This window comes from Misgurnus anguillicaudatus, unplaced genomic scaffold (assembly GCF_027580225.2).
Source record: "Misgurnus anguillicaudatus unplaced genomic scaffold, ASM2758022v2 HiC_scaffold_33, whole genome shotgun sequence".
Lineage (NCBI taxonomy): Eukaryota > Metazoa > Chordata > Actinopteri > Cypriniformes > Cobitidae > Misgurnus > Misgurnus anguillicaudatus.
Window position 1 is genome coordinate 6,059,360 of NW_027395283.1, and position 72,089 is coordinate 6,131,448.

General features: G+C 39.6%; 1 protein-coding gene, 1 long non-coding RNA gene and 2 pseudogenes across 4 annotated transcripts; 2 read left to right on the top strand and 2 right to left on the bottom strand.

The window, feature by feature from the left end:
* Window positions 1-15,422: 15,422 nt before the first annotated feature.
* On the bottom strand, window positions 15,423-15,539 carry LOC141363301 (5S ribosomal RNA; annotated as a pseudogene).
* A 3,105-nt stretch (window positions 15,540-18,644) lies between these two features.
* Window positions 18,645-22,550, top strand: LOC129433514 (general transcription factor II-I repeat domain-containing protein 1-like; annotated as a pseudogene).
* A 2,469-nt stretch (window positions 22,551-25,019) lies between these two features.
* LOC129433828 (uncharacterized) lies at window positions 25,020-38,467 on the bottom strand. Of its 3 annotated transcripts, XR_012368714.1 has the most exons (11): window positions 37,902-38,467; window positions 37,395-37,519; window positions 29,930-30,041; window positions 29,762-29,842; window positions 29,126-29,306; window positions 28,902-28,987; window positions 28,707-28,766; window positions 28,468-28,528; window positions 27,013-27,194; window positions 26,789-26,901; window positions 25,020-26,653 (listed from the first exon to the last, which is right to left on the bottom strand). It is a non-coding gene; the product is annotated as an uncharacterized lncRNA (long non-coding RNA). The 3 variants fall into 3 exon arrangements; XR_012368713.1 differs by lacking the exon at window positions 37,902-38,467 and having other exon boundaries at window positions 25,022-26,653; window positions 37,395-37,742; XR_012368715.1 differs by lacking the exons at window positions 29,762-29,842; window positions 37,902-38,467 and having other exon boundaries at window positions 25,022-26,653; window positions 37,395-37,731.
* A 7,328-nt stretch (window positions 38,468-45,795) lies between these two features.
* LOC129437411 (protein NLRC3-like) lies at window positions 45,796-48,134 on the top strand. The gene is made up of 3 exons (XM_073865702.1): window positions 45,796-45,809; window positions 46,036-46,131; window positions 46,325-48,134. Exons 1-3 carry the CDS (start codon window positions 45,796-45,798, stop codon window positions 48,132-48,134), a joined length of 1,920 nt encoding a protein of 639 aa, XP_073721803.1.
* The last annotated feature ends 23,955 nt before the right edge of the window (window positions 48,135-72,089 follow it).

The following is a 72,089-nucleotide window of genomic DNA, read 5'->3' on the forward strand; positions in this document are numbered from 1 at the left end:
ATTGAAAAGTAAACCTTATCACTACTACAGAGAAAGTTACATTCCTGTTGAACATCCCCACAAGGCTCATGTGGCTCATTATTCAACTCTTTTGTCTCTCAGCTGTCAATCACTGATTATTCAGGAGCTTTCCCGCCTCCATGCATACAGCCTTTCCCAAGCAAAAGTGTCTTAGAAATTGTAAATCAAAATCTTGCTTTATGTGAATAAGTAGGCCATATGATTTTCACATCATTTTGAAGAAAAAACTCTAGACTACTAGATCCTGTTTTGAAAAGTCTTGGGAAAACATGTTTAGAATGAGTTTTGTGGAGTTATATCAGTGACTTAAAAATTTAGCTTTTTCAAAAACCACGCATAAACATTTTTCTCTCAAAAATACAAACATGTACATACATGTTGATTATATGATATTGTAGCCCAGTTTGTGATGAACACAGTGTTATGAGACTTTTGCCATTAATATGTTTTTAAGCAACTGAAAAAAGCACAAATGTCAGTGCATGTCAAAACTTCCCCAGGGCCCTAAAAACCCCTAAGACCCCAGAGGGTTATAGGACAACTGACAAACGAGCAGACAATGATTAGCTACTTGCTCTACATTTATTTAAAATTAACAGCAAGACAACTAGCAGTGGATGTGCTTTCACCGCAATTACCCAACAACCACCCCCTTCTTTAGACTAGGAAGCATCTCCCTCTAACCTGTCATTTAACCAATTGACCCTTCACAGGAAGCTTGATTGACAGGTGATCTGACCAATCATACCTCTTCGACATCAAAAGCAGTTAGGAGAGTTAGTAGATTAACATTGGAGCATTTGAACTTGAAAAGCGGAGTGTACTGATGCCTTTAATTAATAACACGGACTGTTAACAATTGTTTTAATCAGAATTTAAACATTTAAACATAACACAGTTTTGACTGTTATAGAGTTCTAATCACGGTGTTCAACTATAATAAGCGTCACACCCCTAGCTTAAGGCTTTTGCATCATCAGGTTTGATCTGAAGCCACTTTAAAGCTTTGTCAACATACTGTAAGCACTTGCAATGATAAGCTCATCTCCATAATGCCTTTGAAGCAATTGTTTTGCCTCCTTGATGCTGCTCTTGCTAACAAAGCTGCACGTTTTGATTCTTCTCTAGCACATGCAGATGATAAAGAAGAAGAAACTGATCCACTTCCAATATCAGGACCACACTCCTGTTTAGGCTTTCATTTGATTATAGATACTTCTTCTATATCATTATCATCATTTTGGCCTACTTTATTCTTTACAGCACCTATCCAGGTTTCCACTTTATTTTCAAAGAGTCTTAAAGAATCCACATTAGGCTGATACCAATTTTTCTGATCTGCTATCCTTTCTTCTTCATCCAAAAGATCTTGAACTTGATGATTTAGGGCCTTTTTACACCTGGTCACTTCATGTGTTTTCTCTGATCGGATAGCTATTTGATTTGTTAAAACTGTTCCATTTACATTTGGCCACATAAATGCTTCTTGGCAAAACGAATATGAATCCGATCTTACCCCCACCCAAAATGCAAAAACACTATTTATTAATCCGCCTTAAAAAACTTAAGATGACGTTTACGCAACAATATGCAGCACTAACTGTATGTTGTACTGTATGTTGGGCAGGGGACGCGCGTCTCCTTGCTCGGCATGAGCTGAAGCTCGCAGTACAGCGCAGCAGAAGAGTGACAGCGCGATGATTTAATGCAGGTCCATGACGGGAAAAGCATTCACAAAACTCTCTCTTAATGTTACATTTCTTTGTTTAATATCATTTGAGTTTGTCATTAGACTCTTTTATTGATTCTAAGAAGCTTTTTGACCCGCTGTCATCACTCCATAAAGCAATAGGCGTGTCATCTTTGTTTGTTTGGCGCTCTTCCAGCTTACTTGCGAGTGATGTGTTTATGTTTGGGAGGAGTAAAGATTTACACTTCTCTGAAATGCATCCCAGACCACCTCCTGAAGTGGTCTGAGCGATCGGATTTAAATCCGTCTTGAAATCTTTTCAGAGGGCATTTACACCTGGTCTTTTTACGATCAGATAGCTATACGATCAGAGAAAACGCATGAAGTGACCAGGTGTAAAAAGGCCCTAAGATCACTGAACTCAATACACATCTTTGCATATTCAACCTGCATCAACTGTTGCACATTTTGTAGATTTTTCTCATCAGTCATCAATTTTTCAATTGTTTTTATTTTATTGGTTAGAGCAGATAATTTCCCTCTTCTCATTCCAATGCGTTTACTAAGCTGTTCATTTAAAGCCTTCTCAGTGGTTTTTGGCGATTTCTTGTGTTCATCTACGGCAATCGCATCTTTACCTCCTTCAGCCTTTTTAAGTCAATGAGTGCACAAACCACATGCGATGATTAAAAGTAGTCTACATACTTTTCTGCATGAATCATACACAGATGAATTTCTTCAAACATGCCTCAGTGAAACTTTAGAAGTTTAGTTGGCTTTACCTTCATTAAGTTGGTGGATTGTCATAACAAGACTTCTGGTTGTGAGGCTGTATAAATCCATCAAAGTTTTTCAACGCAGTTTAACGTTCAATGTGCATCCGTCATCAAACGGATTTGATATATATATGAATTAACAATAAACTTTAAATATGGCTCTTACAAATAGAATAATATTGAAATAAACAGAGTTTGAGGCTGACCCTATTTAGAGTAATCAGAAATGTTACTCTAAACGGAAACACATATTGTAGCCTCCACGCTTCTAAGTACACTTAAACTAACGCCAAGGGCTAGTTGTATCTCTGAAATCCTCTGCTGATGTATTTTTCACTATCTAACTGGGATTGGGCCGATCCTAGCCTGATTTCAGTCCTTACAGTAACTACGGTTGCAACGATATTACTTCCTGTCAGGAACCACGTAACACAGAAATCCCAGTGCAGAGGGTTTTTATTGATGTACACAATCAGTGGGTATGTATTAGAGAACAACACTCAATGTCTTCATGTATTAAATGTAAATGTATATGTATGTGCATGGGAAAAACACTCAATGTCTTCATGTAATAAAGTCAGATGTATGTAAGGCAAAACTCAAAGTGGGAAACACAGCTGAACTGTAGACATCCACTAAATCCAATGAAACACGATGTAATCCTCGCAGGGCACAGAGAGAGTTTCCTGGCGGGGCACAGAGAGAGAGTGGCGGTCAGAGACTTCAGCAGAATCCGTGCTGGACAGCGCACAGTAGCAGTCCGAAATATACGCAGGATTACGCGCCCGAGAGCGCACTGCGACTGGACAGCACAAGGTGTAGACAGGCGCTCGGAGAATCCACAGACAGTGTGTTCACTGAGGTTAGACGGTTGACACACCAAAAGGGAGAGACTGACAGCGGGACGGGGAATCTGAAGAAGCAAGGCAGCAGAGAGCACGGTGAATAATCCAAATGATTAGAAACAGATCTTTGACACGACAGGACTAGAACTAGACAAGCTAGCGGGCAGGAACATACAAAGACGAACTTGCAAAGAACAAAGGAAACGAGGGGAATTTAAATCAAACCGGATTGGACAATAATAAGAATCAGGTGCGGAACGCAGGTGAGAGAAGTCAGAGGTAATGAGATCACCAGGTGGAAGACGCGCACGTGTGGAGCTGTCAAAACAAAACACAACACATAGTGAAACAAAGACAAAGCAGCCAATAAAACCGAAATCATAACAGGACTCCCCCCCCACGACCGCCACCGGGCGGTCCATGAGGAGGCTCACCCCGTCGCCGGCGGAGATCCTCTATCAGCCCAGGGTCCAGAATGTCCCGGGCCGTTACCCAACACCTCTCCTCCGGACCATATCCTTCCCAGTCTACGAGATATTGAAATCCCCTACCCCGGCGACGCACATCCAGTAAAGACTTAACTGAATATACAGGGGCACCATCTATAAGCTGAGGGGTGGGAGGGGTGGGGGCAGAGGGAACAGGATTAAGGTGGGAAAAATACACAGGCTTCAGTTTAGACACATGAAAAACTGGGTGAACCCGACCGAGTGCTGGGGGCAATCTGAGCCTGACCGTCACGGGATTAATAACCTTAACAATGCTGTATGGCCCAAGGAATCGTGGAGCCAGCTTGCGGGAAGGCTCACGGAGAGGTAAATCCTTGGACGAAAGCCATACTTTCTGCCCACAGATAAAGCGGGGCGCGGTTCTACGGTGACGATCGGCCGCGGCTTTGGTTCGTCTGGAAACCTGACGTAATGTAAATCTAGCCTTTCTCCAGGTGCGTTTGCAACGACGGACAAAAGCTAGTGCAGACGGAACCACCGCATCAGGTTCCTGTGACGGGAATAAAGGGGGCTGAAACCCCATGGACGCCTCAAAAGGGGACATGTTAAGGGAAGAAACAGGGAGAGAATTATGGGCGTATTCAACCCAGGGTAACTGTTGGCACCAGGAGCTCGGATATTGCGATGTCAGACAGCGGAGCGCTCTACCTAAATCTTGGTTAGCCCGTTCACATTGCCCGTTGGTCTGAGGATGATACCCTGAAGACAAGCTAGCTGTGGAGCCTATTTGTCTACAAAATTCCTGCCAGAAACGAGAAATAAACTGAGGACCCCTATCTGAAACAACGTCTGTGGGCAGACCATGTAAGCGAAAGACGTGTTCGATCATTACCTGGGCAGTTTCCTTGGCAGTGGGTAATTTGGGCAAAGGGACAAAATGAACCGCCTTAGAGAAGCGGTCCACAATGGTCAAAACAACAGTGTTTCCCTTAGAACTAGGCAAATTGGTTACAAAATCAATGGCGATATGTGACCAAGGACGAGAGGGGATGGGTAACGGTTTAAGCAGACCAATAGGGGCTTGATGAGAGGCCTTATTGCGGGCACAAACCTGACAGGCTAACACAAACTGTCTGACATCGGGACCCATAGAGGGCCACCAGAAACGCTGACGTACGGTAGCCAGCGTTCTCCGAACCCCCGGATGGCAAACAAACTTGGACTCGTGACCCCACCGGATGACCTCGGAGCGAAGCGCATTTGGCACCCACAATCGACCCGCTGGGCACCCCTCTGGCACTTCCCCCTCCCGGCCGGCCCGTCTCACCCGTTGTTCTATTCCCCAGCGCAGGGCACCCACCACCCGCCCCTCAGGGAGGATGGTTTCGTCCCCAGCAAAACCGGGGCTTTCGAACAAACGAGAGAGAGCATCGGGCTTGGTATTCTTTGAACCGGGCCGGTACGAGAGGGTGAAGTTAAATCTGTCAAAGAAGAGTGCCCAACGAGCCTGCCGAGAAGATAACCTCCTGGCTGAACGGATGTATTCGAGATTTTTATGATCCGTCCAGACCAGGAAGGGCTCCGAGGTCCCCTCCAACCAGTGACGCCACTCACCCAAAGCCAGTCTGACCGCCAGCAGCTCCCGATTACCTATGTCATAATTTCGCTCTGCTGGGTTTAACCGATGGGAGAAAAAGGCACAGGGATGCACCTTGCCATCTTTAACAGACCGCTGAGACAAAACGGCGCCTACCCCGACATCCGAAGCATCCACCTCCACAATAAATTGAGCAGCCGGATCTGGAATAGAGAGAACAGGAGCAGAGATAAACCGGGACTTTAAATTATCAAAGGCCTCCTGAGCACTTGAATTGCAGACAAACCTCTCCTTAGTGGAAGTGAGAGCAGAAAGAGGCTGAGCAACCTGACCATAATTTCTGATAAATCGCCGGTAAAAATTGGCGAAACCCAGAAACCTTAATAAATCCTTACGGGACTCGGGGACTGGCCATTCGGCAACCGCTTTGATCTTGGCTGGATCAGGACGGATCTCACCTGGGGCGACAACAAAACCCAAGAACGAAACTGACTTACGATGGAATTCGCACTTCTCCGCCTTAACATACAACTTATTCTCTAACAACCGGCGTAAGACTCGGCGGACATGCTGAGTGTGTTCCTGCATAGAGGGGGAAAAGATGAGAATATCATCTATGTACACAAAGACAAACTTGTTAATCATGTCTCTCAGCACATCATTGACCAGAGTTTGGAAGACTGAGGGAGCGTTGCAAAGCCCGAAAGGCAGAACGCAGTACTCAAAGTGTCCAGTAGGGGTATTAAATGCTGTCTTCCACTCATCTCCCTCTCTTATACGCACCAGGTGATAGGCATTGCGTAAATCTAGCTTAGTAAAGACCTGCGCTCCCTGCAAAAGCTCAAACGCAGAAGACATTAAAGGAAGGGGGTACCTATTCTTAACAGTAATGTCATTCAAACCTCTATAATCAATACAAGGACGCAGGGAGCCGTCCTTCTTTTCAACAAAGAAAAACCCCGCCCCTGCGGGCGAGGTGGAGGGACGGATGAGACCGGCACGCAAGGCATCATTAATATACTGGTCCATAGCCTCTCTCTCAGGACCCGACAAAGAATAAAGTCTACCTTTAGGCGGAGAAGTGCCGGGGAGGAGATCAATAGCGCAATCATATGGCCGGTGAGGAGGAAGGGAGGTGGCCCGGGCTTTACTAAACACCTGAGCGATATCCGCATACTCCGCCGGGACCCCGGTCAAATCGACCGCCGGAACCTGAGGAAGAGAAAGAACAGAACCAGAAACAGCAGAACCAAGACATGACACATGACAAGACTGGGACCAAGACAAGATAATACAATTCTGCCAATCAACGTGAGGATTGTGTTGCGCTAACCATCCATGCCCCAAAATAATAGGAGATAGAGAAGCATGAAGGATATGCAACACAATCTCCTCACGATGATTACCAGACACAGAGAGACTCACAGGAGAAGTGCAGTGTGTAATCCGCGCCATCTGCTGCCCCTTAAGGGACCAGACATCCAAAGGGGATTGGAGAGGGACAACCGGAACACCCCAGGCGCGAACCAGCGCTTCATCAATGAAGTTGCCCTCCGCGCCAGAGTCTAGAAGGGCAGTGGAAGGATAGTCACGCCCAGCGAAGGACAACATGACGGGGAGTTGGGTACTGGAAACAGGGGAGAGTTTAGAAGAAGTGGCGCCCACCAGGACTCCCGTATTCACTGATGGGCAGCGGCTTTTAACGGGCAAACTTTGGCAAAATGCCACAGATCTTTGACACGACAGGACTAGAACTAGACAAGCTAGCGGGCAGGAACATACAAAGACGAACTTGCAAAGAACAAAGGAAACGAGGGGAATTTAAATCAAACCGGATTGGACAATAATAAGAATCAGGTGCGGAACGCAGGTGAGAGAAGTCAGAGGTAATGAGATCACCAGGTGGAAGACGCGCACGTGTGGAGCTGTCAAAACAAAACACAACACATAGTGAAACAAAGACAAAGCAGCCAATAAAACCGAAATCATAACACTTGCAGTGTCAACATTTACCGAGCAACACAGAATAAAATCAAACATAATTTATTAAGGAAAAACATAATTCAGAGGGCAATTTACATTCCAATTCAAATACAAAACAATCAAATGAAAAACTATTGCATACCCGATAAGGACAAAGATCTGGTTACAGATTCCTCAAAATAAAATAAAAATACATGATACTGTATCAAAGAGACAACATCATGGGGTGAATTTCCAAGTACAGAAAAGCTTTATAAACTATTTTTTAATCTAAATGCTCTCTGTATTGTCCAGTGTTGGGTGTAACTAGTTACTAAGTAATTTGTTACTGTAATTTAATTACTTGAAAAAGTAATGTAAGGGATTACTCTTATTTTTCTTGTAATCGAATTACAGTTACTTCTGATGTAACTAAATACTGTCTATGGACTGTAGAACAATTATGTATACTATAATAAATAGTGGATTTAACATGGTTTTAGTTTACAATTCTCACTATTAACTGGTTGATTATTAGCATTAATATTACTGAGATGTTGACTGTTTTTTAGTAGGCCTACTTAAATAACACATATTAATGCCTGATTCTGCAAAACCTTATTCTACATCCTTAACCCTCCCCATTTCTACAAATACTTAAAATAAACAACTTTAGTATTAATAAGCAGTAGTTGGAGTATATTGAGGCAAAAGTAGTTAATAGTTAATTAATAGAGAGAAATGAACCCTAAAGTGGGACCAGACTAATTGATGTACTTTTATATATTGTTTCTTCGAGCCATTTCAAGCCTATCCTTGTATCATGTACTAAATAGGATTTAGAAAGTAATTAGTAATAATTAAATACTTTTTGGAGAGAGTAATTTGTAAAGTAATTTAATTACATGATTGAAGATGTAATTAGTAACTAGTAATTAATTACTTTTTTGAGTAACTTACCCAACACTGGTATTTTCATTTTGAAACTGCAACATAACAAATTTTGACAATGATACTTTAACTTCTCTTATCCAAAAATAGGCAAACATGTTTGCTGAAGGCTAATCCAGTAACTATAAAGCTACATAAGAATAACAATTTTTGACTTCATTGACAGAACAATTTCTCACCTGCTTATGGAAGCGTTTCTCTCTCTTTCTCTCTTTCTGTCTATCTGTGATCTCTCTCCACCCTCCTCTCTTCCTATTTGCACTGACAGTTATCACACATAAGGATATTTTAATGTAAGAGATTGGGGATTCACATTTTATAACTGTCTATCAATGTATTTCTGAGGTAAAATCATTGCGAATTTCAAATGCATATGGACAAAACATAAGCTACCTAACTAACTATATACTTTCTCACCTTCTTACTTCTGACACTGCTCCGCAATGTGATTCGAAACACCCATGTCACGTGATGAAGTGATTCGAAACACCAAGCGGTGCATTTCACAAGTATTTCGAAAGGTGGCGTACCTGTCGAATCTGCGTCGAATCTTAAACTGACAGGGTAGGAAACAAATCTGACAATACCTCATAGATGCGTTTTTGGCAAGATCAAATACTATAAATTACTGAAAAGAAATAATTTTTCCTCATAGGTATGTAACACTTAGGCTACTTACAAAAAATGCATGCCAGCAACTGGCAGCAAGAAGTGTCCCTTGTGTGAGAATGTTTTCAAAGGCTGGAGAAATTATATGTAAAAAAAGAAGCTGGTTGAGTTTATCAACACGGAACAATTTATATATTTGAATAAAGATCTTTATATGTAAACAATGTGGCATATTATGGCTTGATATATTTTATGAATCTCTTATCATTTATTTGGTATATCTCTATTCCATTTTTTTATTAAATAGACCCGAATATATAGTTATCGACAATTGTGAGCCTAAAAGCTCATGTAGTTGTCAAACAGATGTTAAAACAACAACAAAAAGCATTTTATTATGACGACGTAGCACATGCATTTCCCGGGTTCGATCCTAAGATCTACACATGAGAGTCGAGAGCACTATCCACTCTCCCATCCTAACACTTGTGTGTCAATCAAACAACATGTGGGATACAATTTGTCAGCGCTCGTCTAAAATCTTGTTAAGGCTGCTTCATGTAAAGACATGCAAACGACCGCTAGGTGTCACTGTGGAGGCGGTTTCGGATTGATGTTTCGAAGCCTCGAAACATACGGCACAATTGATTCAACTGTTTCAGTGTTTCACGAAGCCTCGCTCTGCCCACCACTAGTAATAACGAAGGCACTGTAATATTAAAGACACTTTGAAAAGGCGTTTACTGTGGGGAGATTCAGCATATTGTTTTGCCTTCAACTCGCATCTCTTATTCATTTTCAGTTGAGTGGGGGACCGGAGAGTTAAAGCTGAGTGCCGCCACCTAGCGTCCTGGATGAATTCATTTTACAGATCTGAAAAGATTCGGGGCTTTTGACAAAACATTCGGGGCTTGAGTCCCATAAGCCACCCCCCCCCCGCTCCGCCCCTGCATATCGGAATTTGGTACTGATTGGTTGTTGTAAAACTCAGGGCTGTCCCTAGTTTGCATACAGTGGTTGATTGGTTTATGTAGTGGATTTCAACCAGCACCACAAATGATACACCGACTCTAATCTCTTTGGTGAACCACGTCTGCAATTTAATAAACAAAAGACACAGGATCACACACACACATCCTCTCATCAACAGTCTATCTGACTCTCTCCAGTCACATGTAGAGGGCTATTTCATAAAACTCGCTTGGAAAAGCGAGGATTAAAGTTACAAACTCGACTTGAATTAACCTAACAAATGAGGCGAGGCTAAAGCGGTTTCAAAAAAGGCAAATGAAGCTTACGCAATCCAACTAATGTGATCCAGATTTCCCTAGTCAAGATAATTGCGCGTGCACGCTATTCTTGAGCAGCCCTAGAGGTCGAGCGTGGATCAAATCGATCAAAGTTAAAGAGAAAGCGGTAATTTTTGATAAAAATGTATGAAAATGTACTTCTGACTGAAAATTATAATACTGCTGCAATAAACAAACCCATAAAATAGTTGGAAAGTCCTTATGGATTAAATTCTTGCATGCAGAAACCAAATTTAAATATATTGTCTTATTTTAAAGTGATCACATGACAGCGTGCAACACTGTTAGAAATGATGGCCTAGTGGTTAGTGCTCTCAGCAGCGCATGCGGGGGTCCGGGTTCGATCCCCGTCAATGCTTATGTGGCCATGCTTTGCTAATTTTTATATACTGTACTTTTTAAAAATAACACAAATCTTAACTTTTAAAAGACAATTTGTAGTTTACTAAGTAACCTATATAATACATATTTAGCAGATGAATGATTTTAATACATTTACAGTAACTTTAAATGTAACTTAAATTTATTTTTTATTTTTTTGGGGGTACATTTCAAAAGGAGCAACTTGAGCGGACAATAAAGTAACAGGTGAAAATAAAATATAAATATATTGTTCATAAGAAGTGTAGTTGATTTAAGCATAATCATATGCTAGAAGAAGTGTCTAATCTTATTATGTTAGCTGCCAAAGATGTTGACTGGCAATGAGGAGAGCACTGTCATCTATCAGCAGCACAGCTTTACTCCTGCAGATGAACTTTGCTTGAAAGAAAAAAATGGGGTCACTGAGAGCATGGTGTGTGAACAGCATATGCATTTCTGAATTTACAGTAGTACAAGAAATGATTGTGTAAAATCATATATGTTACACATATTCTTGACCAATCATTATTACTTGACATGTTACTCAAAACATTTTTGATGGCAAATTATGTGTGCGTTATAGAGTCACAAGTCATCATGTTAAACCCTGGGAGTATGAGAGATTTTAAACCACTGGTTTAATATCACACTGTTAAAAAAATTAGCTGTAGTTATGCAGCTGTTTGTCAGTAACTTATGTAGATGTAAAGGTTTATTATTTACTGGCAACAGTTTGTTCAAAGTTAAATCAACATTAAACATTAACAAGTCTATGATTTTACAGCATAAAACTATAAAATAACAGCCTCATGCAAAGCATTTTGTGAACCAGAAATCCTCATGAACCTTTTTCTGTTGTTTCCTTCATATTTTGGTTCCCAGAATGCTTTGCATGAGGCTGTTATTTGATGGTTTTATTCTGTAAATAAAAAGACTAATGTTTAATGTTCATTTAACTTTGAACAAACTGTTGCCAGTAAATAACATACATATAAATCTACAGTAAGTTACTGGCAAACAGCTGACAGTAATACTGTAAGTTCTACATAATTTTTTAACAATGTAGTGTTAGGTGTTGATAGATAAACAGAGTTTTATGAATGGTTACAGTGAGGATCAGTTGAAGAAAAGCCTGAGGTATAAGCACATTATACTGTAAGTCTACAGTACAAGCCTTGTGAGCTGAAAAATTATTGTATGCAGGACACTAACAATCTTCTCTGTGATAAAAAAAGAATTTTAACTCATTACAACAAAATGCCAAGAGCATACCATCACATAATTATATTGTATTCCTTCAGCCATGCAGACACCATAATTTTTTTTTTAATTTCAAGAAAAATGTAACAACTAGAGAAAGATACAAATACTGTAGATCTTTAAAATAATGTGCATTTTTATGCACAGCAAGCATAAAAAAATTAAATGACTGTACTTGACTTTTGTGTGTTGTTTATTTAAATAAAATTTCCTCTTTGTGTGACAGACAATCTGAATTATATATATATATATATATATATATATATATATATATATATATATATATATATATATATATATATATATATATATATCATCAATACGTTGCAATTATATGAATTTAGATACATCTTAAATTTGTTAATAAACTTTTATCCTTATATTGAGGTAGTTAAGATTATCATTTATATTCAACATTTGATAGGCCTATATACTATATTATGAAACACATGTCTATATTTTATTAATTATTATTGTAACAAAATTTATCAAATTTAATATATAAGTTGATTTTCTTTAATTGTTAGATTAATAGTGGTTAATAAAGTCAAATAAAATGTCAAAGAGTCAGCTGTAATATCATTGCATTTACATTTCAGTGTTAGTGGAAGTCTAGTTAAGCAACAACTGAGGCTTAGCCTGACAGTTAGCCTGCTCCGGACCAGGCTAGTTTGCAAGCATAAGTTTCCATAGTAACCGGGGTTGAGCTAGTTCAAGTTTGTTTTATGAAACGAAATCCACCGGCAATAAGCCAGACTTAACAAAATAAGCCTGGCTTATTCTGTAATCTAGTTTTATGAAACAGCCCTCCGAACTGAGAGTCTCCATAATAAAGTTCAATTGACAAACAGTCTCTTTTGTCACTCATTAAAATTCTTACACTAATATACATAAACAAAAATTATATAACAAAATAAAATGAATTCAACATGTACACTTTACATTAACATTACAACAGGAAACACATTCATCATAATACAATATTTAGCCAATTTCACTTATGTGATCGTATAGTGGTTTGTGGTTTACATACCTGCAGTTTAATAAACAAAAGACACAGGATCACACACACATCCTCTCACCAACAGTCTATCTAAAGGATGTGAGACAAAACCGACAAAACCGATTAATTTGTGTCCTCCATTAACACAGTCTACAAACTCAATTTGGGTCTCAGTTGACTAAATATAAACAAAATACGATTTAAATAAAAATTACACACATTCAACTTAAATTAAATAGACAACATATCACTTCTACAGACTCATTCCACCAAAATTTTGTTTAACTCGTATTAAAAGGAAAAACTCGCACTCTAAATTAGCGTTCGGGCGGCAACATTAAACAAACAGATTAAGGCCATTCGTTTCTAAAACTTGATAAATGCGTTTGACTTTTCACAGAAAATCAAATATATGCACTCAATCCATCTTCTTAACACATTTAACCTTGATATTGACTCATATTTTTAACTATTTTTACATTTTTATCCATCGTTATACAGCGATGCAAAAAATACCAACCTGACTCTCTCCAGTCACATGTAGAACTGAGAGAGTCGGACGCGACAGCCCCACTAAAGGGGTTTTCACACCTGAAATTGTTAACCCTGGGTTATTCTAAAACCAGGGTTAATGGAATCCTGGGATATTTTTTCATCTTTCACACTGTTCAAACTTAACCAGGGGTTAAGAGATAACCCTGGGTATTCATAATTTGACATTTCACACTGTGCATTCCTAAACCCTGGGTCAGGAGTCTCCAAGCCAGCTCCAGCACACCTGTCTGTAATTATCAAGCCTTGATTAGCTACTTCAGCTGTGTTTAATTAGGGTCATAACATTCTAACCCTGCTTCGTTTCACACTGCATGCATTAAGCACCACAATGCGGGTTAACCCTACAATTGCAGTGCTAACCCTGCTTCCAATTACCAGAGGTGGAAAGTAACGAATTACATTTACTCACGTTACTGTAAATGAGTAGGTTTTTTTTGTGTATTTTTACTTTTTTGAGTAGTTTTTAAAATCTGTACTTTTACTTTTACTTAAGTATGTTTTGTTTAAAGTATTGTACTTCGCTACATTTTAAATCATATCCGTTACTGAGTAAAAAAATATTTTAAAAAGCAAGGTGATAAAGACGCGCAACGGATGATTGATGGGCGGGGCCCGGGGGGAACGCGCAAAAAGAACCATGGAGACGGACGAGACAGGCGCGCGCTAATGCAGACCCGCCTCAGTTCAAATCTTATGAAAGAAACCCCTGGTCATATAAGCGACCACTTTCCACTGACGCGAAGCGAGTGTTTCATTTCTATGAAAGGTAGGATTCATGCTCTTAAGTACGAAATTACACGACGCGTTTTTAATACCATGCGCATTATCTTCCGAGGTCTAGCAGCTTCGCGTCAAGTCAAACACAACTTCAAAAACGTCCTCGAGAATGCGCAGGTCATTAGACATTGCAGAGAGAGAGAGCGAGAGAGAGAGAGCGAGAGAGAGAGAGAGAGAGAGAGAGAGTGAGAGAGTGAAAGAAGAATAAAGGTCTGACATCAGGTACCCAGGTCAGGGAAGTAAGAAGATAATAAACGTGTCAAATGTATATAGACATGGCACTCATCTCATTATATGCTCATTTAAACTATATAGTTTAATAAAATAATGTATGTTACCAGCAATACATCAATTACAACTTTACTATAGTGATTGTATTTACAAGCTGTTGACCACCTTCAAAAGTGCATAACTCACATGTAAAAATCATTAAACAATTCCATAAATGTTTCTTATTTTAAAAAAGCTTTTTATTTTATTAACTTTTTGTTATTGCACTTTAATTGTAAAGATGTTCCTACAATTAAAAACAACTAGTTTGAGATGTATATTCTCTTGTCGTTTTTTAACTATTCTAGAATCCTTCACCTCTCCCCGCTGTAAAAAAAGTAACTTTTACTCTGAGTAAAGTTAAAATGACTTACTTTTTACTTTTACTTGAGTAGATTTTTAGACAAGTAACTTTACTTTTACTTAAGTAAAATATTATTAAAGTAACTTTACTTTTACTTGAGTACAATATTTTAGTACTTTTTCCACCTCTGCCAATTACAAGTGTGAAACGATCCTTAACCCAGGGTTAATAATAATAATAATAATAATAATAATACCTTACATTTATATAGCGCTTTTCTCAGTACTCAAAGCGCTTTACATATGAACGGGGGAATCTCCTCAACCACCACCAATGTGCAGCATCCACCTGGATGATGCGACGGCAGCCATATTGCGCCAGACCGCTCACCACACACCAGCTTATTAGTGGAGAGGAGACCGAGTGATATCGCCAATTAGTATGAGGGATGATTAGTAGGCCAATGGGCAAGTTTGGCCAGGATGCCAGGGCACACCCCTACTCTTTTCGAAGGACATCCTGGGATTTTTAATGACCACAGAGAGTCAGGACCTCGGTTTAACGTCTCATCCGAAGGAGGGTGCTTTTTTGACAGTATAGTGTCCCCGTCACTATACTGGGGTGTTAGGACCCACACAGACCACAGGGTAAGCACCCCCTGCTGGTCTCACTAACACCACTACCAGCAGCAACCTGGTTTTCCCAGGTGGTCTCCCATCCAAGTACTGACCAGGCTCAGCCCTGCTTAGCTTCAGTGGGCAAGCTGTCTTGGGCTACAGGGTGATATGGCTGCTGGCCATATCACCCTGTTAAAAGCAGGGTTTACAACGAAGATAACCTAGGGTTAAGCGCAGTGTGAAAAGCCCTTAAGTGACATCACTCAAACTTTAACTATTTATTTTTCACAAAGTATATTTTTTTCTTGTACCATATAAAAAATAACAATGAAAATAGGATGGATTGATAGTAAAAATGCATGAAATTACAAAAATAATTACATTTCTTCAAATTAAATCTCTTTTAAAGTAAAAGACACTAAAGTTTGCTGGAACACAACACTCAGAACATTACATATGTTTAGGATGGGAGGTGTCTATCAACATTGAATGAAGTTTGCTTACACTTTGATTTGAATTCTGTTGTCATATGAGTGAGACCATTAACCACTTGCACTGAGTGAAAACAAGTAAGAACAGTTTCAGATTCTTTGTGCATGTTGAATGTAGCATGTCATATACAGTCTGCTTTGAGAGAATGAGAATACAGATGTATGACACCTTAAAGGTGTAATCTTTGAAAACCAAATGTGTCTTGTGAAGTCCACTGTGAATCGTGGGGGAGGGGCTATCTTTATCTAGGAAATTCGCCTTACACCAGATACAGGACAAAGTCACATCATTTATCTCTAACATGATTTTGTTACCATGCAGACAAAAGAAAATGTAACTTTCTTGATAACCTCAGATTTAAAGGAATACTTCACCAATTTAGCATTCAGCTTTGTATCAGTAGAAACCTGGCAGTATTTCTGAATGACCGTGTTTCCCTACCTCATGTCCCCGTGAGAGGAGAGATATCTGTATTCTGGTTGTGCAAAAAAGTCCTCCGATGATGCAAAATGACGATTTTTGCGTCATCGGAGGAGATTTTGGCCAGAGGCAAAGACTACAGCCAGTATTAGGAGCTACTTCCGCATGTTTTCTCCCCGCCCATAGGGGTTGGACTGCGAGTTCATTCGGAAAAGCCCGAATCAAAACGAGAGTCAGCCATCTTTAATCTTCGCTAAGCTAAGCTAGCCTGGATCTTGCTTTGTGGAGAAACAACCTGATCTCACAGAAATGCGTGAAATGAACACGACCTCTTAACCACGAATTACGTGGTGGTGGCACGGATTGTGTTGAAATTGCGTGTCGGCACCACGGAAACAAGACCCATACAAAGTCAATGAGGCTATTTTGTCGTGTGGGTGACACGGATTCCCTGGTTTAATAACGTCACACAGTGGGCGGTGGTAAAAGCTATTACGTTGGTCCTTAACTTAATATAAGCAGTGCTATTACGTTGGTCCTGAACATAAAATAAATATAGCCAATTTATTGCAGTGCTATTACGTTTGTCCTGAACATAATACATTCAAAGCATAGATTAAATCGTACTATACCATACGATTTTGCAGAAACGCTCGGGAATTCAGGTGCTGTAAATCCGGTGGACAGGACTCATCTCGTTATAGATCAAGATAATTTATAAAGATCTTTACGGGTCGGAATATCAGATAGTTGACATAGTTCATATTTTTAATTAAAAAAGTAAAAACGAAATAAGAGGAATAGCATACATTATTGTTGTTGCGGTGTGTCACGTGACAATCATGACCCGTCGCCTTGGACACAAGGGGTCGGATATTTAAAGTTAAATATTTTTAACTTACGCGTGAAATGGTTAATTTTAAAAATATATATATTCTAAGTAAACAACAACTGCCCAAGTTTAGTAAACATTTTTTTATTGAAACTATAAATAAATATTCTGCATCCATTAGGTGTGCCACTGTGGGTTGCTCCCGCACACCCGTGGCTACGCCCCTGCCGTGACCCAAATCTCGTTCGCACATCATCGCGATGTTTATCATCAATTTACAAACCTCGCCAGTCGCCACATCTTTGTGAGTATACCATTAAATTTCTGTTTGTTCGATATTAAATTCATTATGTGTTTTTTATTAATCCAGATCGGCTTCTAAATGTTATCTGAATTGTATTGGTCATCTATATTACATTCTTTTTGTTCACAATAAGTTCAACACAACACATAATCAAGTAGTGGGTGATTAGAGCGTGATTAAAAGTCACGTTATGTTAGTCACCATTAACATAACGTGACAGACCCTCGATCATTGTATTATATTCATATTTTTGGAATTAACTACCAATGTACTTCTACTGTGGTATTTTGTGTTTATAGTACACAAATCGTACCATGTTTCTACCCCAGTTAGTTTACTTCTACTGCAGTTAGTTTACTTCTACTGTGGTGTTTTGTAGTACAGTAACAGTACCCTGCTGAAAAAAACAGCATCAAACCAGTATGGGAATTATGCTGGTCTATGCTGGTGGTCACTAGCAAATCAGCACCAAAACACAACATATTCTGGTCTTGTTGGTATTCTGTTTTTTTCAGCAGGGTAAACCTTATGCTTTTACCACAGTAGTTCAGCCTTTTTATACATAGTAAATAACAGTAACAACAACATCAAATGTATTAAAAGAATGGTGTACAATTCAGAAATCTTTAGACATTCAGATCCTTCTTTTTTGGTCAGTTTTATTCTGTTGCCGTTTTATTTATCTTATTATATAGTCTTATGATAGTGGGCGGATCTTGGGGTTTGTTGTAAATAGTTATACACATACAATGTTTAGTAAATAAAGAATTTTAAAAAATCCAAAATTTGTAATTCACAATTTTTTTTGTCTTGCAGTTTCTTCACATACATCTCATACTCCTCCATCTACACGCTCCACAACATTTAAACCAACGGCTCTTTTAACAGCCATCACTTGCAAAAGCTCTCCTAAAGCAGCTGATGGCGATTTACTTCTAATTACAGAACCGGCTTTACTGATGAAACACGCATGAGAATCGCAGACGATTTTTTTGCACAGTGAGTGAGTGAGTTGGAGAGTTAGTGAGGCACACACACACACACACACACACACACACACACACACACACACACACACACACACACACACACACACACACACACACACACACACACACACACACACACACACACACACACACACACACACACACACTCTCACTCTCCCTCCTCTCTCTGTTTGTCCCTCTTTCAATTTGTTTTGCCTATTTCTATTTGCATTCTTCATTCTTTCAATATGGCATCTTCAGGTTTCGACCAGTTATGTCAGGAAGCTGCAACTATTTCAAAGCATCTTGAAATGAAAGCTGACAATGCTGAACTTGAAGCAGCTACCAGAGAGGCTGAAGAAATTCTACAAATGTTCAATCCTCCACTGGTAAAGTTAATTACATTTCAGTTTTCTTCTTCATTTGGTTAATTTTTTATTTACACTTAAGTTGCTTTAATAAATGTATATTTTTATCTGTTCATAGATTTCCAAGTCCTTACTTTCAGTCACTGTTAGCATTTTATTTTAACATGTTTATTTTTTTCAGCTGAAAAAGAAGACCAAACAAGCGATTTCCTGGACTCGACAGACACAGTGAACTTTGCACTGCATTTCAAAGGTAATATTGGTTATATAAGATATCCGTATATCCACAGAAATGGACTCAGGTCCGTAATAGTGCCAATATACATAATATAGTTTCATAAAATTGATTGTTGTCTGTTGTTACATCTGTAGCCGGCTTCTCAGCCGCAACACCAAGAACCAGAGTTGAGGTCAATGTACTGCTGAGAAAAGTGCAAGATCTGTTTAACCAAAAATATAGTAAGCATATGTTCAAACACTTTTTAAGTTTTGATAACCTAATATACCTTCATGTTTTCATGGCATTATTATCAAATAAATAACTTATTTGTGTCCATCAACCATGAGATTATGACACATTACCGACTGTTTACAGCCTGTACACTGGATATTAACAGGATGGGAGAGTCACAATTGTTCAACTGTGTTACAATGTGTAACATGTACATGCATGTGTTTGCCCGTGTCTTTCAGAGGATGCCGGAGGAACTGGAAGGCTCCCCTACCAATCCCTGGTAAATCAAGGCATGACAGTTAAAGTTGCAGGACTGCCCAACTTCTCAAAAAGCCATCCTATTATGGAAGGAACCAGTTGGAGGCCATTTTGAAAGCTGCTGAGGAGATTTCATTTGAAATCAGTAAGTGAGATTAACAGTGGTTTTGTTTCTCCAGCTGAGTTTCGGCAGATCATTTGGCTCTTTGCAAAGTGGGAAATATAAGTTAACTAAACAATAATACGGGCCTACATGTGAGTCTTTGTATAGTGCAGCACTGGTTGGGTTAATTTTTTACCCATAACGAGTAAATATTGGATAGGTCAAATGCTGGATTGTTGTTTTGCAACCATGGGATAATAATAACCCAGGAGTTGGGTTAAAACAACCCAGCATTGGGTCAATGTTAACCCAGTGGTGTGTTCTGTCCAATATTTACACAACATGCATAAAAAAAGAACCCAGACATTTTTATAGTGTGGGCCACTATATTTCTCCATGTCCCCTCACCCCAACCAGTCGAGGCAAATGGCTACCCATTACAAACCATGCTCGAGGTTGCTGCATATTAAAAGGAAGTTGCCACTCCACTTTCAGAAAAAAAAGGTATAAAAGTTGTACCTTTTTGTCACTGGTACACTACCTTTTAAAAAGGTCCTAAAATTTACCATTTAGGTACAGATATGTACCTATGAGGTACCAGCATGTAGCTTGGCGGTACCAATGTATACCTTTTAGGTACAAAAGTGTACTTTTTGAAAAGGTACTGCCCCAATGTCAACTTTTTTATCTTCATGTACCTTTTTCCTGAGAGTTTGTAGCCTAATAATATAAAGAGTACAGTATGTGATAGACCTACTCTGTTTGAATAGTGCTGTAAGGTAACTTTGTTATGAATTGGCACTTTAAAAATTAAATGTAATTCAATTGAAACAGATTACATTTATAGATTCTGTATGTGTCTATGACAGTTTGTAAGGGATGTAACACTATTTCTCAGTTGCAGTTTCCTCATTAAAGTGGACACATTTTCTAAAAAGGCACCTCTCCAGAATATCCTATAGCTGTTTAGTTGAATTTGACTAGTGATTGTGATGGCCCTTGGCAACAGTTGAATTTTATCTATAAAATAATATTTCTTCATTAATACTGCTGTGTGATGCAGAAAGACCAGTTATTAGTTATGCTTCTAAGTGTTTCTTTTTTCCCTATACATTAATTAGATGCAGCACAATGCAACTCCACCGACAAAGCAGAAGGAATGTCAGAGGCGATGGACGCAGAAGGTACGCTGAGTTGTTTTTATTTTATCTTTAAATACATATATAACATTAAACTTAAGAAGCATAGTTTACTAGATATGTAATTGTGGTCATTACACTGTACATTTTACCACTGTACACATTATTAAAACAATAATCAAATCAAAAGATGAAATCTGTGTGGGATAGTTTAACTTCAAAGTACCTTCAAATCAACAGACACAGCAGATGTTGCCAAGAAAGTTTAGAGGCCATGTGTGAAAATTGTATTTCTTTTCATTGTAATACATTTTGAATGGTATTGCTTAAGTTCAAGCTTAATTAAAACTACTCTTCTGAAAAGTCTGCCATTGATATTGGACACAAAGAGAAAACCTCACTTGTATGAAAATTACAATTTATAAATACAATATTTATTCAGGTGACATTTAACATCTTCTATAGACCCTTTTGCAAGATGTAAACAACACTGGTCCAGAAGCACTTTCTGTATCAGTTTCTTAACACATCATAAACGTTGGGATAAAATACAACCAACAGGACATAGAAAATTTAATCAAAAAGTTAAAGAAACATTTTTAAGATGTTTTCTTTATGTGGGAAATACAACTGTTACAAACTGAAACAGATAGTGTTTCTGGACCAGTGTTGTTTACATCTTGCAAAATGGTCTATATGGTTTGTATTCTGATATTTTACACTTTGAATTGGCTGTTGATATTTAGATGCAAACAATGAATGGTACTGTATCTGTATTTAACCTACAATTTACTAATTAACTATTGACAGTATAAATGTTGACACATTGCATTATGAATTTGTAATTTAGATTCAAACGTTGTATTAAGAAAGTTGTTATTATGTTTTATGTTCTACAGAGCTGGAAGAACAGTCCTCAGAAACAGCCACCGCTGTAGCTATCGTGATGACTGCAGATTAAGGTATCTTTTCAAATTGTGCTGATTTTTATGTCCCATTGAGGATAATAAGCTCTTCCTCATAGTAGACCAGGCCAAGTAGACCTGGTTTGGTAGTTTCAACAGATTACAATACTTTAACAAGAACAGATATTGGAACAGAACCATAGACCAATCCACTACACTGTGACACATTGTGACCCTTTCAAGGGGCAGTTTCCAAATTACAGTTAGTAATGCTAAAACTGAAGAATAAAGTGGTGGTGAGATTTGTTAAAATTGAGTTACACTTCTGAATCATGTTTGATTTACATACATTTCTGAAATGGAAAACCCAGAGTTTTCCTTGTTTCCACTTTCTGAAATTTGCCTCAGGAATTCTTCTTTGTTGACCTGCTTGAGCGTCAGCAATACCCACATTTTAATTTGACAATAGTTACAAATGAATAAACTGCCTTTGAAATGTTACTTAAAATATGCTCATGAGTATTAATTTCAACTAACTGGCTTGACTTAAATATATTTGTTTTGATAGATGGAGGCCATTTGTGCTGTGTCTGCCGCATCCTTTTCGATGACAGGAAGAAGAATGCTTCAGAGAAGTGGTGTTCATGGTCACAGTGCACAGTGTGCCAATCATGGTCACACACTGCATGTCAAGACACCATACAAACAACCTGTAGCGATGCATCAGTGATAGAAAACATGCTAGTTACACAAAATGTTTTATGTTTTAACTTTGAGTTGTTTTTATTTTGTTCATGACCCCATCCCTACAAACACACACACACATATTTTTTTTTTTATGTATTAGGTGCAATTTAATATTTTTCATGCAAATGTATTGTAATGATTACACTTATAAGAATAAAACAGATTTTAAATTCACTCTAATTTTTATTTATTGTTGTCATTTGTTGGCACCATAAGTGTGGTCCCTTTACCTGGGACATGTGGGGACCAATTAATATCTATTGTACTGAATTTAGGCCACATGTTGTAAATGATAAGTAGCCTATTGTTTCATCTTTTATCAATGCTTCGGTATGGTTGGGTGTTGGCAAGGACCTCACCATACTTTTCAATACAGTGAGTCAAAGATCGATTTCATGTTATGGTTAAATACTTTACATAACTTTAACAACTTTTTCGCAGTCTTGTTGTCACTGAGAGGTATTTGGCAAATTTGATATTGAAAAGTTGGTTTATGTCAGAGCAGTAGTGATACTTGTGGATACTTTGATATACAACTGAACAGTACAATTTAAATATAATGGTTGCTATGAACGATGATGAGGATGATGATGTTATGTGTATCTGCTTTATCAAAGTGATTTTCCTCCATCATACAGATGAAGTTTAAGCAAATCTCTATTACCACATTTAATGTTATGAAAAGAACCATCATGACAGAAATATATATTTATATATGAATTGAAAGTAAAAAAAAAAAATGAGACCAGAAACCCACCATGAGTTAAAAAACTTGCTATGCTCAGTTGTAAGGACTTTTTTGAAATGATTAAGTAATTTGACATTATGTGTCATTTTGTGTTTTAAATTAAAGTGACAACACACAAGTAACAAAATTTGGTGTTCCAAACTGATTGTGTTGTTTTAACACATCTGTTTTTAAAGTGTATTTATTACTGTACAGTATGCTGTAGCATTCATTAAGAAAGTTTTTAATAATATAAACTGTATACTACACTTTACTATAGTATGGGTATTTACTATAAATTACTTTAGTACTTTTTATGTGGGCAGAATTTTTATGACTGGACTGACACACCTGATCCACATACATTTACGATATAGTTTGCATACTGCTCAGGCCTGTCTTTCTGCTTAGAAAGAAGGAACATGAAACAATACATAGGCTTCCTATACTGTATTTGGCACACATAGCTAAAATGTTTCTTAAAGTGACAGGTTTGGAAGGAGGGGAATGGTACTCTAATGGATAAACTAAATAGGCCTGTTTGCCATTTTTAGTTGAGTTCAAAAGAACACATTTAAACAAAAATAAATAAGCTACAAAAGATGCAAGAGAGCATACATTGTGTATAATGTTTGCTAATCTGGGTTTTGACAACCAATAGGCCTAATAATCATCTACTAGCCTACAATCGGAGACGACTACCCATCAGACTATGGTCTTATTTATTAATGGTATGTTTTTAATTTAATTATCATAGCAGCATTAACATATGCATATAAGCCCAAACAGAAATGCACAGTTTGTGTGTGTGGCCAACACCACGTATTCATCAAGGTATGGGGTCTGTTTACACAGCCAGAAACAAACAAACAGCTTTATTTTATCTAAATCTAACCTTATTGAGCTTTCAAAGTGCTCTCTGACACTACACCTGAGATGGCTTGTGTACTTGAAATGAGAACATGAAAAGTTTGTTGTAGAGCTAAGCCTAATACATCGTTAGAAAGGTCTTGACCTGCAGAATAAGATATGTCAGTATAAAGAATCTACATGGCTCCTGCTTTGAAATACGGACCTTTGAAACATCACTTTGGTGCATTTTTGAAGGCTTATAATAAGGCAACAAAAGGGGCTATAGACATGGGACAAACTCTTAATGAGAGCTCTTGGCCTCAGTTATAATGTCAATATAGTCAACAACTTGGGACACTGTCAAATATGGTTAAAATTAATTTAAACCTATTTAACAATTAAATATTTAAAAATCTGATTGTATAAGTGTGTTAACAATCCCCCTAAACACCTTACTCTCAACTCACTATTTACAACCTCCAATTATAAGAAAAACACAAATGTTTTAAAAAAACTACAATTCCCTACATGTGTCTAATGCAGCTTGATACAAATTAGCACTAAAATTGTAGTTTTTCTAGTTTGCAAAGTAGGGCTGTAAAAACATATATCTACTGAATATATAAACACCTAGTTCAGACAAACTATTAATTATGCTGCATCTAGATGATCTATGTTAAGAAAATGTAAAAAAGTTGTTTTTTAAAGATATTTTAGCAGAAACAGTGTTTTTTGCTAGATGGGATACAGCTACGCAATTTAGGGTTATGTTTGGGGTAGAATTTGGATGGAAACAGTGGATCTGTCTAGATGTGATGCAACTTGTCTTTAATCGCGTGAAATGTTTGGTTTAGGGTTAGGTTTTGGGGATAGGATTAGGATAATAACAGCGCTCATCCGCGAGATTTTGCTGTTGCTGTATCCCTTCTAGCCACAACGCCGAAACAGCAGAACACGCAAACCCCGCCTTCAACACAATGCACTTCCGTAACCTTCTGCTACCAAAAAAAAACGAATTTCTCAAAATCGAGAATGAGAAATTGTTGAAAATTATCATATTGTTGAGTTATCAAATTTTGTTTTCTGTAGGAAAATGTTAAATGTCATTTAAAAAGAAAACACGTCATGCAAGCTACGTGGTTTCAGTGATAGCAGCCTCATAGCAACCACCATAGCAACGAACTATATAATACTAAAGGTAATATAATGGGAAGAAAAAAGTATTAATCCACATCAACTTAGTTCGGGAGAATTTTAAGCCAATATAATGGTTATGTAAGAACCTACTGTATGTGGCAGTCTGTCTTGTGGATTATGACTGTAAAATCATTGTATAAGTCATTTATTAAGTTCATCACTATTCATTCACCTTTAAAGTGTGCTGTGACAATAGCTGAAATCATGACTATAACTCATTGTGGAAAAGATTTTATTTTTTTACAAACTTTTACAGTATTTGTTTCAAAGGATTCAAAAACAAAACACCTTACACACATTGACCACATTTGTACATTACAGTAAATAAGTAACATCACAATGGTAAACACACAATTTTGTCCTCACACAGACTAGTGTGAATATGTGTGCTTAAAAACACTACATACGTTTAATAATAAATCAGATCTAGTAAAACATCATGTTTGCACAAGTAAGGCGAACATTATATTACACCACCATAAAGGTTTCTATGATATGCTGCAACATATACTATACATTTTACATCTTTCTTTTTACAGAATACAATATCAGACTAGAAATTAAAAAAAAATCTGTAGTGCTAGTTATCATATTTATCCACATTTTCATCATTATCACTCTTATCATTGTATACCAGTGTCTGTATGCTTGGCATGGGGAGGGCCTGACACAAGTGGGGGTTGTCTGCAGGAACAATGTCCGATAGATGTGGGTGAAACATCACAATGGCTTGATGTAGTTTTCTTTCCAGCTCTTGGAGGTGTTGAATGAGAGCAGCTTTTGCACCAGGCTGCTCAGTGTCTTTGATGTTAGAGCACAAATGTTAGAGGCCTGCTGCTGATGGGGTGTTCAGTTAGGGGCCAGTCACACCAAAAGCGCTTTAAACGCTTGCAAACGCAAGGCGCGACGCACTGCCTTTTTTTAAAAAAAGAGCAGTGCGACGCGGCTTTTCATATTGCTAAGCAACCACAGATTCAGCTGTCTTGTCAATCAAATATTGAAGCGTGAGCGCTCTTTTGCTGTTAACTGTCATATTAGCAGAAACTTTAAAAAGAGGGCGCTTGCTCTGACCTTGTTTGAGGGTGAGGGGTGCACAAACACGCAGGAGAGAGTGAGCGAGTGGATTCCGGTTCTTCAAAGCAACTGTAAACTTCACTCACCACAACGTAAGGCCCGCCTCTCCCCTCATTCGATTGGACAATGGAAAGACGCGAATGACGTCGGGCGCTTCTCCGCTCTCAGCGCTCCTTCAAAAATGCGTGCGCGGCAGGCGGCAAAAAACAGCAAGGCGCTCGGCGCACATAAACAGCACGCAAACGCACCCTGCCCATAGAATATCATTCAAAAAAGGCGCCTGCAACTGCCATAAACGCTTTTGGTGTGACTGGCCCCTTAGACTTCTCATTTCCTGGTAAAGCACGCACTTTTTCTCAGCTGCCCGAGTCTTCATATGTAAGGCATCAATCCCTCGCCTTTTTAGACTCCTCGAAACATCATCTTCTTCAATCTAGAAGACAAAAGAAAACAAAATGCTATGTTATGTTACCAGGTGGTTTCTAATATGATTTGCAGGTAGTTAGTTTGTCAGATGGTTACTAGAGTGACTGCTGTGTGGTTACTAGGGTTAAGTAACTATACTTACAGTGTCATTAAAGCAGAAGTAGACATGCCAAAAGGGATCACATGATTCCTGAAAATCAATTGGCTACCTGCTTGGAGAATCTAATGGCAATGCCCTGCCCATCTGAAGCAAAGCTAGGAAACACACATGCAAAAAAATGAATCTATTAGTTTGTATTATAGTCCTTTTTAAGTTCAAACCTATAATGTCATATTGTATCTACTTATCCACTTTTAGCACTATACCTGGATATATTCTTCTCAGGTGGAGGAGGACTGCTCTCTCCCTTGATTCAGTTCTAGCCTTGCATTTGGACTCTGAGCTCACGGTCCACATCTTTAAGGGTAGACTGGAAGTTTGAATCAGACTCTTGCCATCTTCTCCCGATACGGTATTTTTTCCTCAATGTTCAGCAGAGTCCTCAATTCTACAATGGTTAGCAAATAATTAGTATTAAACATTATGTACACACTTGATCAGAGAACAGTAACAGACAGATTACTGTTTCACCCTTTTTGTGTGACTCACGAGTCCCATATCTACACATTACAAAAAGTACCCCTGCTGAAAAAAACAGCATCAAACCAGCATGGACCAGCATGGGAATTATGCTGGTCTATGCTGGTTTAGCTGGTGGTCACAGCATACCAGCACCAAAACACAACATATGCTGGTATGACCAGCATGGGATGCTGGTGCTAATGCTGGTTTAGCTGGTGCTAATGCTGGTTTGTTGCTGGTTTAGCTGGTGCTAATGCTGGTGCTGATGCTGGTTTGATGCTGGTTTAGCTGGTGTTCACTAGCAAACCAGCACCAAAACACAACATATGCTGGTCTTGCTGGTATGCTGGTTTTTTCAGCAGGGACAGCACAAAAGTTCAGTAGCTAGCAAGCAGAAAGCATTACCGTGGTACACCTGACCAAACATATGTTACAAGTAAGGCCTTGGTGGTAATAGATTACTAATTACACCACATGAAGATTTGCAATAATGCTGCAATACTTTAATTTATAACCACCGGTGACAGTTTCCTTCAAAACGATGCCATTACTATAAATCACACGTTGAAGCACATCAGCAACACCGTTTTTCAATATTTTACTACAGGGCTATTCAGATCTTACCCTGGAGGGCCAGAGCACTGCATAGTTAAGCTCCAACCCTGATCAAACACACCTGAGCAAGCTAATCAAGGTCTTCATGATCACTAGAAAATCACAGGTGTTTAATGGTACATAAACTCTGTAGTGCTCCAGCCCTCCAGGGTAAGATTTGAATAGCCCTGTTTTACTATGTTCTTACCTCAACTTAAACGAATTGATACATACCTATCTTTTTCAATGCGTGCACTTTTAATCTTTGTACAGCGTCTTGTGAATGTATTAGCATTTAGCCTAGCCCCATTCATATGGCTCCAAACAGGGATGAATTTAGAAGCCACCAAACACTTCCATGTATTTACACGAGTAAGTATGGTGGCACAAAATAAAACTTTTGTTTGGAGCCATAGGAATGAATGGGGCTAGGCTAAATGCCAACACATTCACAAAGTGCTTAACAAAGACTAAAAGTGCATGCATTGAATAAAGGTAGGTATGCATTAATTCATCCAAGTTGAGCTAAGAACATAGTAAAATATTGAAAAACGGTGGTGTTTTCCTTTAAAGACAAGTCTTACATAAAAACATTAAACTCTTACTTGAACTTGTAGAACTGAATCAGTCTGATGATGTAGTCCCTTTTCCATCTACAGACAGTGTCTGAAGAAAAGACGACATTACTACCACTCTAATAAAGTCATTCATTTCATGTTACTTCTTAACATGATTATATTTTATTACTGTACACGGAAAGGTAAGTATTATATCTGCAATATTCTTTGTTAATAGTATTCATGACATTCTTACAGTATTTAAGACTTTAACTTCAGTTCCTTACTTATTGGTTTCTGTTGGGCTAGCTTTTTCCATCTCTCCATGTCTCCTTCAGAAATCAACACTATACAACAACAATAACAGAAAACAAGACACACATCAATCCTAAATACTCTTGTGCAAAATGCACTTATAAATGGAATGTAATATTCTCTCATCTACAACTAATTGTTACCTGCTTCTTATGTGCATTGTTTACCTGGTGCCTCTCTGATGACATGAGATATCTTCCTGAGCAAGAATCAATATTTTCTCTGCTTTGTCTACTCTTTGCAGTAGCTGCACCTATGAAAAGACAGTTTAATCTACTAATAGTATGCTTACCATTTTGTGTGTGATCGGCTTCACTCCAGAAAATATAAAATGTATAAGCACTGAACCACCAGCACAGAATTTTGAAAGGTTATACAGCAGTAGACACACCTAGGTCAGTTGATTTCCTCCGTCCCTAATGCAAAAGGGCATCAGTCAGTAGGTCAAGGCGATGAGATGGAGTCATCTCCTTTGTGACTCTGGCAAATCTTTGGAGGAAAGACCACAGCCTTTCCATTCCTTCCCCGTCTGTGAGCCCAAACCCATCAAGCCATCTGGTACTGTACTTCATCTATGATTAAAGTGGTAAAATATCACATACTGTACACTCACACGAAGCATGATCCTACTGCTTATAGTGATCTTAAGGTATTTTATCTTTTAATTTGTAAAAATAGCAAAGCTGTTCTTTTTATTACTTTATATTATTGTAATTATTATACAAATTAGGTAATCTGCATAAAAAGAAACAAAGGAAACCAATTTGGTTATAACAATCCTCTGCTTATAGTGATTAGTTTGACCCAGACAGATTTGAGATAAACGGTTTCCACTGGATTGTCTTACGCATTGCATCTCTGAAACAAGTTTAGACAAACGTCAGGTTGGAAAATTGTTAGATTAAAGATTATTTTAGGCCTTTCTGGCTAATTTCAGCTTTGCAGTGCATAGACAGGAAAAATTGAGGCCAAACAGGGAGTGAATGATGTGTGTTATCCTGATATCCCTATAAAGTCAATGAATTACCTGGCAGGGCAATTTGTGTCCATAAACATGAAATGCTGGTACGGCCAAGGCAATGTTGTGTGATATGCCCTGCCCTGATTTCTGATTGAACATAGTATGACATAAATAAGTTAAAGGTCTTTTCTTAAAAACAATAATTCAGTTTTACACAGAAAAAAGGGTACTAACCTGCAAATGTGAGGCAATTACACAGGCAATGTAACAGTCTACTCGCAGGTGTATGTTCTTTTCCTCACATCTTTGAAGTAGCGCATCGATGACATACAGGGGATAGGCTAATCTATTTCAACACAAAAAAGTGAATGATAAAACACTTTATTCTGAGGAAAAGTGAAAAATAATTATACAATCTCCAGCATCACATTCAATACCTAAATACTCAAATCTAAATTGATCTATGCCCAGCCCATATATATATATATATATATATATATATATATATATATATATATATATATATATATATATATATATATATATATATTTCAAAATTCTTTATTTACTAAACATTGTATGTGTATAACTATTTACAACAAACCCCAAGATCCGCCCACTATCATAAGACTATATAATAAGATAAATAAATAAATAAAACGGCAATAGATTAAAACTGACCAAAAAAGAAGGATCTGAATGTCTAAAGATTTCTGAATTGTACATCAAATGTATTAAAAGCATGGTGTTGTTGTTACTGTTTTTTACTATGTATAAAAAGGCTGAACTACTGTGGTAAAAGCATAAGGTTTGCTGTTACTGTACTACCACAGTAGAAGTAAACGTCTCGGTTACTATCGTAACCTCGGTTCCCTGAGAGACGGGAACAAGACATTGCGTCCGCTGACGCTATGGGTTAACTCCTCCCACTTCACCAAAACTGAAATCTTATTGAACAACGCCATTGCAGGGCACTGGCCAATCGTCGCTGACCGCGGGAAGCGGGAGCCTATAAAAGGCGGTGTAAGAGCGACGAACATCAGAATACTCGACTGAACGAATATGGCTGGCAAGCCGCGAGCTCGGCGCGTAACGCAATGTCTTGTTCCCGTCTCTCAGGGAACCGAGGTTACGATAGTAACCGAGACGTTCCCTATCGAGAGCGGTCTCTCGACATTGCGTCCGCTGACGCTATGGGAACATTGTACAACCACGCCGAGCGAGGGGTGAAGCCAGCCCTGCAACGCAATGTTGTCTAGAACACAACCAATAAAAACCCTGACATGCGGCGCCCGTAACATAGGGGGCGTGTCCGGCCAATAGGATGTAGATATTCCTGAGGTATGAAATTTGCATATCCAAACCTAAGAAACGTGAATACTCATCACTGCGCCGCTACGGGGCAAATAGACAAGTAATTTGAGTGAATACACGTAGTAATAGTAGCACGCACGGCTTTGCCGGGCAACATAGAGCAAAATTGATAGAGGTAATTGGGGTTCTGTCTCAACACGGAGTTAACAGCCGCAGCGGTAACACCGTTAAACCCACAACGTCTTTAGTAGAGACGACCTGATGGAGCGCAGCGTTCTAAGAGAGTAAAGGGCTGGTTATACTCGCGCTTTGGTCCGCAACGCAAGCCTCCGCGGATCGCGCGCGCGTCTCACCAAACGGACGAGGCGTTTATAGTTAACGCGCTCGCCGTTGCACTATTTTTTTAACCACCAGGCGGCGACGCGAGCAATAAAGTCAAAAACAAACACAAAGAAGAGGATAGAAGAAGTCGTCCGCTGGAACAACCCTACTGCTTTTAACATTAGAGTTTGATATATATAAATATGAGAACATGAATAAAACAACAATCTTTTAAATATGTCTTTATTAAACATTATCATTTCATTAACGTTTTTACTAAACAAACAGTACAGACATCTTAAGGTTTATATTTTATTCCTCATCCAGTGGTTCATTCAATACAAATATAAGCCAAACATTCTGAATCATGTAAAATAATTCGTGTTTTAAACTGCAAAGTTTCCATACTTTACTTCCAGAGTGTCAGATAAATATATACATTGTTTTGCTTGGATTTATCAAAGAGATACGTCACAGGCTTGCCTGCTCGGACAGAATCGCCTCGAGTTCGGTCATTTTCGGATGCGGAGCCGCGCGGAAAGTTACAAAAAATGCCGTGCACAGCGCCACGCGAAATGGGGTCTCGCGCACCCAACGCGCGCGACCGCCCACTCCGCGTTGACGTCATTTTTGCCGCGCGCACCAACGCGCTCTTGCGGACGCGGCGACTATAAACTAGGCTTAACACAAGCACGCACACATACAGATAGCTGCTTTAGAAGCCAAGACGACCTGAGAGAACCCAGGGCGCTATAAATTAGAGGCATAAGAATGTTCAGTACTCACCGACAGAACTTTTGCAGCTAGCGAATGCATATTGAGCAAGTAAAACCTCGCGAAGGTGTTATGTGAAGCCCAACCAGCCGCGCGACACACATCTTGCACAGTAGTACCTTGAAACCAAGCCCATGATGAGGCAATAGCCCTCGTAGAGTGTGCCCTGATGTTAAAAGGGGGCTCCAATCCGCCGCTCTCGTAAGCTAGCGTTATAGCATCCACTAACCAGTGAGAGAGCCGCTGTTTAGACACCGCTCTGCCTTTAGTAGCGCCACCGAAGCACACAAAGAGTTGGTCCGATGCTCTGAAGTTGGCAGTACGATTCACATATGCCCTCAAGGCTCTGACAGGGCAAATAGCCTCCTGGTTAGATGCGTTCTGAGATGTTGCAGGCGCTGCAGATAACGCCGATATGGTAACTACCTGATCGCGAAAGGGGGTAGAGAGAGATTTAGGTATAAATCCAATCTTGGGTCTCAAGATGACATTACAATCTCCCGGGCCGAAGCGTAAGCAATCCTCGTTGACAGAAAACGCTTGTAAATCCCCAACGCGTTTCGTAGTAGCCAGAGCGAGAAGAAGAGCCGTTTTAAGAGACAGGTCTTTAATAGAGCAAGACTCCAGAGGTTCGAACGGCGGTCGTGAAAGTGCACTAAGCACTACATCTAAATCCCAAGGCGGCACCGAAGGGGTGCGAGGGGGTTTTAGTCTTCTCGCTCCTCTCAGGAATCGGACAACAAGTGCGTGTTTTCCTATCGAGTGCCCTTCCAAGGGGGGGCGTATCGCCGCAATAGCCGCCACGTAGACTTTTAGCGTCGACGGCGAGCTGCCGGCGTCCATCTTATGCTGTAAGAAAAGCAAAATGTCCGACACCGGGCAGTTTAACGGGTCGATGCCGTTTTCATGACACCATTTTAGAAACACATTCCATTTAAGATCGTACAAGCGCCTCGTAGACGGCGCTCGCGCCTCAGTGAGCGTGTTCTCCACCCGATGCGAGAGATCGCTAAAGTTATCTAACGTTACGTTCCTCTCACCTGCCAAGCGTGTAGGTTCCACAGCCCTGGGTTGGGGTGCCATACTGAACCTTCCACCTGAGTCAGTAAGTCCCTCCTTAAGGGAATCTGCCATGGGGGGCTTAATAACATCTCTCTCAAGTTCGGATACCACGGCTGGTTCGGCCAGTCTGGTGCGACTAGAATTACCGTGGCTCTCTCCTCCCTGATTTTGCATAACACCAAGGGTATGAGTTTTATCGGAGGGAAAGCATACAGTCTGGATTCCGGCCAGCGTGATGTCAACGCGTCCCCTTGTAGCGGGGAGTGAGTGAGCGAGAAAAACAGCGGGCAGTGCGTGTTCTCGCTGGTCGCGAACAGGTCTATCGACGCCCTCCCGAACTGGCTCCATATCAGCTGAACCGATTCGGGATGGAGCCTCCACTCTCCGCTGGGAAGGCCTTTCCTCGATAACATATCCGCTCCTCTGTTCAGAATGCCCGGAATATGTGCTGCTCTGATGGAGAGTAAATGGCGGTCCGCCCATAGAAGAAGGCTGGCCGCCTGCTCGAATAGGGCTTTTGAATGAATACCTCCCTGGCGATTTATATATGAAACCACCGTCGTGTTGTCCGTCCGTACTAGAACATGATGACGCTCGAGTTGCGGACGAAATGTCTTGAGCGCTAACATTACCGCTCTCATTTCCAGACGGTTTATGTGCCAAACACTCACTGGATCCGGCCACACACCGGACGCCGGTGTGCTCATGCATACCGCTCCCCAGCCTGACCTCGACGCATCCGTGGTGACCGCTATACGAGAGGCTACCTGTCCTAGCGGGGCTCCGACACTGTACAGGGTCGGGTCGCGCCACGGTCTCAGCGCGCTGACACAGCTGTGTGTTATCTGAATGCGCAAAAACGCCGAGGCCCACATATTCATCGGAACTCGATCTTTCAGCCATATCTGTAACGGCCGCATGCGAAGCAATCCCAAATGACAAACTGGAGCGGCTGATGCCATCAGACCCAGCAGCCTTTGAAACTCTCTGAGGAGGACAAACCGGCCGGTTCTGAAACGGCGAATGTACAGCGTTAATGTTTCTACACGTTGCTGCGAGAGATGAGCGCGCATCGATGTAGAATCCAACAGAACTCCCAGGTAAGAAATGGATTGACTCGGTATGAGTTTGCTTTTCTGTACATTGACTCTGAGTCCTAACGCTTCCAAGTGGGGCAGCAATGCATCTACATGACTGCTTAATAGATCGCGAGATTGAGCTAAAATCAGCCAGTCGTCCAGATAATTCATAATGCGCATCCCGCTCGCTCTGAGGGGGGAGAGAGCCGCATCCATGCATTTCGTGAACGTGCGCGGGGCTAAAGCTAGCCCGAACGGTAGGACGGAGTATTGGTAAGCTGCGCCCTCGAACGCAAATCTCAGAAAACACCTGTGACGGGGGGATATCTGAATATGGTAGTAAGCGTCCTTTAGATCGATCGACGCAAACCAGTCCCCAGGGCGAACTTGCGCTAGGATCTGTTTCACGGTTATCATTTTGAATACACGTTTGCGTAGCGCACGATTGATAGGTCTTAAGTCCAGAATCGGTCTCATCCCGCCGTCTTTCTTGGGCACCACAAAGTACCGGCTGTAAAATCCGCTGTTCAACTCGCCGTGAGGGACACGCTCTATCGCTCCTGTCGCGAGCAGGTTTTGTATCTCCCGTCTCAGGACAGGGGCATTTTGCGGTGTTGTTAATGACGTTACCACACCATTGCAACGGGGCGGTCTGCGTCTGAATTGTAGAGAATAGCCGTTCTCTATGATGCTTATTACCCATTCTGATACGCCCGGAATCGCCTTCCAAGCTTCTATAAATTGGCATAGAGGGCGAAGGTGGCCGTGCATAGACGCTTGTGACGTGTTTTCTACGAACGAGCCTGACCCTTGCGGAGCTAGAAATGTCAGCGGCGGGGCGGCACGTAGAAGCTGATTCTCGTTCAACGGCTCGGTGGCGGTGCCCGAGTTTAACTGATAAGCACTTTGTACATATCTCAACCTCGCGCTGCTTGACTGCAGGGCTTCGGTCGCTATATGAGGGCTGTGAGGAGGAAAAAGCTCTTTTTGTGGTGATGTTTGTGTTTTTATTACATTTACACACATAACAGTATTCACAACAGTATTTACAACGGTGTTTATTGAACACGGAATGTCGCCCACAGGAACAGAGGGGGGCAGAGGAACCCGGCGTGTAGACGCCTGCCCCTTCACGAGCGATCTCCTCCTCTCGCCCTCTCCATCAGGAAGAAGGCTTGCGAGCCTGATGCTGTCCGCCGCGGCGTCGAGGGCTCCTGCCACGACCGTGACCTCCTCGGGGCTGCCAGTTCTTAGGGCGCACATCGGGCTCCTGACGCGATGGTGCGGAGAAACCAGCTGGTTTAGGAGGGCGTTGCGTGGATCGCGGGGCTGAGGAAGAGCGCGATCTAGCCGCCTCATGCTGAGAGGAGCGTCTGGGAAGCAGCTGACTCATGGCGCGTGAGCGCTTTTGTGCCTCTGAAAAACGCTCGACGACTGACTCCACGGCGTCACCGAAGAGGCCGGCGGGAGTAATCGGAGCATTCAGCAACGCTTTACGCTCGTTGTCCTTCAGCTCAGCTAGGGTAAGCCATAGGTGGCGATGAAGGACGACCATGAAGCCCATAGATTTTCCGACGGCCTGGGCAGAGAGCTTCGTTGCCATGAGAGCAAAATCCGTGGCAGCGCGTAGGTTGCGTACCGCCTCAGTATCGACATCATCACCCAGCGACTGCAGAATCTTCGCCTGGAAGACTTGTAGAACGGCCATAGCGTGTAGCGCCGCCGCCGCCTCACCAGAAGATGCATAAGCCTTGTCCGCCAGATGGGCTGTCATCCGACAGGGCTTTGACGGCAGGCCGCGCTCAGCGCCGAGTGACGCGGAGGAAGGGCAAAGGTGTGCCGCGACGTTCTCTTCCACGGGGGGAATGCGCACGTAACCGTGGGCTTCCCCGCCGTCTACCTGCGAGAACATGCCGGGTGCATGGACGCGCGCCGATTGGGGTGCAGACCATGTCTTGGAGACCTGATCGTGAACATCAGGGAAGAAAGGCGTCTTCCTCCTCGGAGCGGCCTGCTGGCGGCCCGATTGGAGGAACCATGAATCTAGCTTGCTCCTCGCCGGCTCGTCAGGCGATGTCCAGCTGAGGTCCAGCTCTTTTGCCGCCATCTCCATAATCCTAGACATCTCAGACTGGAGATCCACGTGAGGCGGGCGTTCCCGCTCTGCCTCAGCCCAGCTGGTAGATGCAGAAAGAGACATGCTGTCTTCCTCGTCCTCAATTCCAAACGAGACAGCCACGTCCGAAGCAGAAGGGGGGCGGAAAACATCCGGGTGGAACTCCACTGGAGAGCGCTTAGATCCCGAAGGGCGGGCGCCACCGGAGGAGCTCCCGCCGTCGTTACCATCCTGGCGGGGAGCAAGAGAAGAATCAGAGGGGGGGGGACCCGCCTGCGGCACAGCGGCGGCAGCGGGTTGCTCCCCGGCGAGACCTCGAGCCACGGCTCTCCTAATCCTGAGCACGCGTGCTGGGAGGTCGGCGCAGTGCTCGCACGAAGAATCCGCGAGAGCCGCCTCGGCGTGCGCCAATCCCAGACAGGCGATGCAGTGCTCGTGGGAGTCCGGCTGCTCCAGGGGTCCCGCGCAGAGAATGCAGATCATAGACTTGCTTGAAGATTTCATCTTGAGTGAAGAAGAGAATTCTGATGTTCGTCGCTCTTACACCGCCTTTTATAGGCTCCCGCTTCCCGCGGTCAGCGACGATTGGCCAGTGCCCTGCAATGGCGTTGTTCAATAAGATTTCAGTTTTGGTGAAGTGGGAGGAGTTAACCCATAGCGTCAGCGGACGCAATGTCGAGAGACCGCTCTCGATAGGGAACTAACTGCGGTAGAAACAAGGTATGATTTGTGTACTATAAACACAAAATACCACAGTAGAAGAACATTGGTAGTTAATTCCAAAAATATGAATATAATACAATGATCGAGGGTCTGTCACGTTATGTTAATGGTGACTAACATAACGTGACTTTTAATCACGCTCTAATCACCCACTACTTGATTATGTGTTGTGTTGAACTTATTGTGAACAAAAAGAATGTAATATAGATGACCAATACAATTCAGACAACATTTAGAAGCCGATCTGGATTAATAAAAAACATATAATGAATTTAATATCGAACAAACAGAAATGTAATGGTATACTCACAAAGATGAGGCGACTGGCGAGGTTTGTAAATTGATGATAAACATCCCGATGATGTGCGAACGAGATTTGGGTCACGGCAGGGGCGTAGCCACGGGGGTGTGCGGGAGCCACCCACAGTGGCACACCTAAAATGGATGCAGAATATTTATTTATAGTTTCAATAAAAAAATGTTTACTAAACCTGGGCTGTTGTTGTTTACTTAGAATATATATATTTTTAAAATAAACCATTTCACGCGTAAGTTAAAAATATTTAACTTTAGATATCCGACCCCTTGTGTCCATGGCGACGGGTCATATTAGGTTAAGGACCAACGTAATAGCACTGCTTATATTGGCATGTAACGTAATTGCGATTTGCAAAATAGTTTCCTCAGAACGTATTTCATGTGATACAGGGTTGCAAAATGTATATTCATATCTACAGTATATTAATTACCATCAACGAGTCTTTGATAAAAAATAATTTCCCACCCAGCATGCATCACGTCTAATAAAAGCACTTACCTACATGATCAGAAAACGCTTAAAATGCTTACTCTCACGCGCCGTGGAGCGTTGTTAAAATCACCTCTGAATGTTGTTTTACCTGTAGCTGAACGCGGTTTTAAAGTCTTTAAAAGACGTCATGTGACGAGCCCTGGCAGTGTCCATAGCAACCAAAACGTATCAGTTTCACATTATTCTGGCGAGATCTGGAAAATCTGCGTAAAATCGAGCAAGCGATGATTATGTAAATTCACTGAGTGAATATTATGAAAATAAAATATATATTTCTCGCTAGAAATGTAATCAAAACTTCTTTTTATTCAGAAACTAACTCAAAATATAGATTTTTCCATTAAAAATGAGAGAATGTCCGCCATGTTTTTTGTTCTCACGGCCGGTAGCTTGAAAGTCACGTGACTTGGACGAAAAAAAAACGTAAGAGTCATACAATTCAAGGGCCATTAAAAGAATAGGCGAAAAAAAATGTAACAGTCATACAATTCCAGGGCCATTATTGTAACCCCTCTACGTTTTGCAAATTGGACCAACGTAGTCAGGGTACGTTTTTACATGAGACTGGGTTGCGTATGCAGCCTGCATATGAGACCTCCGCAGGCTGCAACCTTTGGATTGAGAAATGGTCTCTGTGTATCATAGCAACGAGTGAGCACAAGACTGTGCTGTTATGAAACCAGTCGGAAAATAGATGTCGTGTATTGCTTTATATATTTTGTGTGTGTATGTCTCTATGTGATAGAATTATTATTTGATGCAAACTTTATCAGCTCAATTTGGCTTAGGAAATTATTGGCTGGCGGCAGCTGAACTTCTAAATGGTGGAAATGGCGGCGCCTAGCGGCGGCTTCAGGGTCTAGTCAGGATTTTTTGTGGGCGGAGCCAAACTGGTTGCAGAAAGTGACTGCTCCGCAGTAGGATTGTGAAGTGTTTTAGCATTAAACCATGATTTTTATGGATCCGGTGTTCTGTCGAAGTCTGATTCCCCTGTTTCCCTTTAGTGCAATGTTTCTTATAGCGTTTTAATAACGTTAAGTTTATTTTTTAGATAGATAAAAAGTTTAAATGGCTTGGCTACTGATATGCATGTATGTAATGTATATGTATTGTTCTTTTTTGCTAAATCAATTATTTTTACAGTCTGAATCACTAAAGTACATATAAAAGCAATACTATCATGTATTATATATAATAGCGTTTATTAAATATTTAATAATTTTCCTGTTTTCTATTATTTCTTATATTTATCTTACGTGTTTGTTCTAAAACTATTATAAAAGTATTATGTTTAAACATACATTAAAAAGGCCTGTTTATATATTAATAACACTTTACATCATGTGTGTGTGTGTGTGTGTGTGTGTGTGTGTGTGTGTGTGTGTGTGTGTGTGTGCTATATTTATATATTTATTAAGTATGTAAACATAATAATTTTAGAACAAACAGGAAGAAGACATAAGCTAAGATATAAGGAAATAAAAAGAAATAATAGAAAACGAAAAAATTATGAAATATTTTTTAAAAATTGTGATATTATTGCTTTTTCAGTATAAAAAACAATTATTCTAAACAATTATAATTGTAACGTAATAAAAACGTTATAAGAAACACATGGAGGGAACAGACTTCGGCAGAACACCGGACATCTTCTCTACTTATTTTCTATTCTAATTATTAAAAGATTTCCAGATGATTTCCTCGCTCCATTCTGTCCGTTTAAGGGCTTATTGTAACCATAAACACCTACGTTTATCTTCAATGATGTCTTCGACGATGGTTCTTATTCTGACACTTAACAGCACAACAGGACATTTTCTAGTGAGTTATCTTGCTCTTTTCACTCGTGTCTAATTCATTTCCAGTGTTTTTCTGCAACCGCATTGAGGTGACGTAACTGTGACGTCTACTCTAAATTGGTCTATTGTGTGGGTGTTTTTGTAAGTGTGGTTATATTACTTCATTTGTTTAAGTAGGAATCAAAACTTCTTACCATGAACCTATGTGGAGAAGAGCAATTAAAATCTGTTTTTAATAGGAACAGATATACTTTTGTGTTAAATTAGGTTGACGTGCTCACCAGAATTCCTCTACAAAAAGCTATCAGATATGTTCAGGTTAATTAAGCAATTCATGGGTAACAAAGACGTCACTTCTGCCATGACCGCCGCCATATTTGTGTCCGTCTTGGCAGCGAACACATCTAATGCACTAAATGGTCACATTTATTAGTTTCATTGAGGACTTACCAGAAACAAAATACTGATTTTACAATCTGGAGTTAGATGTCGGCTGCCAGTCAGTTCGTACAGTTGTTCACGATCGTGGAAGAGCACAAAATCAACAAAATGTTGAATTTTTGGGATTCTGCATTATTTGTCATATTCTGTATTAAATATTTCCAGAAATTCAAAATGTCTCATAAAAATAAATCAAATATATTATCTGTCATTATAAATAGAGTAGACAACTTGGTGAATATTTTTGGCTTTAATTTACTAACGTGAATAAACAATCCCTCTCATAGCACACTGTATCCTGTTACCAGGGGCGATTCTAGGATTTTCATTTTAGGGGGGCTCAGCCCCCAGTAAGGGTATGATTAAAAATATATTATTTAACTATTAGGTTGTATACTACTAACCTTATTGCAATCCACTATTCCATTGTATTCCCTGTGTGTCATATATGGGACTAGAAAATGTTCGTTTGGGAATGGAGATTTTTTTACAATGAAGACTTCCTGATTCATTATTCACTGTGCAAATACACATACACATTTCCAGTACAAACACATCATTTTACTGTTTGCATTTCTATGCTCACATAGAAACCTTAGCCAAGGATTTTTTTGACAAAATAAACTTTTAACCAGTGGTGTAGTCTAGATTTTTGTAGTGAGTATACTGTAATTTTTCCCTATGCTCACTCGTCCCAGAGTGACACCCCATAAGCACCACCACACTTACAGATGCATACAGTATGGACCTTCATGTAATCGAGAGCATTCTGAAAGTGTACTCATAAACACATAAACTGAATGTGTTATCAACATGTCAGTTTATTATAAGAAAAAAAGACTTTAACAGTCAAAAGGGTTTACAGCTGGGGAAACCGGATGGATTTTTAGACTGGTTTAGTGTTAATCAACATCTAACTCAGGGCCAAAAGTTACTCAACTGTTAATTAAAATTAAATAAACTGTTTCCAATCTTCAATCCGTGGCTAACACATGCATTGAAGGAGAAAAAAATATCCACTCTTTCAATAGCTATTATCTGACAACTATTGATAACATTACCATGTGTAATTTAATGGTGTAAATGTTTTTATTTAATACACATTTAAGATGACCATGAATTAACTCTAATTTGCATAGTCATTGAAATAAAAGCTTATTTTATGCATATAATACAAGCAGTGTCTACAAATGAAAATAGGCTTTTACTTAATTATTATTACAAGACCATCAAGTAGCCTAATATTACACACCCAAACCAAAGTGAAGAAAATTATCTTTAATTTGCAAGTCTGAACTGAACATCAACGCAGACATGATTTTCCTCACAGAAGTTTAAGATCATATACATATTGAACGTAGATAAATTAACACAGAGAAGGAAAGTTTAACACTATGAACCACAAGCAAACATGCTGAAAGCTAAAACCATCAGGATATAATTACGGGCTTATTTTATTGCATTTGGAGCCTTACCTCCAGATAAACTAATGAACTGGACTGATGTTTTAAATGTTGTTTACTCACATGTGCGTTGTTAACTCTCCGGATTTTATATTGCAGCAGCTCGTTCACTTCACATGGTTTGTTTTGTGGGATTTGATTTTGTTTTATTAATCGTGCTGCTTATAATCTTAATTAATGTGTATTGTTACAACAATGTTTTTTGTGATGACCACAAGAAAGTTGTCTGTGTGTGGAAAGTTACCAAGGAGGGGGTGGCTGATATGTGTGTGGGAGCCAGGGGGGCTATAGAAAAAGCCCTTAAGGGAAAACACACAGAACAGATGGTTTCAATAAACAAGTTGTTTGCTTTATAACTATTTTACATTTAGAGAAAGTGAAAATTAGTATGTTTAACTAATGAATGCATTTACAATTCATGAACAATGGAGTATTGTTGTGTTGTTGAATAATTATGTTTTACATATTTACTGCCTATGATTGCCAAAAGTGTTAAAGTTACAAAGATGTCCAAATAAGGACTGTGGAAATTGATTTTGTTCCATTTTATATTTCTTTAATTAATCATTTTATTCTACAAACACTGGGTGTTTCATATATGCATTGAGTTATTACATAGAATGAGGTGTTTGAGAGTGGAAAGCTACCAGCTTGGGTGTGTGTGTAAAACTGCAAAAAGGATTAACTAGGAATTTATGTCTGGAGATTGTCACAGATAAGAGAGAGACCAGAAGAGGAAAAGCAAACAGACACCATGTATTAACTAATACTTTAATATTCAAAGGATAAAATATGCAATATATTTCTTACTTAATCAGTATTAATCATTGAATAATTGATGTAATAAAGATATGATGTTGTCTTTGATAAATGTGTATTAACCAATGAAATGAAGGTTGCATACAGAATAACTTAATGGGGGGATGGCAGCTCAACCTTGAAGAACAGAATCTCCTGCGCTTGTTCTTTGTGTGTGTGTATTCTTCCCTAACAGATGGTTTTTTAATAATGATTAAAGTGTTTGCTTAGAAGTAGTATTGCAGTAAAAGATTTAATATGTGTTTATCTATCTAAAGAAGTTAATGTGTGCCTTATTCATATAACCAATTTTACGAATAATGAAATGATGTCATGTTATTGAAATATGTTTTACATAATAATCACTTCCATCTTACAGCTTATGTTTTTATGAATAAATGAATGTTTCATTAATGATTTGTTTTTAAGAAAGCATTATAATATGCTATCTGAAGTCAATCATATGTGAAGTGACGGACTGCATGGATCTCAGGGATGAGTGGAGAACAGTTGGTTTTTTCTTTGTTTGTGTGTGTCTATCTCCTGCAGACTAAAATGGGTGTGGTGATGGAGTCAGATTGACGAGGGGAACGGCCTTTGTGGGTGGAGATTCTAAGAAGAAAGATCGACGTCACATAGTTTATAAATATGCATGTCACTTTTTGAGCTGGTCGTTCATTGCTTGAGATGACCCAGTGCACTGTAAAACTTTTTCATATCTGATCAATAAATAGTTTAACTTTAATACTGTGCCTTTCCTCTAATTATGAACATGCAAATGGACGCCTTAAAGTCCAACATTACACACTTACGTGCTACAACCTGCAGGTTAAGGACACAGGTGCTCTTTCCTATGATGTTTGACGCAGTGCACTGATACAGGCCGGATGTGCTGCTGATGATGTTTCTCAGTGTCCCTGCATCTGATCTGAGAACAGCACCATCAGTTATCTTATACATTTCATTCATCTGCACATTCAACACACACTTTAGATTTCAGTGGAGAAAATAAAGAAACTGTGAATAATGTTTCTATTGTCTATGACACACTGCAGAATAACTGTAATAACACAAATGTCCTGTAGGTGGCAGTGGAGACCTCGCTGTGTTTATAACAAACACTTGATAAAGTTCACACTATGATAAATACATGAATGTAAATGTAGTTCACACAAATAATAAAATATCACTTAGTCTACATTATATTAAACTCATATGACTTTATTAGGCTTACATTAGTTAAACAAAAGAGGATTAATTTTGATTTGAGTTTAATTAGTGTTAATGCTGATGTGCTCTTTGTTTCATGCAGTGAATGTAAACATATTGACTCACATTAATGATTAAGTCTCGTTAATAAATTAAATGTGTTAAATTATTTGTAATCAGATGTTTAATGTTTGTTTACTGTCAGCAGAGGGAGAAACACCTCAAACACTTCCTCATACAATAGTGACGTCACAGATGAAAGTGAAAGTAAATTGTTTCGTGTTTATCTTCCGCCATTTTGAACAGGTAGAGTTGATTTCTTAACATATCGATGATTAAAGTGATTAATATAACATGTATAAACAGCTTTACAGGTATTTTGTGTGTGTAGTTGATGTTAAAGTTGTAGTATTTTGAGAAAGTGAATCCAGTCAGATTGTGATGACAGCGAGTGTTCAGGTGTGTTCAGGTGAGATGAGACGCTTTTTACTTCCTCATTCAGAGTTTCTTTAAAGGACAGATTCACTCTTTTATATTCAATAATTTCTTATCTTAAAATTACTGTCAACAAGTTCATCTATCAATATTTAAAGTCGTTGAAAACATTAAGAGACTCCAACATTATCTTACGTTTTCTGAGTTTATTGTTTTTAGGTTTAAGTAAACGATCATTTGGGCTATGTTTCAATAATGTTAAGCATTTATTTGCAAAAAAAATAAAACAAAGTGATCAAAATAACAAAAAGATGTAATGTTTTTATATCTTAGATAGGCCTACAAAAGAATCAATATATATATTTTTTAAACAACACAATAGTTTACACTTGTATTTTAGGAAGAGTTTAAAGATGAATATTTGATGGAATAACTCAGATTTGTAATGACATCTTTCATATTTTTTTGCCATAAGCTTTTACATTGTTGTTAGGGTGACATGAGACACTTTTTACTTCTTTATTCATAGTTTCTTTAAAGATTTATTCATTTGATTGTTTTTTATCTTAATTTTAGCATTATTTATTGATTGTTTTGCACAGTCAGTGATTCTTAATTATTGTTGTGTTTATGTAATGTTGTGTAGTTGAGGTGATGCAGTTGTTTCTTCAACACTCAGGATTGATTTATCTGAATTATAATGTCTGTTTATTCACTTTGATTTTAAGTTTATTTTGTGTGTGAATGTTATTTTCATTCAGTATCAGATAGTTGTGGAGATCAGATTGATCAGATTCACCTCTGCAGCTCCATCATGGATCAAACACAAACATCAACACATGAAGATTTTTCTCCAGGATGCAGGTACTTTATAGAAACACTTTATTAAATAACATTTATATTATAGGAAAATATTTAAGTGTTATTTTGTATTATGGTCAGCTTCAAAATATTAGTAAAGTAATTAAAGTATTAAATCTGTTGTGTGTTATAGTTCAGATCATCAGAAGAGATCAGATTCAGAGTTCAGCTGTGTGTCTATGAAGAGTGATCAGTCTATGCATCGTCCAATACAGTTTAAGAATGAAGAGACAAGACCTGCTGTCAGGTATAAAACACTCTGAAACATGTGATTATAGCTTTTATATGATTGTAGTTTGGTATTTTTTACAATCATGTATTCTGAGAAAGAGATGAGAAATTATTCTTCATTATCAGATAAATCATCATGCAGAAAGACACATCTGTGCAAGCACTCAGTCTTTGTATTAAAATCTTTCCATTTGCTTGTAATTGTTTACATGTCATTATATGTATAAATATGCTGTTCTTATTGCATTTACAGCAGCTATAACCAGCAGATGTCCTCAACAAGCTGCATTTCACATAAATCTCTAAACCATGGGTGGGCATTCCTGGTCCTGGAGGGCCACTGTCCTGCAAAGTTTAGCTCCAACCCAATTCAAATACACCTGTATGCCATTTCCAAGCAATCCTGCAGCCTTTGACTAGATTTTTCAGGTGTGTTTGATTAGGTTAACCCTCACTTTGCACGACAGGGACCCTACAAGACCAGAAATGCCCACGCCTGCTCTAAACAAACAGCGAATCTAGTGTGTGTAATCTAATATCTTTCCTTTTGGTGTAATATTCAGTATAATAGAATAAAAACATTATGAAGTCAATTTCACTGCAACAGCACTTGACACCTGAAGTAATTTTATTTAATTGACCCCAGCAGTGAACTTCTCCACGATGCCATTTCTAATGTGCGTGCACTTCAGATTTGATTGGCTCTCATTGTTGTTCATCAGTTGGAAAAAATCTTCCAGCAAGTGATCACAATGATACCTTTACTTATATCTTTATCGTTATAAGTGTGGTGTGAACTCCGCTATTCTCTTTAAAATCAAACGTTTTTGAAATTATATTTTTTTATAGTTGTAATGTAAAAGGCCTTTTAAGTGATTCTTGATTCTCATTCTTGCCATCCAGACGAATCATAACAGAACCTGACTGTAAGGGGAGGAAGATTGAACAATCTGAGAATCAAATACAAGACTTTAATAAAAACACGAGTACTCATTTCAGGTAAATCAGAGGATTTTTTATTTTATTTTAGAGACTAGAAAAGTTTGACCACATGATACTTATAAATAAAATATTTTACAAACCATATTAAAATGTCCTGTGTTTTGTGATGCAAAAACAACATTTTGCTCTATACTGTACATTTTTACTTAAACTTGTGTTCTTATCTGATTTGTTTATTCTTTATTTACAGTCATGACTCTAAACTTGCTGAAGTCCTGAACACATTCAAATCAAATCTGAGGAAGAAGTTTGAGTGTTTGTATGAGGTAACATCAAATAAGAGAAACCCAACACTACTGAATGATATCTACACAGAGCTCTACATCACAGAGAGTGAAAGTGGAGAGATCAGTAATGAACATGAGGTGAGACAGATTGAGACACAATCCAGAAGAACAACAACAGAGGAGACATCAATCAAATGTAATGACATCTTTAAACCTTTACCTGAACAAGACAAACACATCAGAAGTGTGCTGACAAAGGGAGTCGCTGGCATTGGAAAAACAGTCTCTGTAGAGAAGTTCATTCTGGACTGGGCTGAAGAGAAAGAGAATCAGGACGTCCACCTCATATTTCCACTTCCTTTCAGAGAGATCAATTTGATGAAGAACAAAACACTCAGTCTTTTAGATCTTCTTCATCTTTTCTTCCCACAGACAAAAGAAATGGAAATCTTCAGTGATAAATATAAAGTGTTGTTCATCTTTGATGGTTTGGATGAGTGTCGTCTGTCTCTGGATTTTCACAGCAGTGTGAGGTTGTGTGATGTAAGTGAATCAACCTCAGTGGACGTGATGCTGACAAACCTCATCAAGGGGAATCTGTTTCCCTCTGCTCTCATCTGGATCACCTCCAGACCAGCAGCAGCTCATCTCATCCCCTCTGAGTGTGTTGATCGAGTCACAGAGGTACGAGGCTTCACTGATCCACAGAAGGAGGAATACTTCAGGAAGAGAATCAGTGATGAGAGTCTGTCTGATCAAATCATCTCACACCTGAAGTCATCCAGGAGTCTCTACATCATGTGTCACATCCCAGTCTTCTGCTGGATTTCAGTCACTGTTCTAGAGAGAATGTTGAGTGAAGCAGAGAGTCAAGAGATCCCCAAAACTCTCACTCAAATGTACACACACTTCCTGATCATTCAGACAAACATCAAACATCTGAAGGACTATGAGAAGAAAGATGAAGACATGATCTTCAAACTGGGGAAACTGGCTTTTGAGCAGCTTGTGAAAGGCAATCTGATCTTCTATGATGAAGACCTGAGAGAGTGTAACATTGATGTAGCAGAAGCATCAGTGTACTCAGGATTGTGTACTCAGATCTTCAGAGAGGAGTTTGGTTTGTATCAGGGGAAAGTTTATTGCTTTGTTCATCTCAGCATCCAGGAACATCTAGCAGCTCTTTATGCTCACATCTCCATCACAAAGAAATACAGAAATGTTTTTAATTCTAAACCAGGTCGGTTTTCTAACATTTTGGGCAAATTTAAACATAAATTATCAAAACAGGATTCATTATATGAGTTAAATCACCAAGCTGTAGATGAATCTTTACAGAGTAAGAATGGACATCTGGATCTTTTCCTGCGTTTTCTTCTGGGTCTTTCACTGGAGTCCAATCAGATTCTCTTACAGGATCTACTGACACAGATGAGAAGATGCTCCTACAAGAAAGAGAAAACTGTTAAGTACATTAAAGAGAAGATGAATGAGAATCTATCTCCAGAGAAATCCATCAATCTGATTCACTGTCTGAATGAACTGGGTGATGATTCACTGCTGCAGGAGATTCAACGTTATGTGAAATCTTCATCAGTAGGAAATGACAAACTCTCCTCTTCACAGTGGGCAGCTTTAGTTTTTGTGTTGTTGACGTCTGAGCAGCATTTGGATGAACTTGATCTAAATAAATTTATTGGAGATAAAAATAAAGCAGATGAAGTTCTTGTGAGACTGCAGCTTGTGATTAAAGAAACCAAAAAACTCAAGTAAGTAAAACTAACAACAATCACATGACTGTTTTCATATTAAAGCAACACTATGTAGTTTTCCATGTAAGATTTGATTATGGCTCCCACATGAGGTTGAAAAGCGCAACAGTGCAATTGTGTTGCTTTAATACAATTAATTGAATTATTTTATGATTTTATTTTGAATTCTTACTTTGGAAGAATCTTTTCTAACAAAAGTCATTTTCTTAATGTTGTACATAAATCAAAAGTCAATCTCAAAAAACTTCCCAACATTCTGCCAATATAAAAAGTTTCCAGTTTTCTTGACGTTCTAAGAACGTTTCTGTGTTGTCTGAACGTTAGATGAATGTTAGATTCTACCATTTTCAAACGTTATGACAATGTCATGTTTTAATTTTCACACAATGTTTAAAACAACAACTTATCTAGCAACTGCACCAGAATTACACTAACTTTACATTACCATAACAAATGTGTTTTATATACACAAAGTTAACACAACCAGGGAAGAACTAGTAAACAAAAAGTCAAGGGTCAAGAGTCCAACTAAAACAAACACTGATCACCACCATGGTGACTTTAAATGAAACAAATCAGCAACATCTAAACCTAATAAGTGAATTGTGTTTTCTACAGCAATATTTTTACAGAACATTCAGAAATAATGTTTTATGGGGTGGTTTCCCAAATAGGGATTAGCTTAAGCCAGGACTAGGCCTTAGTTTAATTATGAAATATAGATTGTTTTAACAAACACACCTTACTAAAAACATTACTTGTGTGCATTTTAAGGCAAAACAAATGGCATTGATGTATTTTAAAATATGTCAGTGCAAGTTGTTTTCAGTTTGGACAGCTCTTACATTTACTTTAGTCTAGGACTAGTCTAATCCCTGTCTGGGAAACCACCCCTATAAATTTTAAAATAATAAAATGCAATGTTTCTCTATCATATGGCTGGACGATATGGACAAAAAATTACCACGGTATACTTCTTCATTTCGGTCGGTACGGTATAAATCCGATAACAGTATGCATATAAAAAAAAACTCAGGAAAAACTGCCAAGAATGCCTGCAATAGATGTCTGAATCAAAAACAAACCTCTGAAAAAATATTGGACCACGTGGTGGTTCTGTTTTGATATATTATGGATTTCTTCAGTCATAGAATTGACTTTCATAGTTCCATCTGTGTTAGTCTATAGTTTTGTTCAATTTGCTATTATAGTAATATGTGGAGAAAATATAAGTCAACGTGACCCTAAAATTATTGTATTATTTAATGTTACATAAAGTAAGAAAAATAAAAATTACTGATCTACTTGTAATTGCTTAGCAAGCTAGATAGTGAAAAATTATACATTTATTTCATGATCTAATCTAATATTTTTTATACAAAGATGACGGTGTTGACATGTTATGGTTGTCACAGTAGCAGTGTCCAAAAATATGAAGAAGTTTAAGAGAAAATATCAAACATACAGGAGCTTGAGTGATCTTGAAGCATGCAGAAGAGCTGAAGGTTTGAAAATGGGGTCCTCAGGAATGCAGTTGACTCTGTAGTTGTCTGATTTTATTGCTTTTTATAAATATCTGACGTTGGTGACGAATATGTGGGACACATTTTGAGCAATCCAATCACAAAATAATAGTAAATATTGTTCAAAACTCACTGTTTGTAGTTTTTTAATACATATTCCAATGTACTCTTTCATGTGGTAAATATATGTAATCAATAAGGTACGAGAGGCTGTGCTGTATCGTGAATAAGTAACGGCTGAAGGGCGTTGTTAGGCACGACGCGAAGCGGAGTGCCTGCAACCCCTTCAGCCGTTACTTATTCACGATACAGCCCTTGCCTCGAGTACCTTATTGCTTTTATAAAACGGTTACCACACAATATTAAAGTAAAAAAAAATATTAGTTCAACTTTCATGAAGTTAAATCAATAAAAGCATTCCTTCAGCTAGAAAAAATAGTCCCTGACTGCGAACAATAACATGAAAGCTCAAATAAAAACAACAAACTGTTCTCAGACTTTGTCTCTTTATATGTTTATGTGTTGCTAAGGGCGCAGTGATATTAAATAGAACTGTTGGGTGAAGTGGTCATAGCAGTGTTTTATTGTGAATGAAGCACACCTATTGACCAATCAGAATCAAGGATTGGAACTAACCGTTTTATAATATTCAATTCAATTATTACTTTTGGCTTTTTTAATCAAGTTGAAATGATTATCTCTTAACCGAGGACAGCTGATTTTGTAGGCAATGGGACAGCATATAATCATTAAATTAATAAAAAAATAAAAATAAACCTATAAAAGAACCTTACATATGTGCAAAGGACCCCCTGATTATAACATTGATTCTTTTTCTTCATGAAAATGTTATTAATTTCCAACAGAATTAGCACTTTTCTTAGTGGGACATGTTTTTGCCAAAGTTTCAAGAATCAGTGATTTGATACTAGACATTTAATTATATTATACATATAACTCATAACCAGGTGACACAGCAGCATACATACTTGTATCTTTTCTCCTCATCTTTATTCTTTTCTAACCTTGGCACCTTATGGCTTAAGCCTATTTTTTCTCACCAGTAATTCAGTTCGTGTTTATTACATCTCCTGTTCTCCCTCTCTATATGGTGTCGTCATTGGAAGCTGTGACTTGACTTAAACTAACCCCACACCTCCTTCTCGTACTTCTGAGTGACTGACAGCTCTTCTCTGAGCAAACACTCCAAAGTCCCGAATAGATTAATTGATCGCATGGTGGTGACAATGATATGATTTGGTGCGAGGTACAGATGAGAGAATTTAAATCCGCATTCCATTTGCTTGTCGTCCCGTAGATTGCGGCTCATGGTTGCTTAAAAGACAAGTTCTGTATTTTACACTTAAAGGCCTGTTTTCAGGTTGTTTATGATGAAATAGAACGGTTTTGACTGAAATTTGGACATATGATGCTGGCCCGAGAATTTTCGGGTGTTTGTTGTTTCACCTCCCACCTCTATGAAGGTAAATTAGTTGCAAAACTTGAGAGCTTGTAAATCTTTATTTGAGAACTTGGAAAAAAATATTGTACTTGTACATTAATATTTTATACTCACAGTCCCAATGTGAAGACTTGCAAAATCAAAATCTGAAGTTGAATGTTGAGATGTGCACTCGTGGACAGTAATCACAAACTTGTGACAAGAAGTCACAAATGTGTAAACTAGCACTAACAAAAAAGATTTGCTGTACAAACACAAATAGACACATACAACCTCTCAAATCTGTAACTGCACTTTCAAATCTTAGCTTTTTGACTTTTGCTACACTTTTTGCGATATACCTGTTTCAAAACCAACTTGTGCACTTGTAAATTTAGAGGTGAGAGAGAGACCGGGGTTTGATGACGTCACTCAGAAGAAGAGCCACATCGCCCCCTTGTGGCGGGTAAAAATCAATTAGTTTAGTAGGCTAATACATATTTCTGAGTGTGTGTTTTTTGCGTATTAATTTTACACTAAAGTAACCATGATATATCCATGGTTTTTGTAGCGAACTCATGGTTATTTAATTGAAAATGTGGTTTAACTATGAATACTTTATTACAGACTCCAGGTCCATCAAAAATACAACACTACAAACAAATAAAACAATAACAAATAAAAACACATAAAAACAATAAAAGCCAACATCTATTTAAAATACATTTTAAATATTAAAAAGGCAATTAAAGGCATTCCATGCAGTTTGACGTTTTTGTCAAACAGCGACCCCTAGAGTCACTGGGGAAAACTTGCAACTGTCGTAATTTCGCACCCCCACTCTGTACGTACCAGTAAGGAAAGTATTGGGCGTGAATATGCAGAGATGGACTCCGAAGATAATGACCAGGGAATGTTTCACAATTTCATACAAATATTAGGCTACTGCATGTCTACTAAACTACAGATGATGGTAATAGGATAATAAGAAGTTTATGCCAAGTGTAGAGTAGGCATATAATAATAAAGTAGCCTACTGCGTTTGCTGGCCTATTACGTTTTTACAAGATTGCAGCTAGCTTAATCACAAGTAAACAGTCTATAGTCTAAAGTTATTTAATTGTAAACATTACAAAATGCATTGACAAAGTTAATTGTAATGTATACGTTGCATTATTTCATAACATTGGCCGTTATTCGTTGGCCATAAGAAATCGAAATTAGACAAATGACTACGTACACATCACAACACAACACTTGAGTTTAGATGCCAAAAAAAACATGTTAAGAGAAACGAGTGTTTGTTAGCAAGTCTGCTAAATGCTCTTATGATCGTAAGCTAGCTAGACCCATGTTGAAGTTACTTTACTGGTCTAATTATCAACACTGGATGAATGAACAGCAAAAAAATACGCAAGCAAGTGCAACCACATACAACATAGACCGCAAACAAATTTACAAATAAGAGATTAACTTACTTGTCCATCAACAAGATCGCCAGATCCGCATCTCTCTTGCATCCAGTGCTGTCTATTAGCTCACGCCAACGAGTAAAAACCTGACCGAGTGGGACTCTTGTCCGGTTCCTAACTCGGTCAGATTCTCTTTTTCGCTTTCTACTCTCTTCCGAACGGGGTTTCTTAGCTGTTTCCCTCATCGAGCATCACGTCTCAAATGCGCGCGTGCAGTTGTTGTTATATGCTTGTTTGACTTCATGCAGCGCTTCAGGAACCGACAGCCGGATGACGTCAAAGTGCCGTCTCGGATCATTCTCGCGGTACTTTTACGTCATCCGACTGCCGGTTCTTGCAGCGCTGCACGAAGTCGAACAAGCCTAACGTGTGTGACGTCGTTGCCGTAAAGCAAGTCGTGATTCTCGCGAGATTTGTCAGGGGCGGTTCTCTCAAGCTTGCATTGGTGGTTTTGCTAGCGGCGTCCTCCCCGAGCTTCAACAGGAGGATGATTCGCCATACTATGACTTCGTTTACCATCGAAATGACTTTGAAGCTGTTATATTAAGGTAAAATATCTGCATAGTGTGTCTTTAAAGTAATGCTTCCGCATATAGGACTGATAGCAGAACCCAGAAAACCTTGGGTCAGCGGCACCTTAATGATAGTGTTCTGTGACGTTTCCAGCCAGAAAGTGTATATATATCAAGTTCCTCATTAGAGCTGGAAGGGATTGTACTCTGGTCATACAGAACAACTCACTAGCACTACTCCACCACGGTTTTTCAACAGGATTCTCATACAATCATTGTAAGCTACCTGCAGCTTATGAAGACTCTCTTTCTTAAATGTAATCCATAAAGGTGCAGTATAAAAAGAAGTGCAATATGTTCTAAAAAGGTTTATTTGTACCTAATCTGAACACATTAAAATTTTCTTATCAACATATTTGCTTGAGCGTATAGCATACGACGATGCCTATACATATCCTCATCCTCACTTAAATCATCATTAATGACATGTCTCATAATTTTGTTTTAGTGCATGTACTGTACACATAGGTCTCTGTGTTCTCTAGTTCTACATATTATTGCAACACTTTTTTTTCACATTATATTGCACATCATACCTATTCCCATAATCCGAGCATATATTTAATAACTGTTGAAAACCCACACTACTTGGTCTTACAGTTATTTAGATCTTCTGACAGGTCATTCATATAAATATTAAAGAGACCTGTTAAGAGTAAACTTCCTTGCCGTACTCTATTGCTTACTTTAAAGGGGTCTGACACACAACTACACCATTTTATCTGTATATTTTGATTTGAAAACCAATACACCAGAATTCTAAAAATGGTATTAGGGGCCAGTCACACCAAAAGCGCTTTAAACGCTTGCAAACACAAGGCGCGACGCACTGCCTTTTTTAAAAAAGAGCAGTGCGGCGCGGCTTTTCATATTGCTAAGCAACCACCGAGTCAGCTGTCTTGTCAATTAAATATTGAAGCGTGAGCGCTCTTTTGCTGTTAACTGTCATATTAGCAGAAACTTTAAAAAGATGACGCTTGCTCTGACCTTGTTTGAGGGTGAGAGGTGCACACAGGAGAGAGTGAGCGAGTGGTGTCCGGTTCTTCAAAGCAACTGTAAACTTTCCTCACCACAACGTAAGGCCCGCCTCTCCCCTCATTCGATTGGACAATGGAAGACGCGATGACGTCAGGCGCTTATCCGCTCTCAGCGCTCCTTCAAAAACGCTGTGCGCGGCAGGCGGCAGAAAACCGCAAGGCGCTCGGTGGCATAAACAGCGTGCAAACGCGCCCTGCCCATAGAATATCATTCAAAAAAGGCGCCTGCAACTGCCATAAACGCTTTGGTGTGACTGGCCCCTAAGGCCCCTCTTTTTGTTGAAGTTTATTAAACAACTTCTGATGATTGACTCAAACAAATGCTTTAGAGGCATCAATAAAGCCAAGTATTACAGATAAGTTGATATCTGATCCAAAATAATTTTTGTCCAAAACTTTAGATATAATGCTAGCTAAAGCAATTGGTCTATAATTATGCAAAATACCCAGCTTTCCACTCTTATCCTTAATAACAGGTGACAGGGTAACTGTCAACATAGATGTTGGTAGCAGCCCATCTGATATAAAACCAGTAAAGCAAAGTGCAAGCTTAGGGCTCACATTTTTTTTTTAACTGTTCAGATGTAATTTGATCTGCACCCCCATTTTTCTATCTTTAAAGGGCGTTTTGCAGGTTAAAATTTTCAACGAATTTGTGCAATTTGCTTGTTGATAATAAACATTTAAACTGTTATCCATTGTATTTTATGTTGTTGGGTATCACAAAACCCGAAAAAGTATGAAAAAGTACAGCAATTTGCAATGATTCTCCTTTCCCCCACAACGCACTGTATGACGTCACGCTGGGGAGAGAATTTACCAAAGCCGCCTTGAGAGCATTGAGAATGACTAGAGAAAGACGAGTAAAGTACAGTTCTGATAGCGCAGATTATAGATAGATAGATAGATAGATAGATAGATAGATAGATAGATAGATAGATAGATAGATAGATAGATAGATAGATAGATAGGCTAGTATAGAGAGATAGGCAGACAGCCAGATAGCATAACTCTGGTAACTTCATCAATAAAGATTGAGTCAAGCACTTTCACGGTACTTGTTATTTATTTATTACCATGAAGATAACAGTGCACAGTAACAGAGTATATCCACGACTGGGTATCACTTTCTCTCTGTATGTTTATATCACCCAAGCCCGGACCCACATGATGCAGTAGGTCAATGGCGCCTCTTGTGGTGTGGAGTAGAACTGCCGATAACTATAACATCAGGATACCACATCCCTCCCCCCTTAAGAACAAAAAATACTCCAGATTAAACATCATACGTTCCCCCAAACTAATCATAATTGCACTTTAAGGGCACTTAATACTGTTAACACAGAAAATAATAACATCAACAGTAAATTCTTTCACAATGTGATCACATTTTATATATATATATATATATATATATATATATATATATATATATATATATATATATATATATATATATATATATATATATATATATATATATATATATATATAACAGAACAAAAAAAACTAACTAGGAAGGTGGGTAGACTGCCATCCTTCCAGTGAGTCCCAGAGCTCATTCTTGCTCTGTCTTGAGGGATCTCACTACTATTTAACGAAGTCTTTCAGATAAGCAGGAGTCTGTCTGGGGCGCTCGGAGCGGCGCAACACAGGTAGTGGATCTATTCCTGCTTTTGTCTGTTCAACAACTGATGGATGTGCTTGGGCTGTCTCAGAAGCAGTCATTCTCTCTCTGACCGCAGGGGTGATGGCAGAGTCCGCAGGCAGGGCCTCCAATACAGTATCTGGAACCTGAAGACTGGTAGGCTCCTCCATCCTCTCGGGCACAGGCAAGTCACTGCTCACTATTGTATGACGTTTTCTGATTTGATCGACATGACGCCTCATAACTCGTCCATCTCCTCTCTGTACAGTATACGATACAGGTCCTGTGTTCTCTTCAATGACTGCTGGTATCCAACGGGGTCCATGACTGTAGTTTCGTGTGTACTAGGGATGCATATCAATTAATCGCGATTAATCTATAGCAGAATAAAAGTTTTTGTTTACATCATATATGTGTGTGTACTGTGTATAATAACTTTGTATAGTTAAATGCACACACATACATGTATATATTTAAGCAATGTTTACATGTGTATATACATTTGTATATTTATGTATAATTTATATTATATATAAATATAAATACTTAATATATAAATATATTTTTTTCTTAAAATTATACATGCATGTGTGCATATTTATATATACATAATTATTATACACAGTTCACACACATATATGATGTAAACAAAAACTTTTATTCTGCTATAGATTAATCGCGATTAATTGATATGCATCCCTAGTGTGTACACATCATCCCCAGGAGAAAAACTCCTCCACTTACTGTGTGTGTCATGTTGTTCCTTCTGCTTGAGCTGTTTCTTGCGTATCTTTGATTTCACATCCGGCAGCAGAAGATCCATTGTTGAACGCAGCCTCCTCGACATAAGCATTTCCGCTGGTGACACTCCAGTTGTGGTTTGGGTTGTAATTCTGTAATTAAACAGAAATCTAGCCAATTTTGTTTCCAAAGTATCTCCCTTTATTTTCGTGATTCCTTGTTTGAACGTCTGTACAGCTCTTTCTGCTAGACCGTTAGATGCGGGGTGGAAAGGTGCGGATGTAATGTGCTGTATACCGTTCTGTTTTAAGAATGCTTGAAACTCTTGACTTGTGAAGCAAGTTCCATTATCTGATACTAAGGTCTGGGGTAGGCCATGTATGCTAAAGCATTGTCTGAGCTTTTCAATGGTAACTTGGCTTGTTGCTGCACTTGTTGGGTACACATCAATCCATTTGGAGTGTGCATCTACCAGGACGAGGAACATCTTTCCTAGGAAAGGGCCGGCGTAATCCACATGCAGTCTGCTCCAGGGGGTCTCTGGCCACTCCCACGGATGTAGTGGTGCTCCTGCTGGAGGATTTCTGTTTTCCTGACATGTATGGCAAGACTGCACTTCCTTTTCAATTTCGGAGTCCATTCCTGGCCACCAAACATATGAACGTGCTAAGCCCTTCATTCTAGAAATTCCTGGGTGTGTGTGATGTAACTGTTTTAAAATGGCTTTCCTGCTCCTCTGCGGAACGACCACTCTCGCCCCCCAGAGCACACACCCATCTTTCACACTCAGCTCCAGTTTCCTCTGACTGTAGGGTTTGTACATTGTATCCACCTCCCTTGGCTATCCTTTCAGACACCAGGCTAGCACTTGTGAGAGTGTTTCATCCTTAGCTGTCCACTGTCTAACCTGTTTTGTCGTGATTGGTGGGTCCTCCATGACCTCCAACATGAGGACCTGGTCTGTCTCCTCCTCTTCCTCCGTTTCTGGCAATGGCAACCTGCTCAGTGTATCGGCATTTGCATGTTCCTGCCCCGGCTTGTATATGATTTTGTACTCATAAGCTCTGAGGAGTGTCGCCCACCTCTGCACTCTCGGTGACCCCATCTGTGGCACTGGCTTTTTTTCATTAAAGAGTGATATCAGTGGCTTGTGGTCGGTGCTGATTGTGAATGTTCGTCTGTAGATGTATTTGTGAAACCTCTTAATCCCGAAAATGATAGCTAACCCTTCCTTATCGAGCTGTGAGTAACGCTTCTCTGCTGGTATAAGTGTGCGTGACATGAAGCCTAAAGGTTTTTCACTACCATCTTCCATGACATATGACAGTACGGCGCCTATTCCGTATGGCGAGGCGTCACACGCAAGCACTAAATCTTTGTCTGCAGAATAGTGACCCAGGACTTTAGCTGACTTCAGCAACTGTTTTGAGTTCTGAAAAGCTTCTTCCTGTTCATTACTCCAGGTCCACAAAACATCTTTCCTTAGCAGCTTGTGTAAAGGGGCTAAGCGTGTAGCTAGACTAGGGAGAAACTTGTTATAGTAATTCAAGAGACCTAAATAGGCCTTTAGCTCAGTCACTGTGGTTGGCGGTGGAGCCTCCTCGATGGCTCTCACTTTGCTCAGCACGGGATGTAAGCCTTCAGCATTAACTACATGCCCGAGGTATTCCACTTCATTTTTCAGAAAGGCACATTTGCTTCTGTGGAGTCGCAGGCCGGCCTCTTTTAGTCGCCTAAGTACCTCATCTAGTGTGCTCAAATGTTCGGCTTCGTCTCTCCCCGTCAGAATAATATCGTCCAAGTACACAGCTACTCTTGGAAGGCCTTGTAACAGGTTTTCCATCGTTCGCTGAAAGATGGCGGGAGCTGAAGAGACCCCGAAAGGTAGCCTATTGTAGGTAAACAGGCCTCGATGTGTGTTTATTGTGAGGTATTTCTTTGAGGTATCGTCCATCACAATCTGTTGGTAGGCGTGGCTTAAATCGAGCTTGGAGAACTGTTTCCCTCCCAACAGAGTATTGAACAGGTTTTCGACACGGGGAATTGGGTATTGCTCTAGTGAGGAGGCACTGTTAACAGTAAGCTTATAATCTCCACATAATCTGACTGACCCATTTGGCTTTAAGACAGGAACTATGGGCGCAGCCCATTCAGCGTACTTAACAGGAGCTATAATGTCCTCCTTCAGCAGCCGATCTAACTCCTCTTCTACTTTTGCCCTCATGGCATAAGGAACTGAGCGGGGCCGATAGAATTTAGGATGTGCTTCAGCGGACACTCGAATGGTTGCTTTCATGCCTTTTAACATACCTAACTCCTGCTTGAAGACATCCTCATTTGTAGTGAGCACTTCCTGTACACTTTGTGCCTCCGTTCTCACATTTTTTATTTCTTCCCACTTCAGCTTTAGCGCCTCTAGCCATCCTCTTCCTAACAAGCTAGGTCCTGTACCTTTAACCACCACTAGTGGCAATGTCTTTACTTGTTGCTCGTAGTTGACTTCCACCTTGGCTACCCCCACTACGTTGATTTTCTCCCTGGTGTATGACTTAAGTACCAGTTTAGTTTGTCTCATTTGCGGTCTTTGTTTTTCGTTCCACGTCTCATTGAACTTCCCCTCGTTCATTATGCTTACACTGCATCCTGTATCGATTTCAAACTGTGCTGTTTTCTTATTGACTTCCATAGTCACTTCAAACGGTTTTACTCTCTGAATTGATGTCTCTGTTTTCATGCAGTTTAATGTGAACGCTTCCTCTTCAGATCTATCATCATCCTGCTTTTCAGAGTCTAGATTATAAGATCTATGTGGACGCGAACGCCGCTCTGTTCTGTATGCTTTCTTTTCATTGGGGAATGTATCTTCTTTCTTTCTATTCCTGCAAGCCTTAGCTATGTGACCTACTTTCCCGCAACAGTGACACTTTGCTTCCTTAAATTTACACTCAACTGCACTGTGTTGCTTTCCATGACATCGGTAGCATTCTTTACCTTTCTTTTTCCATTCACCCTCCTTTTTCAATGTTCCCTGTATCTTCATGCTGTTGCATGCTAACGGTGCCTTGTGGAGGTCCTGCAAATTTTTGCTGGCAGCCTCTGCAGCTACTGCAATTTTGAACGCTCTCTCAAAAGTCAAATCTGTTTCGGAAAGCAAGCGTCTCTGAATCCTGTCATCATTAATACCGCATACCAGTCGGTCTCTTAACATCTGTTCCAGTGTGGTACCATAGTTACAGTCTTGTGCTAATTGTCTCAGTTCTGCTACATATGCACTGATGGTTTCTGTGGGCTGATGGGAGCGCGAGTCAAATTTATATCTCTGCACTATTTCGCTCGGTTTTGGGTTGAAGTGCTCTTTCATTAAAGTTTTCAACTGAACGTATGTTTTTGAGCTGGGCTTATCTGGACTCACCAGGTTCCTTATGAGCTTGTATGTGGCTGGTCCCACCACGCTGATGAGGATAGCTCTTTGCTTTTCTCCGTCATCAATTCCGTTAGCTTCAAAAAACTGCTCTAGTATCTCGCAATACTCTTCCCATGTCTGCTCCTTCACGTCAAAAGTAGACAGTGTACCTATCATTGTAGCCATCTTTGTGTTTGTCTCCGTCAACTCACTGAACTCATCCAGTATCATCCGTCTTAAGACCGACGTTTATTTCATCCATCCCATCCTCGTCCCCAATATGTGGTAACTTCATCAATAAAGATTGAGTCAAGCACTTTCACGGTACTTGTTATTTATTTATTACCATGAAGATAACAGTGCACAGTAACAGAGTATATCCGCGACTGGGTATCACTTTCTCTCTGTATGTTTATATCACCCAAGCCCGGACTCTTGTGGTGTGGAGTAGAACTGCCGATAACTATAACATCAAGATACCACAATAATGCTGGCTTGAGGGGGTCCATGATCCTGCCTGAAATGGGTGTAACTTTATGCGATCTTCCGCACAAACGGTTTTGGCAGCATGTCTCTAATCCTGGAAGCTGAGTGAGGCACGCCACATCTGTTCGCGGGGACCAGCGACCCAAACGCACTCACTTTCTTACAGCCAGTAGCGGAATGGCAATCGGGAGAGTCGGGACTTTCCCGGTGGGCCGATCTGATAATAGTTATACATTTCGAGTTAACACCGTCTGGCGGCGTGATGTGCGCCGGTTCCCGCAGCCCGCTGGTCAAACTGTGCAGGCAGCCTCTCTGCTCAACAAAGTATATAAAAGTGCTCAACCTGTTCGGCAGGTCCAAACATGTACAGGATTTATAAAAATACGGTGATCAATGAGCGGTTTCTCCTCAAATGGCATATAGTCTGTCGTGATGTAAAAAGCCGCCGAACGCCTGTTTATTACAGTATGTATGCGGTCGAATCCGCGTGTGCTGCAGCTGCTGACTGCTGCTGCGTATAAAATGATCGTGCGATTCGTTATAATCGCATAAACAATATAACAAAGCATCCTTTTATTTCACAAAACAATATATTTGAGATATTATTTGATAGACTAGTAAGTGTGGATTAAGGATGTTTAAAAATCTCTAGCCTGGTGGTCAGGACATGAATGGATCAAATCAGCAGATTTGCGAAGTTTTATTAATCTCCACATATATCATAAATAATAATTAGCATGGTAACTTTGCAGTATAACACATTATATATTTCCTACGATGTATATATGATTTCCAAATTTTATACGTAAGTATTAAACAGCAATAAATGTCTCATCTATCTCTATGGCTCTGGCTGAGGCTTTCTCCTCTTCTCCCCAACGTGACGTCATCGCAGAATTGCGTAAAAAAAACTGTTAATACCAAAAACGTAAAAAAGTGGTCTTTAAGTCCATTTTTGAGACATTTTAAAAATTATACACATATCTTGAGTGATTTATGTACCCATTAATCGACAGTGGTGGTTATATTTATATTTATATTTATTTATATTTATTTATTTATTTCGAATTGAGAAAAGCAAATTACAACAAAAAAGTAATTTACATTAGCTCACCTCATTCAAAAAGGGATAGGTAGAAGCCCTAGGCTTATCAAAAACCTATCCCCAAACATCACAGTACCTAAAGCTCACATCAAACAATTTAAAATCAAAAACACAGCTTTTAAAATAAACACACAAAAAAAATCATCAAAAAATAAAGAGAAAAAAAAATCAAAATCAGGCAGTAGCAGTTTTCCAACTAACCCCTCTCTTATATACTTAGCAAAAATAGATATTTTAAACCTTTTTTTAAATTGAAATATATGAACACTTTCTTTTATCTGGTTGTTCAAACTATTCCACAATATCACTCCACGGATTGAAATACACATGCTTTTAAGCTCAGTCCGAGCATAATGTTGTCTCATATCTAAAGTCCTTCTTAAGTTATAACCACATTCTATATCTGTAAACAATTTTTGTATGTTCCCAGGTAGTTGTTTATTTTTTGCTTTATAAATAATTTGAGCAGTTTTTAAATCTACTAAATCATTAAACTTTAGAGTTGGTAATTTTAAGAATAATAAATTAGTATGTTCATGGTATCCTACATTATTTACTATCCTTATAGCTCTTTTTTGTATTGTAATTAATGATTGCAAGGTTGATATGTAGGTATTACCCCATACTTCCACACAATAATTTAAGTATGGCATAACAAATGAACTATACAAAATATAAAGTGCTTTCTCATTCACTAAATTCCGTACTTTCATCATTACACCAACACTTCTTGCCACTTTTGCTCTCACATATTTAATGTGGGGTTTCCAGCAGATTTTGTGATCAAGAATCACACCCAAAAATTTATTTTCATACACTCTTTCTATTTCAGTATTATTAATCATAATTTTTATTTGTTTATCAATCTTACGATTTCCAAACAACATAAATTTGGTTTTCTCTAGATTCAATGATAATTTATTTAAATCAAACCACTCTTTTACCTTATTAACTTCAGCTGTGACCATGTCCAAAAGCTGTTGCAAATTTTCCCCAGAACAAAAAATATTGGTGTCATCAGCAAACATTACAAATTTAAGGAGGTTTGTAACCCTGCATATATCATTTATATATAATATAAATAATACTGGTCCCAAGATCGACCCCTGAGGAACTCCACAAGTGATCTCTCTAAATTCTGATCTGTAGACTCCCATTTGTACAAACTGTAATCTATTACTTATATAGCTTTTCAACCAATCCAAAGCAACCCCTCTAATACCATACATTTCCAACTTATTAACCAATACACTATGATCAACCGTATCAAAAGCTTTTTTTAAATCTATAAAAACTCCCACTGCATATTTTTTATTGTCTATAGATCTTGTAATGTCTTCAATTAACTCCATTAAAGCCATAGATGTCGATCTACTTGATCTAAATCCATACTGACTCTCAACTAACAGATTATACCTCTCTACAAAATTTCCTAATCTTTTAGCATACAATTTTTCCAAAATTTTCGAAAACTGTGAAAGTAAGGACACCGGCGTATAATTAGTGAAATGACTTCTTTCACCAGATTTATATAATGGAATTACTTTTGCAACTTTCATTTTACTTGGAAATACACCTGATGTGAAAGACAGATTAAAAATATAAACTAAAGGAGTAACAATTGCAACAATGATTTCCTTAATTAAAGCCATGTCAATATCATTCCAATCAGTGGATTTTTTATTCTTCCATTGATTAACAATTTCAAAAATCTAATTTTCATTGGTTGGTTTCAAGTATATTGAGTTTGGATTATTATTTAGAAAATCCACCGCCTTCACCTCACCTACTTGTTTCTTTTGAATTTTAATTTCTTCTGCCAGTCTTGGCCCCACATTTACAAAAACATCATTAATTCCATTAACCACTTCATTCATATTATTTAGAGATCTCTCATTGTCCATGAAATTTTTTGGATATTCTACTTTCGTTATTCCTTTCCTGATAATTTTATTTAATACATTCCATACACCCTTAATGTCATTTTTATTATCGTTAAATTTTTTATTATAATAATCTTTTTTACTTATCCTAATGATGCTAGTCAATTTATTTTTATACCTTTTATACTTATATTCTGCGTCCACTGTTTTATTTTTTATAAATTTTTTGTACAAGATATTCTTTTTTTTACATGCATTTTGTAAACCCTTTGTCATCCATGGAATCCCATTAAATTTCTTTTTTTTTATTATACTCTTTTAAAGGGCAATGCTCATCATATAATGAATTAAATACTGTCAGGAATATTTCATATGCTTTATCAGTATCAGTTTCACTATACAATGATTCCCAATTATATTCTAATAATTCAATTCTGAGTTTGCTTATTGTTTTCACTGTTCTTACTCTTCTGTAACTAATTTCATTAACATCTTTTCGACTCTCATAATCAGAAGTACACATCATACAAACTGGTAAATGGTCACTTATATCATTTATTAATAAACCACTTTTTATACTATTATCCATTTGATTTGTAAATATATTATCTATCAGAGTTGCACTATGAGATCTTATTTTACTTGGCTTAGGTATTAATGGAAAAAAACTCATACTAAACATTAAATCAATGAATTCATCAATCAATTTCTGATTACTGGGATTTAAGAGATCTATATTAAAATCCCCACATATGTAAACAGATTTATAATATTTTTTAACAAATAATCTTTCCATACAATTTTTAAATGCTTCAATATCAGAACCAGGTGCTCTATATACACAACTTACAATTACATTTTTCTTTTTTTCCAAAATAATTTCAACCATTATAATCTCCATCAGGTCGTCAATATTGGTAGTCATGTCCTTCACAATTTTACAATTGAGGCTACGTTTACATGGAAACGATCTGAAAAGAAACCGCAAAAGTGTCGTTGCGTTATCACTTTTTATTCCGCGTTTATACGAGCAGTTTGAAGGGGAAATCTGCGTGCATATGGTGACGCAAAAGTGTGTGATATTCGATGTAGTATGCACTCCAGGCGGCTAGGTGGCAATGTGAAGCACTGACACACAAGAACACCAAGTCACGTGTGCCTGCGTACAACCTTCTTCCTGGTTCTCCCAGGTCTCATCCAAAGCCGTCTGGTTTGCCTCCGACGAATTGGCGCATCAACAGTTTCACTGAGGTAATTAATGCACCTTCTCTGATCAGTAATACTAGCTGTGAATATTTCGTACAACTGTTGGAAAGACTTGTATATTTATCAGAGCTGCTATGGCAACTTGAAGGTCCGACGTATGGAAATAATCCGACATGTTTGTTGTTATTTTCCTGAACTTGCGCATGCCTGTGACGTAAACGTGTACACGACGAGAGCAGACTTTTGCGTTTTTACTCTTTAGACGAGAACGCGACAGTAGATCGTTTTTAAGATTTCCACTCTGAAGGGTGGTTTCACTTTTTTGCGTTTTTAAGCCCCCAAAACGCCGTCGCCGTGTAAACGAAAGGCACATCCTATAAAATATTTTTACGTTTTCACCCTCGAGTGTTGTCGTGTAAACAGGCCCTTAAACTCCTCCTCCTTTTTTATTCTCTCTATTTACATAATTTAGTTCATATCCTTTTAAATCAAATGTCACCTCCTTCTCATTAGTAAACCAAGTCTCAGATATAGCTATCACCTGGAAAGGTTTTTTAAAATGTCTTATGTATTCTTCAATTTTATGAAAATTTTAATATAAACTTCTACTATTGAAGTGGAGAATTGACATTCCCTGATTTACTTCAATATTCACATTAAATTGATCTTCAGAATAATAACAGCAATTATTATTTATGTTGTTAAAGAAATTATTTTCAGGGTCAATATCTTGCTCAAAATCATGCAGATTATAATCAGTAAATTTAAATGTTCTTAAATTCCAGTTATCACACTCATCATCACTCTCTTCTTCAGTTGTTGAATTTAAACGACAGTGATCTTCCATCAAGTCCATATTTTAGTTCACAGAAAACGCACATTGTCACAAAATATTGTCACCTATGTCTCTAATACTTGTCAAGTTCTTCAATGTGTCTTACAGACAGCACTCTAGCCTTCTCTGGGGACCCATTAAGTTTGATGTACACTTTTGGTGTGCTCTTCTGGCTATGACTGCATTGATTTTAGTTAAGTGTTCATTTATATATACATCAGTGCCCCTAAGTTGTTTCCCCTGTCTAAGCACAGCAATTTTGTTTTTCCTATTATGAAAGCGAATTATTATAACAGGTTTATCTTTTTTAGTTTTCCTAGGTAAAGAGTAACAAGACTCAATATCATTTTTGGAAATTAAAATGTCTTTGCTATGCAAAAAAGTGGTCACCTGTTGCTCCAAGGAGTCCGTGTCTGAATCAATGAGCTCCCCACTATCAGTCGCTTTCACTGCTCTTGCATATGACCAAGGCTTGGTCTCTAATCCACTGATAACAATGTCATTCATGCGAGAGTGTTGCTCCAAATCTGCAACACGGCTTTCCAGATTAGCAATCATCCTGTCCTTCTCTTCATTTTGTTTTTTAATTCTTTAATTTCACTCATCAATTCAATTATCATTTTCTGTTGCTTTGAAACATTCACAATTTCTTCCGACAGAAAGTCCAGCAATTTCTTTATTTCTTCAATTTCTTCGCTCTTTTTCGGTGGCATTTTCGGTGTTTATATCTCTCACGTTAGGCCTCAAAATTAATTCACGTTTCCTCCACTCAATCCGGGCAAAGACTCACGTCCCAACCAACCTCTCAAGCTGACTGGCGCGCGTCCGATGATCGTCGATGGTGTCAAGGATCCGAGTATTGAATGAAGAAAGAAACCATGAAGGAGAGAAATGCAGCCAACAGTCCGATCGTCGAACTGCTCTTTGCAGTTGCCTGTAGATGTATGTCGTCTTTGGGGATCCCGTGCCAAGGAACCGTGATGTAAAGTTTGGGCGCAGATCAGCGGGTAAACACTCAGCTGCTGGCGGCAATTGAGAGGGGAAAGGCCCTGCAACATGCACTTAAAGCTGCATTATTGCATGACAAACCTTATTCATAGTAACTCTCTGTATATCTAGCCCCGAGATTGCATCCATTTTAAATGACTCGCTATTTACACAATTGAATATGGTAGAATAATGTTGCCTCCATAGCTCCGCTATATTCTCATCTCCAGAAACCCCTTCTATCGAGTATGGTAGTGTTACATTACTTCTATTAATTGATCTTACATCCTTCCAGAATTCATTCACATTATTACAGAGACAGAGTAAGTTTTCCACCAAGGAATCAGTTCTCATCTCTTGCTCATGTTTACTAATTAATTTAATTGCATTATTTATACCTGGCATTGGCTAACTTTTGCTGAACTAGTAATGGTCCTTGACTGGGCCTACCAGCTTTATCCCATGTGTTATGAGAGATGAGGAGGCAGAATCTAATGCAAGTAAAAGTTTATTGCTGAGATAGATAAACAACAATGGGCACATCAAATACACAGAAGGAAAGTTAGCAGAGTTCTCAAAGGATATCACGGGCGTCCATCAGTATCCTGTCTTTATGCGAAGTACACCGTCAGTAGATCTAGAGAGAGGTAGAGTCAAATAATATGAATACTCAACGTCACGGAAGTCCGTCGGATCCAGCTTAAATGTGAAGCACACCGATGGCAGTTCCGGAGAGAGAGAGAAAGACAAATAATGTTTACACAGCGTATTCACAGCGTCATTGAAGACCGTCGGTTCCTGCTTAAATGCGAAGCACACCGATGGCAGTTTCGGAGAGAGAGAGAGTCAAAATGTAAACACAGCGTGTTCACAGCGTCACTGAAGTTCCTGCTTAAATGCGAAGCACACCAATGACAGTTCCGGAGAGAGAGTATAATCCACAGTGAGTCTATCTCAGCGAAACGGAGTAAATCCAAAGGCAAGGAAACCCGATAGCAAATTGGAATCTTCCCGTAAATCCACAATGCAAATAGGAACAAGGACCCGGTACTCCTTCACGACACGATCGCTAAACCTGGAGATCCACAGAGAGCGAAAAATAGTTCAAGCAAGACCAAACAACACAAGATAATGAAAACTACCCGGGCAACAGCGTGACTGAGATCCCCCGGAAACACAACGAGCGCGTGACGAGAGGGACACATGACGAGCTTAAATAGGAAGAAAGAAAAGGACACACGGCTGCAGAACATTAAAGAGAAACGAGAGGAGGGAACAATCAGTGCACACATGGAGGAACACACCCACACACAAAGGTAAACAAACACATATGGCTACCGATCAGACTGAGGTCATAACAGTACCCCCTCATAACGGAACCTCACCTCGTCGGCGCCGAAGATCCTCGATTATATCAGGATCCAGTATGTCTCGTGCCGGTACCCAACATCTCTCCTCAGGACCGTAACTCTCCCAGTCCACAAAATACTGATAACCTCTACCCCTGCGGCGGACATCTAGTATTCTCCTGACCGAATAGACAGGAACACCATCCACTAGCTGAGGAGCGGGGGGCTTATGGGTAGAGATGGAAGGATTGATGCGAGAAAATAATCACAGGTTTAACCCTGGATACATGAAAAACAGGGTGAACCCGACCAAAAGAGAGAGGTAACTTAAGCTTAACTGCCACCGGACTAACGACCTTTACAATACTGTATGGCCCAATAAATCATGAAGCCAGCTTACGAGAAGGCTCACGGAGAGGCAGATCTTTGGATGAAAGCCATACTTTCTGCCCACAAACATAGCGAGGGGCGGGTCGCCGGTGGCGGTCAGCCGCAGCCTTGGTTCACCTGGAGTTCTGTAATAAAAGGATTCTAGCTCTCTTCCAGGTGCGTTTGCACCTCCGGACAAAAGCTAGAGCAGACGGAACCGCTGCATTGGGTTCTTGTGATGGAAAAAGGGGAGGTTGATAACCAATAGATGCTTCAAAAGGAGATAAATTGATCGAGGAAACGGGAAGGGAGTTATGCGCATACTCGACCCAAGGAAGCTGTTGGCACCAGAAGTTTGGATGTTGAGACGACAGACAGCGGAGCATTAAACCAAGATCCTGATTAGCGCGTTCACATTGTCCATTGGTCTGCGGATGATAGCCAGAAGACAAGCTGGCTGTGGCGCCGATCTGTCTACAAAATTCCTGTTAAAAACGAGAGATGAACTGGGGACCCCTATCTGAAACTACGTCAGTCGGAAGACCGTGTAACCGAAAGACGTGATTAATCAGTACCTGAACCATCTCTTTGGCAGAAGGGAGTTTGGGCAGGGGAATGAAATGAACAGCTTTAGAAAAGCGATCCACCACAGTCAAAATAACAGTGTTACCATCAGACGCCGGTAAGCCGTGACAAAATCAAGGGCTATATGTGACCAGGGGCTGGAGGGCACAGGCAAAGTTCTTAGCAGACCAACGGGTGACTGATGAGAAGCTTTATTACAAGCACAAACCTGACAGGCTAACACAAACTGTCTGACGTCAGAGCTCAAAGACGGCCACCAAAAATGCTGACGGACGGCAGCCAACGTTCTCCGAACTCCAGGATGGCAGACAAATTTGGATTCATGACCCTACTGGATGACTTCGGAACGCAACACCTCGGGAACCCACAGACGACCCACCGGGCACCCCTCCGGAACATCCACCCCTCGACCGGCCTCTCTCACTCGCATTCGATTCCCCAAACGAGAGCACCAACCCCCCTTCCCTGCGGAAGGATAGTTTCGGCTCGCTCAGGTTCGAGTCCTTGAACAAACGAGAGAGAGCATCAGGCTTAATGTTCTTGGAACCTGGCCGGTACGAAAGAGTGAAGTTAAAACGGTCGAAGAACAATGCCCAGCGAGCCTGCCTGGATGTTAATCTCCTGGCCGAACGGATATACTCGAGATTCTTGTGATCCGTCCAGACCAGGAAAGGCTCCGAGGTACCCTCTAACCAGTGACGCCATTCACCCAAGGCGAGTCTGACCGCCAGCAGCTCCCGATTACCTATGTCGTAATTACGTTCCGCTGGGCTTAACCGGTGGGAGAAAAAGGCGCAAGGATGCACCTTCCCATCTACAGGTGATCGCTGTGACAAAACGGCGCCTACCCCAACATCAGAGGCATCCACCTCCACTATAAATTGGTTAGCCGGATCTGGAATAGAGAGAATAGGAGCAGAGATAAAATGGGACTTTAGTTTATCAAAGGCTCTCTGAGCCTCACTATTCCAGCGGAAACACACTTTAGTGGAGGTAAGAGCGGTAAGAGGTTTAGCTATCTGACCAAAATTTCGGATAAAACGCCTGTAAAAATTGGCGAAACCCAGAAATCGTTGCAACTCCTTACGAGTGTCTGGAACTGGCCAATTGGCGACCGCTTTGACTTTAGCGGGATCGGGACGAATCTCACCAGCGGCGATAACAAAACCCAGGAACGAAACCGACTTCTCGTGAAACTCGCACTTCTCCGCCTTAACAAATAACTGATTCTCCAAGAGCCGTTGTAAGACCATGCGAACATGTTGGGTGTGTATCTGCATGGAGGGAGAGAAGATGAGAATGTCATAGAGATACACAAAGACAAACTTGTTAATCATGTCTCCCAACACTTCATTAACCATGGTCTGAAGACAGCTGGTGCGTTCGAGAGACCGAATGGTAGAACGGAATATTCATAGTGTCCAGAAGGAGTATTAAATGCTGTCTTCCACTCATCGCCCTCCTTAATACGTACCAAGTGATAAGCATTGCGCAGATCTAACTTGGTAAACACACGAGCACCCTGCAAAAGTTCAAAGGCAGAAGACATAAGAGGTAAGGGGTATTTATTCTTAATCGTAATGTCATTTAAGCCTCTGTAATCAATGCATGGGCGAAGAGAACCGTCTTTCTTCTTAACAAAGAAAAAACCTGCCCCGGCTGGAGAGGTCGAGCGGCGAATGAGACCGGCACTAAGCGCTTCACTAATGTACTTGTCCATAGCCTCTCTTTCAGGACCAGAAAGGGAATAAACACGATCCTTAGGCGGAGAAGTACCTGGGAGGAGATTGATGGAACAATCATACGACCGATGAGGAGAAAGAGAAGTGGCACGAGCTTTACTGAACACCTGATGCAGATCGGAATACTCCGCCGGGACCCCCGAAAGATCGGTAGCCGGAATCTGAAAAACAGAAGAAACAGAGCCAGAGGACGCAGGACCAAGACACGAGACATGACAAGATGGTTTCCATGATAAGACAAGACTATTCTGCCAATCAACATGAGGATTATGTTTTACTAACCAATCGTGTCCCAAAATTAATGGAGAAAGAGATGATTGTAAGATATAAAACTTGATATCCTCACGATGATTGCCAGAAACATAAAGACTTACAGATGGAGTGCGATGGGTGATCAAAGCCATGTGTTGCCCCTTCAAAGTCCAAGCGGACAACGGTTTAGATAATGCCTGTGCAGGAATACCCCAGGATTTAAAAAGAGCCTGTGAGTGAAATTCAGAGTCATTAAAGCGAACAGTAATGGGTAACAAAGTACGAGAAATGGGAGATTTATGAAGATGAGATGCGCCCACCGGAACTCCCTGTCCTACCGGCGGGCGGAACCTTTTACCGGGCAATTCACAGCCATATGCCCCGGCTTCCCGCAATAAAGACACAGTCCATGTGAGAGACGATGCTGCCTCTCCTTGGTAGTGAGCCGGAGGCGTCCTAACTGCATGGGTTCTCCCTCGGGTGTGGAAGATGTGTGTGATGAACTTGTCTCAGGATGTGAGATATTGGTGAGATGATGAAACGAGCGTCTAATGTTACGCTGCCTAAAGCGAGCTTCAACACGTAAGGCCAATTCAATCGCTTCCTCCAGTGAAACAGGCATATCGCGGGCCGCAATCTCATCCTGGATGTTGGGTTCGAGTCCTTCAAGAAACTGGGTACGCAAAGCCACATCGTTCCAGCCACAAGAGGCGGCGAGTGTCTTAAAACGAATGGCGTAGTCAGTAACAGAAAGCCCATCTTGAACGAATCTGACTAGCTCAGCAGCTGCTAGGTCCCCCTGGAGAGAACGATCAAAGAGTTTGGTCATCTCAACACGAAAAGCCTCGAAACTCTCTGTGCACGGGGCCCTGGACTCCCACACAGCCATTCCCCAATCTCACGCTCTCCCATTTAACAGAGTCAAAGTGTAAGCAACCTTTGAAGTCTGTGAGGTGTATCTTCGTGGCTGGAGAGCGAAGACTAATGAACATTGAGACAAGAAGGCTCTGCAGGAGTTGGGATCACCGTCATACAGCGGAGGGTTGGCGGGGTGAGGTTCACGTTCTGACCCTCCCGTAGTGTCGATCGGAGGAACCGGATGCTGAAGATTCCCGACTGTCAAAGACACCCGCTCCAATTGATTGTGTAATTCAGCGACTTGGCCGGAAAGAAGAGAGAAGTCATGTGAAGCGGATGATAGCAACTGAGAGTGCTGTTCCACCATAGCTCTTTGCTGGGAGAGAGTGGTTTGCATTGCGTCGCCATCAGTACTTGCAGATTCCATTATATGACGCGCTCGTTCTGTACTGAGAGATGAGG

What these genes read in the sequence shown, in the direction of transcription:
- LOC129437411 (XM_073865702.1), top strand. An exon ending in AACACGAGTACTCATTTCAG is followed by an intron (nt 46,132 to 46,324) that starts GTAAATCAGAGG and finishes CTTTATTTACAG; the next exon opens with TCATGACTCTAAACTTGCTG.